The sequence below is a fragment of the Schistosoma haematobium genome, chromosome ZW, assembly GCF_000699445.3.
Source record: "Schistosoma haematobium chromosome ZW, whole genome shotgun sequence".
NCBI classification, from domain to species: Eukaryota; Metazoa; Platyhelminthes; class Trematoda; order Strigeidida; family Schistosomatidae; genus Schistosoma; species Schistosoma haematobium.
In genome coordinates, this window is record NC_067195.1 from 44,614,337 (window position 1) to 44,684,669 (window position 70,333).

Genomic DNA, 70,333 nt, shown 5'->3' on the forward strand with positions numbered 1-70,333 from the left:
TGTAATACCCAGAAGCACTTCTTCATGCTGCCGTATTCAGTTAAGGGAAGTTTGTCGTGACATCTGAGCATTAACATAGGTCAATTCAAACATGAAAACTGTCCTAGTCGAGGTTTTTTAACAGCTAGCTTTTACCAAATATCTATATGTCTTTAGTCATTTGATGAACAGTCTCTCCAAACGCAGGCGAATTTTTCATGAGATGAACAAATCTTTCACTACAATGCAAGTGAAATCCGTGGAGGCATCAAGTATACATAGCGTCATTCCCAATTGATTGATCACTGCGTGGTGATCAATGTCATGTGTGTCAAGTCCTTCTTAGTGCAGATCGAATGCTATCGACCAACTTGCAATGTGGCCACCAGTCTAGGTGACTCGACACTGCGTGCACTATGTTGAGATAAGATGGTGGTTAGAGGTAGTCAACAGGAAACTCTGAACCTAAGTTTCGTGCTACTTGGCATTCGTCAGCAAGGTGTACCTGTTTCCTTAAGAAACTGGTGTTCCCTCAAGAAAACAGGTACACCTTGCTGACGAATGCCAAGTAGCACGAAACTTAGGTTCAGGGTTTCCTGTTGACTACATCCAACCACCACCTTATAACTTTATTCATAATGACAGCATTAATTGTTTGGTGAAATATAGCGTGTACTTATTAGTCGATACTGATTAAAGAAATAATCATGGAAAAGAGTATCTAAATGTCAGGAGACAAAAGCATAGGGCAGATGTTTGGTTTGTATCTTGAATGAGACAAAATTAATATTTATTGATAAAACCAAATGCAACAGTGAACTGATTATCAGACAGACACTGGTTAGCCTTGAAAATATGTTCAGACAACCAATCAATTTCTAGTGTTTTACTGTTAGCCAATAGAATGAAGAGCTTGGCTATTAAGCACGTCATAAAGTAACCGAGATAGACTAGGAATTGCTTTATTTGCAATCTGAATATACTTGTATAAATACTTTCGTACAAAACCAATTAACTAAACTGTACATGAACACGATGTTCTGCTAGTCTCACTAATCGGGTAATCAAGCATTTTTAACCAGACATTTCCGAGTTATCGTGAATAGTAGTCATCTATTTGTTTTGATCTTGGACACTCAATTACATTCTTACTTTCAGTTTGCAAATTAGTAGTGTAAAATAACATATTACATATTGTAAAGTGAAATAAGACGCATTATAGAAATAATGAGGCTTTTAGAACACTAAATCATATGTAAAACTTAGAAATAAATGAGTTCATAATTGTTTCTTTGATAGGGAACTCATAAGACTAGTATAAAGACAGCACAACTGATCGATAAAAATGCTGGAGTTACACTTGTGTCTAAACTTATAACTTGTTTTGAGAACCGATCCCTATCCTTCAACCAAATAAATCTCAGCTAACAAATTCACTGTCCAGTTGACTGAATATAAAAAAAGAATTAAATCTGTCGTGTATATCCAAAATATTAAACCAAGGTAGTGTGACTATGAGCTACTTATCAGATAATTAGTAAGTAATAAATAATAAAAATGAAGAATATAAAGAAATCAATTAGGCGTCTCGTTTATCCGTCATATCAGTTAATTATTATTTATACAAGTAATGGACATCATCGGTGATTATTTACTTCGTAATTATGACTAGATCGCTTTTTTACTGCAGGAGCAATGCATGCTGAAAAATAATCATAGGGTTGCTCTCATTACACAATAATATGAATATAGTTTGCCAATGAATCAGAATTACAATAATTTCAAAAAATCTCCCACCGTTTATAATTTAATGCAATTATTAAAATTATTTGAATTTTTCAATAAGAAGCGATTCATATTAGCGGGATAAGAAAAATGGAATTGAAAAAATTTAGGTTATTTGAAAGTGTACATAAAAACTCAGAAATTAGTTCCGAAAGATAAAGGTAATTTGAGCAGCAAATAAAAGCAAAAACTGACATCACTATCTTCTTGAGAATATAAAACTGTAAGCCTCGTGATACCAAAAACTTGCTAAAACTAAGGAAAATTTAAGTTCATTTGAATCCCGACCATTTTAACTGCTTTTGGTATGTTAATGTCAATTAAGTGATAACACTGTTTAATAAATTCATGGAAAGTAGAATAGTTTTGGTTTAGTGCTGAGCTTTTTTCTGCAATTAAAATGTGTTGACAGAATATTTCTTATTAGAAAGTCTAGTTTTTTAATGCTCCACTGTGATTGACAGTTCCACTTCAAGTTATTGTCTTGGATAAAGCCATGATAGGATTTACGGAATGAAATAAATTCATATTTTACTTCAAATCTTCTCATCAGGTCCAAACAACCTAGTGATATTAATTTAAACAAATAAAAACTTCTCTCTCGGTCTAACTATTTTCAAATGATGATTTACGCATGTAGCTGATAACCTGCTATTGTAAGTCGTATCATTTACTTAGGGTTTAATATTAAAACAATGAGAAACAATTCTACCACCAAAGCTGATCTGAAGCGGTTAGGTAAATAGAACGTCTAATAGGCAACAACACTTCAACGATATTCAAATAAAAAGAGAGATGGGAATTTGTAAGACAGACTATGTTTTATGTAAATACTATGATCCCAGTGGGCACAGTACTATGTATAGTATTTACAAAATAGCGTAATCAATGTTAATAGGTGTCCCATGTCTAAACAATAACTATTGTTGTAATAACCCCAACAAGTCATACTACTGATTTGTGTCAACCTCAAAATCTATAAGCAACTTATTTCTAGACTTTTGGAAGATGTAATATTCTAGAGTTATGAGCCTGAGGCAGGATGCAACCTAACCAATAACATGCTTACTAATCTACGAATTAAAATATCTTGTTAACCAATAATCAATCTTCAAGTTATAATGATGTTATTCAAAACAGCAACAACAATAGTTGTTATGGTGATGTTAATGAATACTTTTATTCAAAAATCCGATTTGATGATGAACATAAATACATTGAATATAGTCATAATAGGAATACATATTATTTCGACCACATTGACAGTAACTCCGCCTGTAGCTCTTCTAGAGTTACTGCCGGTCCCAAACCCGGGTAATGAAGGAGGGTTAGGCATGGGGTTAGCGACCCCATCCCGTAGAAAACCAACTCGCTAAAAAAACGCTGACCAGAAAAATAATTCAAACCATTTTAACTCTGCCCTGGGAGTTAGAAGGTCTTCATTTAGAAGAATTATGACGCCTCATGGTGAAAGCCGAGTTCCTTCGGAAGCCATGAGGCCGACGCCCCTTCTAACATCCAGAGCAAAACGTTTTATAGGTACATGGAACGTTCGAACAATTTGGGAGACCAGGAACAGTATCAGTTAACCACCTGTAGCTCTTCTAGAGTTACTACCGCTCCCAAGCCCGGGTAAAGAAGCAGGGTGCAATCAATCATAGAGACGTGCCCAAGAAAGGACCTCACCATTCTGATGGGAGATCTAAACGCCAAAAACGGAATAGACAACACCGGATATAAAGATATTATGGGACGACATGGACTGGGACAGAGAAACGAAAATGGATAAAGATTTGCAAATCTATGTGCATTCAACAAACTGGTCATAGGGAGCACAATATTCCGAAGGACAATGGAAGATGTGAGAACCAGGAGAGGTGCTGACATAGCTTCAGATCAACACCTAGTTGTGGCCAATTTAAAACTGAAGCTAAAGAAGAACTGGACAAACAGCACTACAAAGGTTCCATACAGCTTTCCTTCGAGATACTGACAAACTTAATGAATTCAAGATAGCTCTCAACAACAGGTTCCAAGCCTTACAGGATATACTGAAGGAAGAAGAAACTACTATAGAGGAAAACTGGAAAGGTATCAAAGAAGCATTAACTTCAACGCGTCAGGAGGTTCTGGGCCTAAAGAAGCACCATCATAAGGAATGGTTCTCTATAGAAACACTGGACAAGATCAAAGAAAGGAAGAACAAGAAGACAGCAATTAACATTAGCCGAACACGAACAGAGAAAGTCCAAGCACAAGCTGAATACATAGAAGCAAACAAGCAAGTGAAGAAGAGCATTAGAGCCGACAAGAAGAAATACGTGGAAGAACTAGCAATGACGGCGGAAAAAGCTGCAAGGGAAGGAAATATGAAACAGCTTTATGATACAACAAGGAAACTATCAGGGAAATACAGTAAACCAGAGAGGCCGGTCAAAGACAAAGAAGGCAAGCCAATCACCGAAATTCAACAACAGCGTAACAGATAGGTAGAATACTTCGAGGAACTCCTGAATAGGCCGGCTCCAATGAATCCATCGTACATCGAAGTACCACAAACAGGTCTTCCTATAGATGTAAATCCACCAACGACGAAAGAAATCAGAATGGCCATCAGACAAATCAAGAACGGGAAAGCAACAAGACCTGACAATATACCAGCTGAAGCACTGAAGTCAGAAATCGAAGTAACTACAAACATGCTTCACCTTCTACTCAAAAAGATTTGGGAGGAGGAACAAGTGCCGATGGACTGGAAAAAAGGACACCTCATCAAGATTCCAAAGAAAAGAGATCTGAGCAAATGTGAAAACTACAGAGGCATTACACTACTGTCAATACCAGGGAAGGTCTTCAACAGAGTTTTGCTGAACCGGATGAAAGATGCAGTAGACGCCCAAATCCGAGATCAACAAGCTGGATTCCGTAGGGATCGATCGTGCACAGACCAAATTGCAACACTACGGATCATCGTCTAATAATCAGTTGAGTGGAACTCGTCACTATACATCAACTTCATCGATTATGAGAAGGCATTTGACAGTGTGGATAGGAGGACGTTATGGAAACTTCTTCGACACTACGGAGTTCCTGAGAAGATTGTCAATATTATCCGGAACTCATACGATGGACTACAATGCAAAGTCGTGCATGGAGGACAGCTGATAGACGCATTCCGAGTAAGGACCGGAGTCAGACAAGGCTGTTTACTCTCTCCCTTCCTCTTTCTTCTGGTGGTCGACTGGATTATGAGGACCTCGACATCTGAAGGAAAACACGGCATACAATGGACAGCTCAGAATCAATTAGACGATTTGGACTTCGCAGATGACCTAACACTCCTATCGCATACACACGAACAAATGCAGATATAGACAGCCAGTGTAGCTGCAGTCTCTGCATCAGTAGGCCCCAACATACACAAAAGGAAAACCAAGGTCCTCAAATTCAAAACGGAGAACAGCAATCCAATCACTCTTGATGGCAAAACTCTGGAAGATGTAGAATCCTTCACATACCTGCGAAGCATCATCGATGAACAAGGAGGTTCAGATGCAGACGTAAAGGCGAGGATTGGCAAAGCAAAGACAGCATTCCTACAGTTGAAGAACATATGGAACTCAAAACAACTTTCAACCAATATCAAAGTGAGAATCCTCAATACGAACGTCAAGACAGTTCTACTGTATGGAGCTGAAACTTGGAGAACTAATACAACCATTATCAAGAAGGTGCAAGTATTTAAAAACAATTATCTACGCAAGATACTCAACATCCATTTGCCGGATACCATCAGCGTCAGCATACTGTGGCAGAGAACAAACCAGCTTCCAGCTGAAGAGGAAATTAGGAAAAGACGATGGAAATGGATAGGACGTACATTACGCAAATCATCAAGCTGCATCATTAGACAAGCTCTAACTTGTAATCCTGAAGGGAAGCGGAAAAGAGGAAGGTCAAAGAACACATTACGTCGGATAATAGAAGCAGATATGAAAAGGATGAATAGCAACTGGAAGGAGCTGGAAAGGATTGCCCAGGACAGGTTGAGTGGAGAGTGCTAGTGGGCGGCCAGTGCTCCTCAACGAGGGGTGACAGGTGTAAGAATAAGAGAAAATGACGTTGGTCAGAGGTTACAAGACAAGAACATTGATCTGTTCTTAGACAAAACTGAGACTGCGAAAATACGAAATTTTGTTGAGTATAACATATATCCTGGGTTCGATCCCTAACAAGTTAGGGAGTGGGCGTTGTCAAGGAGTCCCATAATATGTCTCCTGACTTTTAATGATATCCCATCCAAGTCAGATGAATCTTCTTAAGCTCTCTTAGCCAGTCGTTCAGAATCACTGAATATTAAGAAGATACCCTGTTTTCTTTTCAAATCATCCTTATTATTCTAACATCAAGTGAGAATAAGCTTTAACTTAAAGCGTTGAAATTTGCCATAGGTTATGTGATAACTGAAGATGAACAAGAACATGAGGAATATGGTTAAGTAATATTACTTCGGGATTTTGTACAGATCTACTTCTTTAAATTGTTTATCTACTTAAATAGTTTGCTTCGTTTATAAATGTCAATATGGATAAAGGTTTAAGTAAATCTAGTCATTGGATACTCAATCTAACTATAGAACTGTGTACTTGGAAGCCACTTTTTCAACCGAGTTAGTTTGTTTTATTCATTAGTCCTTGTATGCAAGAATCAGTCTATTAATAATCACTATTTGATGTATTAATAATTACCGCTAAATAACTTGATTTCACTTAGTTTACCACACATTCACATACATACGGACTTTTCGATAGTTATGTAAATAAACTTGTTTAGTATTTATAAACTGAACTGTATCAGCTTGCATTTTTATGATTTTTAATTTGTTTGTACAGCGTATTATTTCTGACCTATTTTCAATGAATACATTTATTTTTTGAATGTATTTAATCCGACTGTGTATTATCTCTTGTAAAGGGTATAAATAGGACTTTATGAAGTACTGACAACGATCTGCGTTTGTGTATATGTCTTTCTTTTAGTTCAACTAAGTTTGGTATTTCTTATCAATGTACTTAATCCACGTATTTGAAAAACGAAAACATCAAGATTTAAAATGGATTTCAGTATTCATTTTGATTAACTATGATGGTGATTTGATTTATAAACCCAATCATATTCTGCCATATAATACACCTTAAAGATTATTATAACTGGCTCGACACAAGGAAGACGGCAAAGTTGATAAGTGAGGATTCAATATACAGCAAAAGTAGATCTAAAACTATATCTGAATGTGCTGATTTTATGCTTTATTTACATTAGTTAATAGTCAAACTTAAATTAATTTAATTGAGTACCAATTGATAATCAATAAATTAATGTATAAGTTCACTCTACAATAGCATAAGATCAAACTGTTATAACTGGCAAATGTTACTACTTTGGTGAGTTATATTGTAATGTGTGCTACTGACGTCAACAGATATAAGTAGCATGCAGGACCAATTAGAAGTGAAATGGATGGCGGCAGAAGGTTAAGAAGATCGAAGAGAAAAGAACGAGAACAGAGAGCGATTAGTGTGGAAACGAAGGAACAATCAAGTCTGAGACAATTGATTGACATTTTGCAAACGAAGTATTTACTGTATGGTTACCAGATTTTGCCAAGATATTGAGATGGTAAAGAGGTTTTTAGTATTGGAATGCATTTGGTTGTCCACGCCTGCGTTCTTTTTATGGCGTTTGCTTCGTGCAACCACGAGATATTTGAAAGGGAACGAATTGTGGTTAAATCCTTCTTGAAGTCATGTGGTCGCGGGATAACACGGAAGCACGTCCCTAAAAAATACTGTTAGATCCCTATAAAAAAACTGATCACGTGTTAAAGATTTAAAAATCTTCAATATATTTCGTGTTTCACCAGTTCAATGGGTTTCTTAATTTGCAGACAATAGAGACTGCGATATTGTTAAATTGGAAATTATTTCCACTCATTATGTTTATTTTCTGTGACTGATTTGTCTTCATTAGATGCATGGTCAATGAGGTTGTAGAGGTTTCTTTAATGTGGTGTTAACTGAAGAATTGTTGAAGTTTAGGGATATCGAATAGCTGTCCCGTGTTAGGTTAGAATTTACCAATCATTTATTAGTAAAACAAAGTGGTTTTCGTCACTGTTTATCCCTTAGTTTATTTCTTAAAATTTTATCTCATTGTTTCATAAGTAACTACTTAATCGGATTACTTGTAACTATGAAATACAAATTATAATAAACTGTAATAGCAAGTCACTATTATAATCGATCACATTTCAAAATTTGGTGGATGAGATTTCCTTATTACTGAAGGTTAAACGATAACTTCACCGTACGGTGACAGAATTTAAGTTAATTACTTCGCTCTAAATGAGGTTCAAACATATCGCTATATATCGTGGAAGCTATAGATATTTGAAAATAACAACCCAGGGTTGTACCAGAATGAATATTTATTGGTACATTTTTCACTTCTTTGGGTAGGAAAATTCTAGTGAAAGATTATATCTATTTTGACCTTTTTGGTTTCTCTTTATCTATTTAATATTTTTTCTTTGATATATATGCGTTTAAACTTTAATTATTTTCACAACTTGTCTTTTAGTAATATTTAGTGATTACTAAATATGTTTTCTCAATCTTTGATCTAATTTAAATGTTGAAATATTGACTGTTTTCAGTAGTTTTCATTAATTCTGCTATTACTACTGCTACCTGTGTCATCATATTTTATTGCTTAGTTCTTGTGATTAGTTGTATAATCTACACCGCAGTTTTTGTAAACTGCTTTGACTGGTTAGATGCTTTTTTTTCAAATGTATATAGGTGTGGATTTACATGAGCAACGTCTGTGGAGGATCTTGTTGAAAATAATATTTTTTTCGATTTACACAATGGGAATCGAAATGGTATTAGTTATTAGTGAGTATTGGACTAGTACATTTGATTTACTTCAGTATTTGTATGAAGAATATTCTCATCAGCTCAATAGTCACGTCTTTATCTACAATAATGAATGGAAAGGGTTTTCTAATCTACAAGACTATATTAGTCCGTAAACGATTCAAGAACATGCATTGGCGATTAATGTCAATTGACACATTGGTTAATAATGCTTCAATACAGATTACTCCGAACGAGTCAACACCATTATGTGAGTCCTAAACTGTGACAAACTGGTTGTATAGCAGTGTTTCTTTGCCTTTTTCCATTTTCTAACTAATATCATTAAGTAACAGAAAACTACAAATTAATGTTCTACAAAATATGTCCTAATTTAACATTTTTGTTGCATCAATTAAGATCAATGTTTTATTGTCCACAAACTACCTTAAAGATTTCACGATTTGTCGATAGGTGTAAATACATAAACAAGAATATACATTTGTTTATTTTCTGCTATTACTGAAGCCTATTTTGTTCATAATGTGTGTTCTATGTAGTGTGTGTTTATGTGTTTGCATGAACACGAGCGTATTTTTTTGTCAAGTGCATAAATACGTACATGAGTTCATACAGGCACATATATGTACAATTGTTAAATTGTGCACAAATTTCTTTGTCTTTCCATGCAAATCATAAAAATAAATTGTTCTCTTGGTTATCATTATTGGTAGCTACGCTGGTTCACAACTGATCATAAGGATTTCAACAAGAAATATCATATCGATATTTAATTGATGAAAAGAAAATCTGTCCAACTGAATTCGTTCTTCTATTAGTCTGATGATGTTTCATTACCATCAGCTGATAAGTAGTTGACGAAGGAGAGGAGAAAACAGTAAGTGAGATAGTTCAAATATTTAAATACCTTTTCCTGCATGGGTCAGTATTACCAAGTTCTATGTTGGAATAAGTAAGGGTACAGAAGACGAAGAAATTATTTACATGGATACAGTGAAGTATTCAGTCGATTTTCCTGTTTAATACCATATGGATTAATTTTTAGTTTTAAAGACATAAACAGTAGGTATACTATTTAGAAATGATTAATTTCAAAGTTCTGAGTGTTATTACACACATGTTATTCAAATGAAAGCTACGTGTTTGTTCAATGACAATCAAGAGTTTAACCATATTTGTTGTTTGATAACTTCTAGTTTTTGTTCGTTGAATAATGGATGGTCGTTTCATAAGTCACTCATTGTCATGTCTTTCATCCTACATAAATGTCAGTCTGATTAAATCGATTAAAACAAAATGCAACTCAGTGATTTAGTCCAATATTTTTGTTTGTCTGTTAGTATGTTTGTTCTTCAGAAGAATTATTTGTAAAGTGATACCAATGAAAAGTATTCAATGGTGTTTTCAAGACAACTTGATAATAACTTTCGTCAGAAACTTGATCAGTTAGTAAGATATTTACTATTTGAGTTTGGGATATCGAGTTGGAGATATTCCGGACTACGTCTGGTTATTCTCTATTGCCATATTTACATTTGTCGGGGATGCCTAATCACCAAATACTACGTTTAGCAAGAAATCGATTTTAAAATTAACACGAAAATGAACACCGTTTATTGACTTTCGATGTGTTTTCACTTTCGTCGATTGATTCGGTATGAATTATGATTTTAAGATCTTTTGATTAGGATAATAAACTCAATTTTCTTTTTGATTGAGGTAATGTCTGCTTAGTTGATAATCATTGAAATTAATCGATTAATATTTTAATTAATTTGAATGTGATTTAGTTCTTCTGGGGTCTTTTGCAAGGGATTTTCCTTACAATAATTACCTTTACTCTCTTCCGATTGTGCAATGGATTAGCAATAAAGTATTGTGTGTTAGTTATCTGGTCTATTCAGTCAGCAAACATGCCGTTACGTATTTAAAATAAACGTTCGTAACTTAGCAATACTGAACACAATTACGATTCATAACAGCATTGTGAGAAGACTCGCGGCCATTGTCAAGATAACAGATTGTTAGTGTATTTCTGTATTGTGATTAGTGATGAAAACCATAGGATGAAATCTCGTACTGTTAGGACCAAGTTATCTTCATCAGACATAGTGGGTATATTGTGAATGGCAAAACAATAAACTACCCATATGGCAAGAAATAATCAAGAACACGTAGTATTAGATGATAAACTTTAAATAAGAGCAAAATTAAGATAGATCCTCGACGCTCTAGGTCAGTAATAACTAAGCCAAATCATAAGTGAGAGAAGCTGATGACCTTATGCTACTGATAGAGAGTTGGAATAACTTTCTGAGGAAGCATATAAACTCTGTAGATGGAAAGATTAGCTTACTTTTCTGATTGAAACAGTTGATATACTTGTGAATGAATTAAGCGTATATTTCTGATTCGTTTGGCCAATAAAATTTTCTTACTTACTCTTCGTTTTTCCGTCCAAGTAGCAAGATAGGCTCGTGTACAGGGAACAGATATATAAGTGATGAAACCTGACGACCGTATAAGGTAGGAATTTTACTCACTTATTAAAGGTATTAAACTGCTAAACAGATAGACTGCGCTTAGCACTGAAATATGGGACGTTCTGTTTTAGACTCGTCAGATAGGTGTGCCTGTATACCAGTGTTGATATCCACATATGGACTTGGACTCTGCACGTTCTATACTAAATATTCAATGCTTCATCGACTGAGCTTCTGAGTTCAGGCAATCACTAACTTGCCCAACAGTTATGATTATATATTACCATTAGAAAGGGCTTGAATATTTCCGTTCTTGGTACGCTTGGCTGAATTTTGGTCAATATTACTATTGACAAAAAATTTGATAGAAAACGTGTTGGAGTGATCCGGCAAATTTCTCGCAAAAGACAAGCAAGGATCAGGAAACACTAAGAAGCGTTTCCTCTAATCAGCGTTCACTTGAAGTTTTGGCCAAAAACATCAAGGGGGCGAAACGTCACATGCAGAGGTTCTGATTGGCTGATTGCTACACTGCTAATATGTTTAGTAGCATTCCAGAATCTTCTAGCAACCCAAGGACATTTAAAATATTATAAAAACCCTGTATTTTCTGTATTGAAATGAACCTTGGAGTAAAGTAATTCTCGCGTCTTTTCTCTCGTTGTTCACGTCGCTGTATAGTTCTAGCTTGGGGGTTACAGAATAGCTTAGGAAACGAATATAGCGTTCAATCGCAAGACTTATCAAACGACAACAGTACATTCAGTAGTTTCTTTCCTGAGCTATATCTCACACGATCTCAAGCTGATGTGTCGCACAGCAACTTTAGGTCTATGCAAAGAATTGTGAGCAACCAATGGATAATAGTACAACTCAACTATCCCTTGTTCTATTCGGAAACTACATGAACTAAAAAAACTGCCTGCTTTCTCTATACGGGTCTAACGTTGATGGGTAATGTGCGAATAGATGACTAGATGGGATGATATACGTAGAGCATAAATAATTCATCAATGAAGTAAAGATATAGGAGTTAATGATATTGTCATCCTCGAGACAAATGATGAAATATATACAAATATAGTAAACTGTCAGATAATTTTATAAATTTTCAGAAAATTTAGGTAGTAACGTACATAAATATCATTCACTACGCGTATAGAAAAATCTTTATTTTTCAACTGAGACCATGAACTGGTCAATGTTAGACCACTATTGAAAATCTGAATGCAAAGGACGGCCGTTTCATCCTAAAATGAAATTGCTCAACAGTAAGTATCCACGGTCCTGTGCGTGGGATTCGAACCCAGCACCATTCACTTCACACGCCATCACATTATCCACTTAGCCACTGAGTCCAGGAAGCCACTATCTTGCACAATGAGGTGGAGTTTAAATTTATTTTTGTATTAGTCGTGACTTTGGGCAATATCGAGGTAGTCTGCACAGGATGCACATATACCAATAAGAGACTGATCAATTGCAGTCCTAAACATCAATCGGAACGTTCAAACAGCCGAAACAAAAATGAATTAAGTTACAGTTTATTTTAATAATGCGTCGATACAGTATCGATGGACAAATATCGAGCATGATTTATAAAATGATAATTTTTAATCGTGTTGCATTCTATTGAGAAATTCCTAGAATATAAAGTCAGATTTCACCCGGATTTGGAAAAACATTTAATATGGCCCGAATACAACAAACTAGTTAAACTACCGAATACCTGTCACCTTCGTTATTTAATTCAATAAAAAAATTCGAAATACACTCATTCATAAAAGAATACATTCGGAAGATGAAACATTCGGGTGAATAAAACTAAATGAGCTGAGGTTCACAAGTGAAGTGGCTTAAAGTAAGTGAGGGAGAAAAAGACAAACGGGAGATTCATTCACAATTGATTGATCATTGCGTGGTGACCAATGTCATGTATGTCAAGTCCTTCTTAATGCAGATCGAATGCTATCGACCAACTTGCAATGTGGCCACCAATCTACGTGACTCGACACTGCGTGCACTATGTTGAGATAAGATGGTCAGTCAGAGACGTTACTTCTGTGAAGCTGAGTGACACGGGATCGAATCCATCACAGAACACCAGTCCCCTCAAAAAAACAGGTACACCTTGCTGACGAATGCCAAGTAGCACGAAACTTAGGTTCAGGGTTTCCTGTTGACTACATCCAACCACCATCTACGGAGATTCATTAAACACCAAATATCAATCTATTATTGCTGTAAGAACAAAAATGTCTTTCACTAAAAGAAATAGCTGGTTTACTGAATCATACTTTTAATTCCATCCCTAAAAAGTGCACATCGATTCATGCGATTCTACTATTAATATCAGAAGAAACATTCTGTATTGTTTAAAACTGCGCAAATAAGTTTGTAAGAGTAAACAATAATAATAATAATAATAATAATAATAATAATAATAATTATTATTATTATTATTATTATTATTATATATGAGTAACTAAAACGATACAACTATGGAGGTAAAAAAGTCAATCGATGTAAATCAACATGATATAAATATATGCGCACAGATAAACGCACAAAAGCACACTTGCATTATTAAACATCAGTTCATAATTAAATTCCGAAAATCCAATACTTTATTTCATCACTTTATAAATAATATTGAAAATATTTGTAGCAACTCGAAATAACACACAAAAACGTTGGTTTAACAATTAGTGTATCGATTATTGTTGTATTATTCTAGCTAAATTAAGACTCATATTTTCATTCATTTTTTTCCGAACTGTTCTCGCTTTTTAACATACGGGTTATTCATCTAGTGATAAATTATCGAAATTTTTCGCGATAATTAATCATAAGTCTGACTTTCGTTGTAAGTGTTATCGCTATCATTTCAGTTCAAAATCAAATATTGGAAGTAACACCACCTTTTTATGAATATTTTAATTAACATTAAAGTGAAATCATTTCGTTAAAATATATTTTCCATATCTCCCTTCAAATTGTACGTAAAATCACTACAACATAAACCATAGTGTGCTTAGTTGTGGTTAAATTCCAGATTCAGTCAAGTTTTGCTAAAAGGCGCGAGTCGATATTTGGAGTTAAGTATGTTGGATCTAAAATAGATAACATGATGACGACATTGAAGAAATACAAGGGGAATGAAATTAAAAGTTTGAACCATCAAATTCTAATTCAGTCTCTGAATGGCATCATGTTCACTAGGTTAAGAAATTTCAAACTAAAACGTGTAAAATGTTCACTGCTTACTGTATTACATCAGATCTCTAGATGATATCAGATATATTTTGATAAATAAAACCTTCCAAATCGCACTTATATAATGCTAAATTCAGCAATATAACAAATGAGTAGGACTTATGAGTAATTATTGAATAACTTTAAAATTTCAATGTTTGAAACGAAAATCTATTTGGAACCTAACTTACCTCCTATCCTCCCTGAAAACAATATACAAGAAATAGATTGAGCAAAGTAGATATTCCTTCTGATCAGTTAATCACTTGATTTATATTGTTATTTGAGGTTTTAACAAAAACTGTGTTCCACAATTCGTGATGTCATTAGTCAGATTTTAATGTTTGTGATATGCTGACGTTTTACATACAGTATATATATTTCATTTTAAGTGATTAAAAAAGAAGTAAATAAACAGTCAATCAGTTTGAGTCTTCAAAATTATTCACTAAACAACTAACAAAAAGATTAAGATGAAATGATTGTGATTACAATTAAATGAGCTTTTAAAAGTGGCATTACAAATTCATTATGATAAAGTTACCAATATTTTGTTATTTAGATATGGGTTTAGAGTTACTTAATGAATTAATTATTTAGATAACCATGAAAAACCAGGGAGTAATAAGAAACATTCTACATTTCGAGATTCGTTTTTTATCTGATACAGAATAATGATCTACTGATCTCATTAATGGTACCAGTTTGACGTCCGATATGGTACGACTTCGTTACATTCATACATTCTCAGTTGAAATTTTGGACTTAAATTATACTAAATTATACCTATTATTAATCATAGAGCATACGCAGTCGACGATGGCTATCCTAGTAACTCTGTCCTGGGTTTTCGTTTCCAGTCGTTCCTAATGTTATTCATACTCTCAATGCATGCTTACGATTTTCGACGCCATCTGTTCTTTGGTCTACCTCTTCATTTTGCTCTGAGCATTTCAAGTTGGGGTGTGTGTTGTGATGCTGTTTGATGATTTAAGTAAAGTGTATCCGGGGGTTTCGCTATGCAGAGGCACAACATCCATTCCAAGACGTTTCTTCTCCAAGTGTGAAGTGTAATTAATTTTCTCTCGTTGACGATTTTGTGGTGATGTTTTTTACGATGTGAGCTAAATAATCACACACTCAACCTTTCCTTTTTACATGGGTCTGGTGTCGATTGTAGCATAAGAATGGCTACAGGTAGAGTGTGACAATGTATCTTTAAAATTTAACAATCTAAACAAGCTTTGATACTAGTAATAGTCACTAATGCGTAATTGTGAGAGGTAGTTTCTATAGTTTCAGTGCATTATTGGAAATTGTTTCCTGAAATCCCATATTATATAGTATATTAGTGTTCATCAATTTCAAAAGTTATTATAACTCTTCCATATTGATTGCTGTTTTATCAATTTTTGTCTATAAGAATATCTTTGATATTATGGTACAAAGTCTGTACACTAATTCCTAACAATTTATGCTACTATGTTGAGATATAAAGCGGTTGATGAGAGACGTTCAAACAAAATGGATTCATGCAATTCTTCTACGTTTTCTCTTCTTGGTCTATCACTAACTGAAGTTAGATGTGTGAACCTTTACATAGAGACCGATTAGTCTAAAGATTTAGCGTTCGCCGCAAGGCGTTAGCGTATCAGGTTCGTGGATGAGTACATCCGAGGAGCCTCACACCAGGATGAACCAGCTGTGCAGTTTTAGGTATTTTTTAATGCCAGTGATGTCAACCATAAAATTTATCTGAAAATCAGTCTCCAGTAAATACATGTTTGTTTTTAGTGTGCTGATTATAAGAAGTTTTATAACTTTTAAGCAGTTTTCCATGAATTAACTTCAACTGTAGTATTTCCTCATAGCAGGAAGCACGTTGGATAGCGATTTGTTATTGATTACTGCATTGTATATTCAGTAATCTAAAAGAGTATCGGCCGTTAGTTATTATACTATGTATTTTGTAAAGGTTGTTATTCATTCTTTTGTTTTTATGATTATTACCTGATCAACTAGTAAAAGTTAATAAACTCGGTTTATTCGGTTTTATTTATAACCATTTATTCAATTTAGGTACATTTTTTATTTGATTTCTTTGTAAGTGCCTAAACATTCACTAACTGTAATTCAGTTCATCATCTACAATGCTAAGTTGAGATAATGGTGGTGAGTTTGGCAGTTTCGTGGAGGATTTAAAACCAACAATCTACTCAAAATTATTTGCGGAATTCTCCATAAAATCATTGATCATAATATCATTCTTACTATCGTAAGTGAATGACTTTGAAATGGGGATCTAGAAGTCTCATTGGTAAACCAGAATCTGTGTACTGAAACAACTTGAGAATGAGGTAATAGCTCATTCATCAGCCTGGTTATAAATTTAGCTTTATGGAAAATAAACTGACCCCCAAAACTAGCACTTTTGATTTTTTTACTCAGCAGTCACGAAACCTGGAGGTTACGGGCTTGAACTTTAAATCACTTCTATAATGCCGTACTAGAAAGTTTAAAGTAGGGCAAACATCTATTCAGGATTTAAATTATATTACTTAAGGTAGATCAGAGTGGTCTATTGTTACCCGAGACATTATGGATGTTATTTAATAATAAAGGTGGTTACAATTGTTTATCAAACTTCCAATTGAAGAAACGAGCTTGAATTTTTTAAAGAGATGTTGGTATTGAGGAACTGATACATTCGCGCAACACATTTTTAATGATTTTATCATAAATCTAATTCTTAAAGTTATTTATAAAAGAAATAGTACTGATTGAGTAAAACAAGGCTTGCCGATAATCAGAAACACAATCAACTGATTTCTTTTAAGTCACTTCTTTTTCTGCTATACTTGGTTATCAAGAGTCGTGACTGTTTAACAAATCCGTACGTCTGAGATTGAGATTTATAATACGTTTGGAGTCAGTTAGGAAAGTAGAAAAAAAGTTTAGTACTAGTTACTTTCGACAGATCAATAAATGGCAAGAAATAAGTGGTAAGGAAATGTAAATGAATACTGAGGTATTAAATATTGATCAGCACATAAACATGAAATGGTCCCTTTAACAAACATTTAATTTCTTCGATATTTAAAAACTTTACTTGGAGAATAGTCAACAGAAACTTTTCATTTACTTGCAAGTAAAATGATTTAATGTAATACAGAGTATGCATAGATGAGTTTCAATGATTTATTGATCAGGTTTCATTGACTAAAAGATAGATATATAATCCTCTTTAAAGCATTAAAAACATGATTTTCAGCAAAAGGATCTCTTTTTAACGAATTTACTAGTAGGCTATACAATCGTATATATGTACATGAAATTTTTTTATATAATAATTCCGTGAAGACATATGAACATTGAATAAACATGATGATGTATATAAAGGTTATGATACTAGATTATGTAATGCAAATGACAACAACAACAAAAGATTGTATATTTGCAAATAGAAAGCTTTGTAAAATTAAAGTTAGTAAAAGATTCGAATGTGAATAGAGTAAGATTGTTAGGATGCTTCTTCACAATCATTAAAGTTAACAGAAAGGTTAAATGAAATGAAGTGGTGTCAGAAATAATTACGAGTAAAATCATGGGGATATGAGGAATAATTAAAGAGAGAGAATGATAATTTCAAATACTAAGTAAAATAATAATAGTAGTTTTAGTCCATGGTAAAGATAAGGACAGGACCTACTTCTTTCGTACGCACAGTTCTGGCTTCATCTCAAAGATGCCAGCAGCTTATGCCGTTTTAAGGAGTTGGATACGAAGAAATCCAGGTAAATTTGGACAAATCAACCTGTGGATCAGTGGAGTGATTGTAATCGATTCAATGTTCAAGAATGGAATTTCTAACTGTTTTCCTCTCACTCTTGTAGAACCATGCTGGGATGTTTTATTGTATCTGAGTTGAAAACGGTTTATGGACCTTGCTCCACAAGAGCAGGTGCCCATAGATGCGATCGGGTGATGAAGCTTATTATTTACGGATACATAAAACAAGTTTCTACGAGAGAACATTAGTCACAGCTTTACAGCAAAGAACGTCCTTCATATTACTGCCATTAACCGATTTTTATATACATCAAAAATTTTGTCATCATTAGATTCCAGATTCATATAAAGATATTTTTTGAAACTAAATTACCGGATTCCGTATTTCGACTTCTTTTCATGTTCTTCTCTATCAAGCGGATTGGACAATCGTTTTCAGCCTAAGTTTTTCTGAGGAATGCAAGTTCTTTGTCAATACATTCGGTACTACATATATGAAGTATTCGGTAACACAAGGAGTAAATAAGATTTCTCTTTCCATTTGATGGGACCTAACTACATAAGTTGGTCAGATGGCCATCCCATGTTTTTTTTTCTATGAGTGAACCTTCTTAAAAACCAGCCACTCCTCCTTATCAGAGGTACATCGAGGAAATCAATAGAATGAACTACCTTATTTTCTAACGTGAAATCCATGAAAGAATGGCATGTATTGAAAGAATGCCTAGTATCAACTAATACAACGGTTTCGTTGCAAATGGAAAACTTTTTGTCCACATATCTTTTGTACAGATTAAATCGATCGATAACCAAACTAAGTTGGTTGTTTTCCAGCTGGGACATGAAACATTTTGTTAAGATTGGATTCAATGGAGACCCCATTAAGATCCCATCTCTTTGTCTATATGTTTCATAGTTGAAACTGAATTGAACAATAGAGGTACAACGTAACAATATTTCTTTCAAGTGATCAGTCGGCACTTCTACATCTATGTTTTTATATTATCGCATGTATAGCAAATAGTTTCAGTTCATGGTATACTGGTGCATAGAGAACTAACGTCAAGAGAGTACATGAATTTTCTGGAAATATTAACGTGCTCAGTACCAATAATAAGTTGAAAGGTATCATGAGCGAAATATTTAAATATTTGTCTCTCAAATGGTTCACATTTTTCGGCTAACTATTGAACTATTTGGTGTCAGGGCGAATTAGACATATCCAAAATAATAGAATGGAAGATAGTATTAATAAATTTATTGCATGAAAATCATCAGACTGATATTTTTTTAGAATGTTGAACAAATAATAGGTAGTTAAGCTGAATAATATAAATTATATTCCCGAATTAAAAAAACTGTAGTGAAGGTACAATTGAGGTTTCGTTCATTTCGAGACTCACCAGTTGGATGTTCCGGGATCCCAGTAAATTTTTATATTTCCAACGCGATTTAAATGTGAACACTATCTTTGATTTAAATATTTTTAAATGATAAATAGGTCTCATAGTTACTTAAACCCAGATTTATTTAGTAGATATCGATTTTTAGAGGCGGAGATTTGTAAGGTCAAAGTGAGAAGTCTTTTCTGTTACACCAACCTTACGGATGTACACTTGGATGTTACACCTAATTGTTAACAGGTTAATCGCTTGTCTTGCATTTTGCTCTCAGTTTTTTTCATAAGATAGTGTATTAAGTTAAAGCTTAATTTGATTTTGAAAGGTTTCCCTACGACAAAGCGATACAGTAGTTAATACATATTGGCCATTATGATTTTTTGAATGAAAAAATAACAGTATCCTAGGAAACAGAACATTCCTATAATATCTCATTGATGAAACCCCGGAACAATAACAAAAGTAAAACCTCACCACTTTGACAGTTCAGAGGGTAGAGTCGGCCAGTCTGTCATAAGTGCCGTAGAACTTGAAACATTTGGATTAGTGCAAGTTGATAAAACCCACATCACCACAGCGACATGAAATTAGCATGACGAATATTAATGTGATATACATAGTAATTCTACCAATTACAGCAAAAAAGGCTGCACATAGACAACAGACTTCGAGAAGAATGGTTGTTTGTGGAATAAAAGATATCAAATCGTTTTAGAAATCACAATCTAAAAATGACTAGGAGTGAATGTATCTTTTTTGACTGTACCAACCAACGTCTGTAACCACCGGCCACGACAATGGTGCGGACGTCATCAGGTAACTTAGATTTGCCAACATGGTCCAGACAAACAGCCAGTAATCTCATGAAATGGCACCATGTTTTGGTTTGACTTCTGATATTAAGACAATCGTAATTTTTCTTCACCTCTAACGATAAATTTTAAGGATAACATTGGGAATATAAAAAAATAATGACTGATTTCAGTGTTATCCATTTAAGTGTTCAATATGTCAAGGTGCACACATTTTTCTCTTATACGTTTAAAGATATAGCATTCTGAGAAAAAAATTATCTCTGCCTGTCACACTTGAGTCTAAACCAGTGATGGTGATACTACCTGAGCTCATTGTTGTTAAAAAAAGATGACCACTGCACGAATAATTGATTTTTATATCTAACTTAAAAAACTAATAACCGAATTCATTACATCTAAAATTATTAATATTATTGGGCGATATGTTATAAAAGTACAAAGGGGGAATATGTGAAATGTTGCTCAGTAATGCGAAGGTGGGTATGAATAATTAATTTAAATCACAGTTGTTTTAACGTTATTGTGGTTTACCTCCCCCTAGCCTTCTTCCAATTTATTATTACAACAGCAAGCATCATATATCATGGTATTTACTTGTTGGGCATATAATGAAGATTTAAAATCTTACTGAATTTTCATCTTCTCCTTGTACCCTGAATTTAACTTCAGTATTGTCAACTCGCTGGTCTCAATGTTCATGAGCATACAATAGAGACTGCATAACCTGTCCCATCATTAAGGAACCATTGTTTAAAATAAATGAGCAATCTTCGAGCTCCATCATCAAATATAAGCAATATATTATAGATTATATCTAGGTATTTTTAAGAATAGTCTTACACTAATCGATTGATTTCGTTGTAAGTGAAAATGAATACATAATATCTGATTTATTGACTCAATGTCTGATTGGTGAAAAGTTTAGACCTAATCCTCTTGAGGTGACAAGAACATCCATTACTAGGACGTAGTAGATAATAAGAAAATGATTGTGGTAGTACTCTGTTTTTTTAAATTATTTTTACTCTTTTATTATTATCAATTTTCGTGATAATAAAATAGCACTATTTAAGTTATTCAAATGTTTGCCGAGAACCAAACACTTGAACCCTACAACTGAATTTTTGATAAATAATTTACAATAGAGAATAATTACAATAAGTGTATGTTTGTGGCAGGTGAACTGAAGGGGTTGAGCTTGAGAACTCACATTTATAACTGGTTGAGTGAGTTATTAATTAAATAAATATTGAGTTAGTAGAATTTTTTGAAGTAACATGTGATTTTCACATGGTGTTATTATAACTGTTCTCATCAGATAACATTCCCACAAATTCACTGAGTAATGATTTAATCATTTTTTGTAAAACATGAAAATATAATTTATGTTTATAAATATCAACAATGTATACATCTGATGAGTATTGCCACTATTTTGCTGTGCGTTGAGTCATGATATCAGGTAGATCATTGCAGGGATTAATTCTTTGGTGATATCTCACTGTTTAAGGATATTCTTGGGATTATCAGTGAATTTTTTATTGACCAGCAATAGGTCAGTATTTATCATACAATTCATAATAAATTTAATGATTCAGTCACGTTTAGTCAATCTTAAAACTAGTTTTTAACATAAGAATAATGAAATTCAAAAAAGAGGTTGATTTAAACACAAAATTTCATATTAATGGCACACTCTAAGATTTATTTTTCGATTAGGCTTTTATTGAAAATAAGTTTAGGGTATTCACTGTCATCGTTTTATTGTAAATATTCCCATATTAAGGTTATAAATGGAAACTTTATTTTATTGAAATTAGTGCTCAAACATTCGAAACTGGCTAACCATATTTTATGTAGACCATCAGTTCGTATCTCTATGAATCATATGATCTGTTCCATCTAAAGCTTGAAACTAATCCTATTGGCTGCAACACACGTACTTCAGTAATGGTTTTTTATTAGTTCAAATCGTATTATTAAAATTGACTGGTAGTGTGTACCATTATACTTTTTGCAATTGATGAAACTCACAGGCTAGTGTATTTTTTAATTCCATTAAACTACTACGTCACATTCTACATTTAATCTAGATGATTAATCAGCTGTTTCTCTCGCAGATTTCTTAAGTAATTTTCAACATTACTTATGGTAATCTGTTATTCATATTTGATTAAGGCTAAAACAAATATTAGCTGATGAAGCGGTCTTTTAACTGCGTTCATATCAACTTGATGTATATTTGAATAAGAATACCTGCCCCTTAAGTTAGTTTTATAAAGTTCAAACAGTTAATTATCGCTTATTCAAAAGATAGATAGGTGTAAAACACATTAATTGATGTGAAATCCAATTAACGATTGGTCCTCATAAATTTAAAGTATCACGCCATTATCGTAATTATGTGGAGAATACTGGTTCAAATCATATTACGACTTTTCTTAATTTGAATCATTACATGGAATTTTATTTTATTGGGAAGATGGGTGGGCACATTCTAAAGAATTTGTAACTGAGGTGCAACAGCTCTAAATGTTTCAATAGCTCGAGATTAATTTGGTACAGGAAATATCATTGATACTCCCCAATCTTTCAAAATTATCAGGTGGGAAAAAAACGCAGTCTCATAGATTTACCGGAGCAGTATATATATATATAATCTTTGTTATTCCACCCATCATCAATATCTATTGCTTCACATTATATCACACCTTGATGTTGCATTTTAACTCGTAAACGACTGTAAGCATCTGATGAGAGATAAGGAAATATAATGAATTCATATTGTTCTACCTCAATTGTTGTTTTGGCTTTATTCAAATTCGTAAAGGGAACCAATTGCATGAAATAGGTTTCATACATTGTATGACTTTCAGTCACATCCTTGACTAATCCATTTATTTTTTAATGCCTGATAAGTGAATATTTCATCTGTAAAATTCAGTTTTAATATTTTAATAAACCATGAAATCTTTTGGTCAGTAATCTTTATTTTTTTGAAATCTGCTGGATAAGGATTTATAGGTGGTTTCGTCATCGAATTATATATATATATATACTTATCTGCATTCCTTGATGAAGTAATCCTTACCCATTGAATTCACACTCATACATCTGTGTCACAGCCAAAAATGTCACAACGAAAATATTTAGATAGTAACCCGTATCATGTTATTTATTTGTGTTTATAAAGTTCCTTCAATATAGTTTTTAAGCGACTCTTTGTCGTATTTTTATCGATATTCCAGATGATAGTAGTAAAACTTGTAGCTGGTGTAGGGTAATTCTGTTCGTTGCATATCTAAGATACCAATCCACTTAGTTTTCTTAAAACTTAATCTGTTTTTTTATTCATAGTTGTAAAGTGAATGAATGTTATGGATAAATATACTATGCTGATAATTTCCAATTATATCTCACTGCTTATAGTTGTATAGAGCGTGTTTTTGTATGTGAGATGACTGACTTTACCACAATGTATATTACTTACCATAAATCCCAGGCATATAGTTGATTTTAAAAAATTAAAATGGCAGTTAATCATTAATTTAGATTTTTGTCTTACAGGTATTTGTTTAAAAAGTACAGTAAAACACCAAATACTTATTCACATGACTAGTTGTCTGTGCATCAACCAATTGGTTAAGCAACTAACTCTATATCTGTCTATCTATCTACACCACGACAGAGATCAATTAGTGTTAGAAAATCACAATAAAGGATTGTGAAAAACTAGCTGTGGTTATTCAAATTGACATTATAGTTACTCATACTATTGAATAATATTGATTACATTACATTAAAAGTATATTGAACAATAATTTTACCAATGTGTGTATTCGGGTATACTTATATATTAGGCAAACATGTTGCATCCAAAAAATATTGTTTGATTAATCAATCACAGGAATATTGATTATTTTCATACGATTAGATTTTGTATATGTACTCAAGCACACAATAAATTTAAACAACAACAACTGTTACTACAAAACATTTTTCTTGTGTCCAAAAGTGAAGTTAGAACAAATGAAAAAATGGTGTAGACAATTAAACAGTGGTATAATTTATTTATAAGAATGTTAAACGACCAATTTAGAATTATCTAACTATTTTACTGGTTTGTTTGTTTGCTGAAAACGTTCACTATTATGCTGTTTACATGAAAAAAAGGTGATTTCGAAATTATTATTTGAATTTAGCTTCAGTTTAAAAAGCAATCTTAACTCCGCCTGGAGTCCCTCCGGGGGCTACTGCCGGTCCCAAGCCCGGATAAAGGAGGAGGGTTGGGCATGGGGTTAGCGTCCCCATCCCGTAGAAAACTAACTCGCTAAAAAAACGCTAACCAGAAAAAATTATTCAAACCTTTTAAACTGTGCCCTGGGAGTCAGAAGATCTTCATTTAGAAGAATTATGACGCCTCATGATGAAAGCCGAATCCCTTCGGAAGTTACGAGGCCGATGCCCCTTCTGACAACCAGAGCGACCATTTATTTAGGTACATGGAATGTTCGTACAATGTGGGACACCGGAAGAGCCTTCCAGATTGCTGCAGAAATGAGAAGATACAACCTAGAGGTACTTGGGACCAGTGAAACACATTGGACACAAGTTGGACAACAACGACTAACTACAGGAGAGCTCCTGTTATACTCCGGCCATGAAGAAGAAAATGCACCACATACACAAGGAGTTGCATTGATGCTGTCCAAACAAGCGCAAAATGCACTTATAGGATGGGAATCTCATGGACCAAGGATCATCAAAGCCTCGTTTAAAACAAAGAAAGAGGGCATTTCAGTGAACATCATCCAATGCTATGCGCCTACCAACGACTACAATGAAGACGCTAAAGATCAATTCTACAATAGGCTGCAGTCAATAGTCGAGAAGTGCCCAACAAAGGACCTGACCATTCTGATGGGAGATTTCAACGCCAAGGTTGGAACGGACAACACTGGATATGAAGACATCATGGGACGACACGGACTGGGAGAAAGAAACGAAAATGGTGAGAGATTTGCAAATCTATGTGCCTTCAATAAGCTGGTCATAGGCGGCACCATATTCCCACATAAACGCATACACAAAACCACATGGACTTCACCGGATCACTCTACACAAAACCAAACCGACCATATTTGCATCAACAAAACGTTCAGGAGGACTATAGAGGACGTGAGAACCAAGAGAGGAGCTGATATAGCATCAGATCATCACTTACTGGTCGCCAAGATGAAATTGAAACTCAAGAAGCACTGAACAACGGGGCAGACAGTATCACAAAAGTTCAATACGGCCTTTCTTCAGGATACTAACAAACTCAACGAATTCAAGATAGACCTCAGCAACAAGTTCCAGGCCTTTCATGATCTACTCAATGGAGAAGGAACTACTGTGGAGAGCAACTGGAAGGGGATCAAAGAGGCAATCCCTTCAACATGTCATGAGGTCCTGGGTCACAAGAAGCACCACCACAAGGAATGGATCACTGTTGGTACACTGGATAAGATTCAAGAAAGGAGGAACAAGAAGGCAGCGATCAATACCAGCCGAACAAGAGCAGAAAAAGCCAAGGCACAAGCTGAATACACGGAAATAAACAAACAAGTGAAGAGGAGCATCAGAACCGACAAACGTAAATATGTGGAAGATTTAGCAACGACGGCGGAAAAGGCTGCAAGAGAAGGAAACATGAGACAATTGTATGACACGACAAAGAAACTCTCTGGAAATCGCCGCAAACCAGAACGACCAGTGAAAAGCAAGGAAGGCGAGGTAATCACCAACATTGAAGAGCAACAAAACAGGTGGGTAGAACACTTCAAAGAACTCTTGAATCGACCAGCTCCACTGAACCCACCCAACATCGAAGCTGCACCCACGGACCTCCCAATCAATGTTGGCCCACCAACAATTGAAGAAATCAGCATGGCCATCAGACAAATCAAGAGTGGCAAAGCAGCAGGACCGGACAACATCCCAGCAGAGGCACTAAAAGCAGACGTAGCGGCAACTGCAAGGATACTCCACATTCTCTTCAATAAGATTTGGGATGAGGAACAGGTACCAAAAGACTGGACAGAAGGACTCCTGATCAAAATACCGAAGAAAGGCGATCTCAGAAAGTGTGATAACTACAGGGGCATCACTCTTCTCTCAATACCGGGAAAAGTCTTCAACAGGGTATTGTTAAACAGGATGAAGGACTGCGTAGACGCCCAACTTCGTGACCAACAGGCAGGATTCCGTAAGGATAGATCGTGTACAGACCAAATCGCAACTCTACGGATCATTGTGGAACAATCAATTGAATGGAATTCATCACTCTACATCAACTTCATTGACTACGAAAAGGCATTTGATAGCGTGGACAGAACAACACTATGGAAACTTCTTCGACACTACGGCGTGCCTCAGAAGATAGTCAATATCATACAGAACTCATATGATGGATTACACTGCAAAATCGTGCATGGAGGACAGTTGACAAAGTCGTTCAAAGTGAAGACCGGTGTTAGGCAAGGTTACTTACTCTCACCCTTTCTCTTTCTCCTGGTGATCGACTGGATCATGAAGACGTCAACGTCTGAAGGAAAGCGCGGGATACAATGGACATCTAAGATGCAGTTGGATGATCTAGACTTCGCAGACGATCTGGCCCTTCTATCCCAAACGCAACAACAGATGCAGGAGAAGACAAACAGTGTGGTAGCAGCCTCAGCAGCAATAGGTCTCAATATACACAAAGGGAAAAGCATGATTCTCCGATACAACACAGAATGCACCAATCCAATCACAATTGACGGAGAAGATTTGAAAGATGTAAAAACCTTTACGTATTTGGGCAGCATCATTGATGAACAGGGTGGATCTGATGCAGATGTGAAAGCGCAGATCGGCAAAGCAAGAGCAGCATATTTACAACTGAGGAACATCTGGAACTCAAAGCAACTGTCAACCAACACCAAGGTCAGGATTTTCAATACAAATGTCAAGACAGTTCTACTGTATGGGGCAGAAACCTGGAGAACTACAAAAGCCATCATCCAGAAAATACAGGTGTTTATTAACAATTGTCTACGCAAAATACTTCAGATCCATTGGCCGGACACTATTAGCAACAACGTACTGTGGGAGAGAACAAACCAGATCCCAGTGGAGGAAGAAATCAGGAAGAAGCGCTGAAAGTGGATAGGACACACATTGAGGAGAGCACCCAACTGCGTCACAAGACAAGCCCTCACATGGAATCCTGAAGGTCAAGGGAAAAGAGGAAGACCAAAGAACACATTACGCCGAGAAATGGAGATAGACATGAGAAAAATGAACAAGAATTGGATGGAACTAGAAAAGAAGGCCCAGGACAGAGTGGGTTGGAGAATGCTGGTCAGCGGCCTATGCTCCATTGGGGGTAACAGGCGTAAGTAAGTAAGTTAAAAAGCAATCTTGGAAAAATGCGACAGTCTTAAGTTATAGATTGCTGTGTTTACAGTGAAATATTGAGGTCGTAGATCTGACATTATGTGACATCACAACTGTATGCATTTAAAGATTTTGAAACCATGATGAAACAACTACTTTTCAATGATTAATCAACGATGTTATGAGCGATGAAAATATGGAATGGTAACAATAGATAACGCACTAAATATTAGTTTATTGAAATTGAAGATAATGACTAGTGAATTTCATTTTAGTGGTTAAAATGTAGTGCGGTAACCGGAATACATATAGGTGTGTGAACTGTTGAGGAGTAACAAATAGAGATGTAACAACTATCCGATGTTTTCCAACTGGTACCAGCACGATCGTTGTTGCTACCTTAGCATGGCGGTTAGGCTTGCCTGTGATGATCAACCAAAACGGATATACTGGCTGGAACAATCGTTCCTCCAGGGCCTACCATGCCAGACAGGTCGGTTGAAGAGCGGTAAGACTAAAAGCAACAAACCCTAGGTCTGAAGGCGAAGTCACGCTGCTGACTGTACAGATGTGGGACTGCAGTAAGGTGTTTCCTTCAAACAACCAGCATAACAGTGATGCTGCCTTCCCATAAGGAAAGGTGGGGTTAAAAAAGGTCGACCCTAAAATTGCAGACCTCACCTTATCCCACGGATATCCATCTCCGGCGGTAAGGTCCCAACAAGTACAGAGCTAACACGAAAATTACTCATGAAAAGGTCGTGTGTGACCGACATCAAGCAGTTGTCCCTTGAATACTGCGGTCATGCTCTCAGGTCACTAAGACCACGTCTAATCCAATTTACTTTTCAGGTACCTCCAAAAGAACCCTTCCACGATGTGAACAACCAGGAAGTGATAACCGCCCTCATACCTCTAACAGCACTCGAGACCATTGTATTCATAATCAATCTTCCCCTTCAATTCCTACTATTCCTCCTACATCGACTTTCAACGCTAAACTTCCTCTTTTGACTTCCTTCTCAAGTGTCACCATAGCCAACGATTCTAGTGAGCAAAACACTGTCTCAGGTCTACTGAAACCTCGCTCCAAACTACACGTTGGAGCCTTCAACGTACGCATCCTATGTCAAATCGGTCAGCGGGCCTCCTTGGCTAAAACTCTAGAATCTCGTACAATTGAGGTATGCCGTGTCTCTGAACCGACGAGATACACCTCCATGTATCTGGAGACCCGATGGCTAGCCCTTGTGGACTGGCAGGTGCACTAAGCATGGGGTCGGAACAAGCACTGTTAGAGTGGATCCCCGGTAACAGTAGTTTATGTGCTCTTCGGTTAAAAGGCTCCGTAAGAGCTCTGAAGGATAGGGTTACACATCGTTGCCTTTTTGTCCTTTCTGCCTACGTTCCCACTGACTGCAGCTCGTAAGAAAGAAAGATGAATTTTACAGAAAGCTATCTGAACTTCTTCAGAAACCTAAACGTTCAGACATAGTACTCGTAGCAGGTGAATTTAATGCCCAGCTAGAATACCTACTTGGACTCCGACAATGCTCTAATACGGGCATGCATCAGCTTGCGCCTCACTGGACGCAGAGAAGCCACACTAAAACGACCCATTAGAATTGAATTGAGTGACGAGAAAACCAAAAGTAGGTCCCAGGAACAACTGAGGTCACACTTAGGTAGTTCTGAAAACGAGGCTGACTCAGATGTTGCTTGGAAAGTCTATTGCACTGATGGATTCTGATAAACTCATCCCATCAGACTCTGAACACGATGAAGAGCGAAAACAAATCAGATCTAGGTTAACCAAAAGTCTAAGGAACGACTGTGAGCAGTGGTGGGCAACGAAAGCAAAAGAGATGGAAAAAGCGGCGGTTATAGGGAACACAAGACAGCTCTACAGACTAATAAAAGAAACTGGAACTAATAAGTCAAGTGTAAGTGAGATTATTTCGGAAAAAGACGATACACTCATCTGCTCCCAGTCCAGACGTTTAGAACGATGGGCGGAACATTTTAGAGAACAGTTCAACTGGCCTTCAGCTACTCTACAACTACCCTCCATTCCCAGACAGTGTGAATGGGACATTGAAGTAGGTCCCCCAACTCTAGCTGAAGTTCAGAAGGCTAATAGTTAATCTGAAACGAGGAAGGGCAGATGGTCCAGATGGATTGGCTCCAGAAGTCTTTATGGATGGTGGTCCAATTTTGGCGATTAGGTTGACTAATTTTTTAGCCAAGATCTGGGAGTTGGACGTTATCCCATTTGACTGGTCACAATCACTTATCGTCCCAATATATAAGAGACCCCCACATCTCAAGGCAACTACGGAACAAAGTAGACACTTTAAACATAACTTGATTGTTTGGTCTTCACAGATAACTTTGCATTTCTGTCCCATGAGTAACAATAATGCACATAAAGACAGTCAGTGTAGCAGCTGCAGTCTCTGCAACAGTAGGTTCAGCCATTCACAATGGAAAAACGACATCTTGAAATACAATACAGCGATCATCAACAAAATCACACTTGATGGTTAGGTTTCTTTACATATCTCGACAATGACATTGATAAACAAAGGTGATCTGATGCGGATGTGACGGTAAGGATTGGCGAAACAATGGTAGCATTCTTATAATTCAGAATACTCAATATAAACATCGAGACAGTTCTATTGTACGGAGCCGAATCAACGAGACTATTATAGCGATCATCGAAGATGTACAGGTGTTTCCAATTAGCTGTCTATTCAAGATACTCCAGACCGACTGACCAGAGATAATCAGAAACAACCGACTGTGACAAAGAACAGACCAGCTTCCTGATGACGAGGATATTGGGAAAAGACGTTGAAGTTGGATAGGACACACTTTACTTAAATCATCAAACAGCATCACAACACACACCCCAACTTGAAATGCTCAGAGCAAAATGAAGAGGTAGACCAAAGAACAGATGGCGTCGAAAATCGTAAGCATGCATTGAGAGTATGAATAACATTAGGAACGACTGGAAACGAAAACCCAGGACAGAGTTACTAGGATAGCCATCGTCGACTGCGTATGCTCTATGATTAATAATAGGTATAATTTAGTATAATTTAAGTCCAAAATTTCAACTGAGAATGTATGAATGTAACGAAGTCGTACCATATCGGACGTCAAACTGGTACCATTAATGAGATCAGTAGATCATTATTCTGTATCAGATAAAAAACGAATCTCGAAATGTAGAATGTTTCTTATTACTCCCTGGTTTTTCATGGTTATCTAAATAATTAATTCATTAAGTAACTCTAAACCCATATCTAAATAACAAAATATTGGTAACTTTATCATAATGAATTTGTAATGCCACTTTTAAAAGCTCATTTAATTGTAATCACAATCATTTCATCTTAATCTTTTTGTTAGTTGTTTAGTGAATAATTTTGAAGACTCAAACTGATTGACTGTTTATTTACTCAATTGTATGAACGACGAATATTGTTTTCAATAATTTCTCATCAGGTTCTACAATTATAAATCCAGATTAATAATCCATAAAATTGGCCAGATTTAAGGCAAAATACATCATTTGGAAATTGTAATATGTGAATCAGGAATTGTTTGTTATATAAATAAAATCGTTAATGTTGGGATGACTATTATGAAGTGTTAACTTGAATCAGTTTATAAGCGAAATGAAATTGTGAGATAAATTATCAGAATAAATATAGTCAACATGGGGTAAGAGAGAGAGAGAATATTGTGATTACAAATTGGAAATTACGTAATATGTAAAATAATTAGGTCAAATATAGTAGATTCAGGGGTGGATATTGAATAAATTCCTCAAAAAGTGGTTATCAAGTGTAAAGACAATAATATTAATGATAATAATAATAATAATAATAATAATAATAACATTAATAATAATAAGTTTGGGACATAAAATGAACATTAATCAGATTACGTCACCACATTATAAGATTGATTATTAGTTAGATGACCAGGGTAAAAGGAGTGGCTGAACATACTTCTTTTGGATACAAAACTCTGGCTTTTTGATCCGAATAGCAATTGCTTTAGCCGTCTGTAGGATTCGCAGTCCGACGGAAATAGGTAGACCGCTGTTGACACGATAGATTATTGCAAAAGATTGCTCCATTTTTGCTGTATGTCCTGTTTGGACTAAATGGTCTAAGATGGAGCTGTTAACAGTTTTGATAACACCTTTGCTTAACCACACGGGTAGGTGCTCACGAGCCCGAATGTACAAATTCCTAGAACATCTGTCAATATAACTTGCTCCACAGGAGCAGTTGAATTAATAGATACTTCTTTTTTAATCACTTAAAATGAAATATATATACTGTGTGTAAAACGTCAGCATATCACAAACATTAAAATCTGACTAATGACATCACGAATTGTGGAACACAGTTTTTGTTAAAACCTCAAATAACAATATAAATCAAGTGATTAACTGGTCAGAAGGAATATCTACTTTGCTCGATCTATTTCTTGTATATTGTTTTCAGGGAGGATAGGAGGTAAGTTAGGTTCCAAATAGATTTTCGTTTCAAACATTGAAATTCTAAAGTTATTCAATAATCACTCATAAGTCCTACTCAATTGCTACATTACAGAACATTTGGGGCCGAGAATATTAAACAGGCATTGAGATTATGAATAGCATTAGCGAACAACTGGAAAAGAGCACGGGACAGATTAACGGGAAAAGAAAGGCCAGGGCAAAATTCAATGGATGTTGCTGGTTGGCGGCCTAATCTATCAGAGGTCAACCATACTATTTTGATTGAACGCTTCATATGTTAATGAGTGATTGATGATAGAGATCACTTTACTATTTGCTAACCTTCATGGATAGACTTCTAGTAGGATAGTATATAAAACCCGACACCTTGTCTAGCGCTACTTAGTGAATGTTCACTTAATTTCAGTAAGTTTACAGAACTTTTTAGTAATCATTTCTCACTTATTGAATCTCGAGTTAAGGATTGGTAAAATCAGTCAAATACTATATAGTTCCACTTGGTCGTCTTAATGATTATATCAATCATAAGTTTGAAACATCTCTCTCAGAATTTTACAGAAATCATTGTGAACTAGCATATTTTTAACGATCGAGTTTGTTGTCTGCCGATATTTAAGAACATTATTTTTCATAACCCTATTTACTGAAGTGGCATCACTGATGAGCACGGAGGGTCTGATCCAGATGTGAAGACGCGAACGGCAAAACAAGAGCAGCATATCTACAACTGAAGAACACTTGGAACTCAAAACAACTGTCAACCAACACCGAAGTCAGAATTTTAAATACAAATGTCAAGACAGTTCTATTGTATGGGGCGGAAACATGGCGAACTACGAAATCCATCATCCAGAAGATACAAATGTTGATTAACACTTGTCTACACAAAATACTTCGCATCCGCTGGCCAGAGACTGTCAGCAACAACGCGCCATGGGATAGAACAAACTAGGTCCCAGTGGAGGAAGAAGCGCTGGAGGTGGATAGGACACACATTGAGGAAAGTAACCAACTGTGTCACAAGACAAGCTCTCACTTGGAATTCTCAAGGTCAAAGAGGGAGAAGAAAACAAAAGAACACATTACGCCGAGAAATGGAGAAGAATGGACAACAATTGCATAGGACTAGAAAGGAAGGCCCAGGACAGAGGGGGTTGGAGAATGCTGATCAGTGACCTATGTTCTATTGGGGGTAACAGGCGTAATTATTTACTGAAGCAACACCCTTCACTACATACTATTAAGCGTAAAACTAACTACGAATACGATTGCACAACTTTATGTTAATTATGTCGTGAAAAGTTTCTTCGCTGGAGAGCTTTTTATCAGGAGCGTCAAACCGAATGAGGCCGCTAGCCAATGCGACCATCATGGCCGACTACCGAAGAAGTGTCTAATTTTTTGAAACTGACACACGCTATTCAGGAGAACTGTTAGTGGATAGTGATATTAACTACTGTTGCTTTTGCTGGCTGAATACAACACGAGCATGGCCGTTTTGGAGCAGGCATAGAGGTACTTGAGATTTGAGACAAAAACGCCCAGCGTTGGATTAAGATCTCTGGAAATATGTGCCAAAAATGTTCAGTCGTTTATTATAGCATGGAATATTGACTCAAACAAATACCTGCCTTCGATCCTTAAAAGCCGTAGTTAGTTAGTTACAAGAACTACTGGCTAAATGTCTTATTTTTACAGTTATGTTGGAATCATGTAACTAGCTCAAAGTAGATTAGTGTAACATGTACATTCCCCCATTAATTAAAAAAACTACTTGTTTTTTTACAAAAACTTAGTTTGCAACGTCTCCAAGCAGTTAACAATGATTGTCTCTTACTCGACTTCTAAAATCAATGTTTGTTAGCTTGGTTTCATGGTGATATCCGTAACTTGATAATGTATTTTGCTGATTTATTTAGACGTAGGTAGCTACACACTAAAGCTGTTAAGATACATACAGTGTAATGCGCCTACTGCTGGATAACAAATCTGATCTCATATTAGAATCTAAAAACCGAACTTTTACTTTGAAGTCATGATTGAGATCCCCAAGTGGTCCAAAAATACAGTCAACTGTACCTTATTGGATGAAAACTTGGAGTGTATTATTGTTATAGACTCCTACACAATTGTCATCAAACCAAAGGAGTTGGTAATCTAAAAAGAAATTCTTTAGAACCGATCAAAGTAATCCTAAACAGCTCAACATGAATTAGCAGAAATTAGAATACATGGTCTTTCTACAATGTGAACAATTATATCCCCTGTATGGAATGCGACGACAGCATAATGATTTTGGTATAATTTTAAAAAGGACTGATCGACACTTACGAAAGTGTTGAGATTTACTTTAAGTATAATTTGGCTGACGACAACTATAAAGAAAAGTGGGAGGGCCAGTGCATAAACTTTCTAGAGGAAATCACTTTGACGAACCCATATATTTTTCACTAAGAATGAGAGAACATTGGACAAATAATAGTAGGATGCTTGATCTATGATACAGTACATTACACTGACGAGGAAACGTCAACCAACTGACCGTGTAGTAGGACAGAAAAACAAACAAGGAAGCTAAAGTTCACTAAGAAAATTTTGGCAATTGCTAAAAACGCAACAGCCTGAAAAGATTGTTAACTTTTTCCCTCAAAAAACGATATATATATCAAATCTATCCACTGGTAGTATGAGAGAACATAGATGTTATAGTAATCAAAATTACAGATTATAACAAAAGATTTCAGAGGTTTTGTTGTAAAGGGAAACGAGCAGAAAGGTAATATGGATATGATTTGATTACAGTTAAATGAATGAATGTTAATTAGTAACAGTCTGGAAAAAAACAACAAAACTTCACTACAATTTGAGAGTGGCTAAGACAGAGGTATACCATTCATGTATAATAGTTTGTTCAAGTTATAATAACAATAATACGCAAACCACAGCAGAATCAGGTGAGTACGAAAGACAAGCATTTAATAGAGGCAATATAAAAGTGAGGTTTATTTTTGAATATAATGGCCTCCAATTAAAACTAGTACAACACAAGAAAATTGTAATCGAAAATTTATTTATATAGAATGGCAGCATCAAAAAGTTGACTTGCAGAAAATTAAACACACTAGAATTAACAACATAATGAATAGATGGGACAAATGATTGCAACTCTACCAGGAATTAGACTGACAAACCAACTGCATTCAAGATTACTTTAGGATTATCAGAAGAATCATGTGCAACGAGAGATCAGGTATAAATAAATCTGATCAATTTCGAACAAAAAGCTGTTTTTAGGCTTCAATATATATATATATATATATATATATATATATATATATATATATATATAAACATGCTAACAATATGAACGACTACTTTGCAACCGGGAGACAACCCTGAAATCTAAACACATTAAATAAACAGGACGCAAAGAGAGAACAAGTAGAAAATCGATACTGATAGCGAGCATAACTACAAAGAATCCTGATCATTTTCGTCATAATAGTATGAACGACCTTGCGATTTGCTAAATTTATTAACTACATTTCGTAGAAATGAATAAACAAGGAAAGAAGCATATTTTATTCAGTCGAAAAAGAAAACGAACAGACAGTAAGGAGTTATCAATCCAAAAGTCAAGAGCAGTTTACGTTTTAAATTACCTCTTCACGTTAAGTATGTGGTGTGAAAACTCCCGATGGCAACAGAACCAACAACAACAACTAATTACCACCACTAGGCTTTAATGTAGGATATTGTTCTTGGTAGTACGGTTGTGCAGTCGATGGGTTGACACCAGGGAATGCAGTGCTAACTTGAGGACATACCCAACGATTTGAGCCAGCTGTTGATACACCAGGGATTCCACTTAAGATACCGGAATTTCCGCTACCATTACCACCGCCACTATTCCAAGGATATATATTTGCCATTGCCGCCATAGCTGCGGCCATTATTGATTGTTGATGCTGGTGTCCTGCCACTCCATTAACAGCAGGTAAAGTGTTTGGAAGCATAGCTGAATTGTTATAGATGTTCATGTCATTTGGATTACAAGGAGGAACTTTCATGGGTGGACAGGTGACAGGATAGTTATTATTTATGTTGTTAGTAGGCCACATGGGAGGAGGCCAGTTAGCTGGTGAATTTACTGTCCCAGAAACACCACTAACTAAGTTTGAGTGTTGTTGTTGTTGTTGCTGCTGCATCCAATTCATCGTAAACGCCATTAACAAATTATTAGCATTGGAATTAACGGAACACTGTTGAGGAGAAGGAGCTTGTGGATGCATCGTCGCTAGGGGACTGGCTACAACCGGAGCTGCTGAGTTGACAGGTCCAGCTAGATTATTATTGCTCGACATATTGGGATAAACTATACTCGAAGAAGTGACAGACGTGAGAGTGTTGGCTTGTCGGCGACGTTCAGCACCGATTGGTTGTATAGGAACGGGTTGGTTTTGAACAGGACCTTGTGCCGCATTTGATGGAATACCTAACGGGACTCCAGCACCTACTGTCGGAGTACACACTGTTCCAGTATGGGATGAAGAACTGAAACCTAGGTTGAAAGTATGGCAAGAAAAGAAAAGCCATTATATTAACGAAAATGTTGACCGAAAGTAATATTCTATAAATCTAGTGTAGTGACGAAAAGAACCAAGCAAAATGAAATGTAAAACTAGTCCTTATCTCAACTGACCGACTAGATAACACAAGCGTAGGATTAATGCATAACTAAAATCTCCAGAAAAAGATATGGTTGGTGAATAAAAGTGGGAAAACAGGCCAAGAAATTTATGACACAACGGCTAATAATAATGATATTAAGTGATGTCTATAATTCATATGAATAGCTATCGAGCGATTCATTTTAATATGACAAATCACTCAAGAAATTGAATATTTTTTAGTTTGGGTTTCTATAGAATAACACAAGGACTGAAAAGCTACACAACATATATTATTTTAACGCGGACAAGAGTCAACGTAATGTTATTTATTAGCTACAATCTTAGCACAGTAACGAATCTTCTTGCAACTACAGTAATGTAGTATAAAACAACCAGAAGAGTATATTGTGCTTAGAACTGATAAAACACTAACTTACTAAACAAATTCACGCCCAAGTAAAAGAACATAAAAGTTTAAATTAAGTGGAAATGTATAAAGAAAGTCAGATATGTTGATTTTAATGACGGGATAAGTAAATGAAGTGTAATCCAGTAAGTAAGCACACGTCTTACACTGCAAATCATATATGTTGCCAGGCTGGTTAACAGTACTAATCAACTGAACAAAAAAACTTGAAGAAGCAAGTATAATTGATACGCACTAGTTAATTGTCCGTACGGATGAATAACAATGTTTTCATCGAAAAATGTTCACATACAACCACTTATAACTTTGAAGAAGGTAGATTTTGAAGCCTACTGAACGAACAATTGTAATGCACTGTTCTATGTAATGTTAAAATCAGGATATACACCAGAAGTGTTGTTCAGCAAACGTCACATAAAAATTTTGCTGTAAACACTCTACTACTACAAAAACTTTTAGTCAAGTATTAATCGTGCAAAAGGCTCAAAATATATCAATTAAAAAAGTCTTTACCGTTAAGCAAATGAGATGTATAGTTTGTATTTGGATGGACGACTGATGTAGCACTACACACAGGTTGGATGCTAGGTTGAACATAACCGGTCATAAAAGGAGGAGGAGTGTAAGATCCACCTGGACCAGATGAACACATAGACAATTGTGTTTGATTAATCATAGGATGTGATGAATTACCCAAACGAGTTGATAATCCACTTGTGGTCTGTTGATTTAAGGCTGAAATAGTACCTGGGCCTAAAGAAAGTTGCTGTTGTAACGGGAATGACTGTTGTTGAGTCATAGGGAAAACGGAAGAAAATTGATTATTCAAAGGCATTGAAGAAGTCGATGGAGAACAAAAACCACTTGGAAAACCATTTAATGCTGTAGATCGTGATTCTAAATATGCAGAGGTACCAGACATTGGAGGCTTGAACCGGAAAGATGCATTTAGGGGAGTATTTGTTGAGGATGTTGGCAACATACTTTGCGTGTTTGAAATGTTTAAACCTGAAGAGCAATTACTAATCTGAGTTTGTTGATGAGCGGACTGTAAATATGATAATCCAACGGGATTCGATTTCTGGAGAGACGCTTGTGTGACCATTTGACGCAAGACACCAGATTGAGCTCCTTGGGTAGAGTATTGATCTTGAAATTGATCAGGTACAGAGTGATTAGAGAAGTCATTTCGGAGTAAGGAAGCCTGAATTAATGAGTCAGCTGATTCAGCACTAGCCTTCAAGTTTGGTACGACTTGGTTAAGTGTTTGGAACGACGGTTGGAAACCTATTGAGTTGGGATTCAAATCGGGTCTCGAAGCAGACCATAATATTGGCATAGAGTGGAGAGAACCGATAGGATCGCGCGTTTGTGATACGTTTGTAACAACTGGGACAGAGTCCATAGCTGAGTGACTGTCGATGATCGAACTACTGACACTAGTGGATGTAATTGTTAATGTGTTGGAGGCTACTGAGAACGTAGTGTTCTTCACAAATGCAGAAGACGATGGTGCAGGAGCTGCAGATGAGTCAGAAGTTTGCCATTCACATGACCTATCAGGTCGAAAATGATTTGAGATTGAATCATGACGAAAATCAGGATTGTGAATGTCTGAAGCGATAGCACGCTTTGTTGGTGTAAAAAGTGTAGTGTCATTAGCACCGCCGTTTACGGAAACATTTGTGTTACCATTAACATCCAAGGATAAAAGCGATGGTGGGAAGGAATCGTTTAGACTAAGGGAGACGGAAGTAGCTGTTACATTTGCATTTCTTTGATGCGCGCTGCGTTCAGAACCCGGAGCCCTAGCAAATGACTTTGTTTGAGTTGTAGTTGTAGGCGGTGTAGAAACATAAGCTGAAGTGTGTGTGTTACCGGAACCCATTGGAGTATTCGACTGAGAAGTCTGCATAACTCCACAAGTAGGAGAAACTGTCAAAGGTCCATAATTAGACGGTGATGTGGTAGAAAGCGTTGTTAGGGGGAATGAATTTGAGACAGATGCTGTATGAACTGTAGAAACGGGACTGTCAAATACACTAATGGAAAGCATGTATGTTAAGTCACCAGATGAGGTATTTATCTTAAGTTTATCCATTCCAAACGAAATGCCTTCGACGGGGCAATTTACAGACGAAGAGGAAACATGTGTGTTAGATAAACATGACGGATTCCTCATATTTGACACAGTTACTGCCGGTATTGTTGTTGTCGTGGCTGTTCTTGATTGAGTAACTTTGGTGGATTTAGAAGGATTCAAGGGTGGAAAGCTAACTTCATCTAAAGAATCAGTACAGAAATCGCCGACATTAGAAAGCGATGGAATAAAATCTGGAAACATTTGACTACTCGATGGAAACGGAGATAAATTGAGAGATAGTAACGAAACAGGAGTTGTTGTTGGTAATGACAAAGCTGGAGCCGGTGCAGTCATTAAGTTTTGAACGGTAGTTTTTGACTGACTGCGAACACTTTTTACTATCTGGTTGTCTACTGGCTTAACGAGGCGCGATGAATGAGTACTTATTCCTGCCGCAGCAACGGAAGCGAAATTACCCTTTGAAGAGCTGGTATTTGAGACTTTAGAACTCCAACTCGTTGATCCAGAAGTTGTCTTCAGACCGGAAGATATCAAAGGAATCAAAGTAGCTGTTGTACTTGAAAACGTGCTATTGCTACTGTTATTAGGGATGGATATTGTGGGTGTTTTTGTGGGTTTTGGGACTACGGGAAGCGGAGTTGGTTGAGTTGAGGTAGATCGAGTGGTATTTGCAGCTACGGGATTAGTTACAGATTTCCCAGTTCTACGAGTTCTGTTACTTGGGTTGATAACCTTAACATTAGACAACCCGCTTTTAATTGTATTCTGGACTGTCACACTAGTTGCACCATTCAACCTAGAAGTAAGAGAGCCTAAAGCAGTACCAGAAAGCGACATGCTTGATGGTAGAGTAGAAGACTTTTTTAAAGCGTGATACATTAGTAGGACATCATTGCCAGCAATTGAACCGTCGAGAAGTCCCTGAATCGTTTCATAAGTTCGCTGGACAGCTTCGCTGGGACCTTTCAAATAGACCATACGCTCTGTTACTTCATCACTTCGCGCACTTTCGATATCTATTTGAATCCCACTCATATTTCTTAGGGCACTAACAACTGCCCCACCCTGACCTATGACTTTCCCAATATCATGCCTTGAAACAGGAATTGAAAGTCGACGTTTATAAGAACTGTTGCTAGAGTTGGTAGTCTTCCAATCAGCCATCTCATTACTTACACGCGAAGAAACGTGTGTACTCACTGTAGTGCGTTGAGATCGCGTACTGTTAGATGGTACGACTACAGTCCATGTATTTGAATCACTGACAACATTCGAACTTTTGCCCATATTAAAATACTGACCAAAATGAGCACTTTGGGACTCGATGAGCAAGTTCCAGTTTTCACTATCCCCACTTGGAGAAAGAGCGTAACAAGGAGAGATTGAGGAATTAATAGGGTCCTGAATTTCTGGGCTGGGTGATTTACTGACTTTATCCAAATCGAAAGCAGTGTTGTTTTCGGCAGCTGCACGTTTTGCTGCTCGTTGGCTTTGTTTCTTGTTTCGATGTTTTTCACGTTTGGCTTCTGTTACAGCCGCAGCATTCGATTCAGCTTCTTGTGAACAAAAACTGTTATCAACAGAATCAGAATCGTGTTGAACATTGGATTTTTCAACATTAGTTATGGAAGCATCAGAATTAAGATGTACATCTTTTACAATCTGTTGATTAAGTTTAGTAGACTCTGGTGACATTGGTACAACAGTAACAAGTGAATCAGAGGGATTACGAAAGGCAGAACATTGCTTGTCATCTACATCATAAATTATAGCATCTGACAGTTGGTTACATAGTGAGGATTCTTGGGCATGTTGTAGGACACGTGACAGTGTTGGACTATGTTCAACTCTGAAAAACAAATAATAATAAACAAATAAATAGCATTGCAGTGCTAAAGCAGAAAAAATGCCAATTTATAAATAAAGTTGATACAAAACTTAGAATTCCGCCAAGTTGAAACCAAAACATACAACTTGATACACCAAGTTGTAGTTGAAAGGTTTTACGGGTTTCATGGTTAAGCAATAATTTGCCGACATGGCGATGTATTTAACCATCTGAAGCTAAAGGACCATAACATAACGTCCTCGAATAGTTACGGATAGTTGCTCAACATTTGGATTCGCATAAAATGTTATCTAAATGAAACAAAGATCAACTGTTCATGTATTTTTACAATCATACAAAGACTTCACCCTATCTATCCAATAATGGTGGTTTAAGCTTAAAAAGAATCTCTGGAATGTCACACTCAAATTCATTTGTTTGGGATTGAAAGTGTAACAAATCTCGCTGATTAAAAACTTGAATGTTCATGCATGAAAAGACATTAACTTTACAAAGGCTCAAAGAGTACTCTAGTTATCATTGATGGATTTTAAATTTTCAAGGTTAGCTATACCAGTAGTTGCATATAAGATGACATACACAGAAGCTTCGTAAACAGGATTAAGAATAAAAATATACGATGGAACCAAAGGATAGCAGCGAACCAATCAAACACAAGGTACCGCTTCATGAATTTTGTGTGGAATTTCTCCATCAATAAGCTACAGAACATTTTTACATGATAGTTGATATCAGTTCGTGACGAAAACTAACTCTAATTTCTAATCCTGACCCCTAACCCTAATTGCTAATCTTGATTTCTAACTCCATTCAGAACTGGATAAGCAATTGATATTTATCGAGATCTTTTTTGAATCGCTCAAAGTTGTTTCTCTACTTTAGCCCCACCGACTATGAAAGATAACGTAAAAATAATGGTACCATCAGCACATTAACTTTATATCTGGTGAAGACAGTATATTAGCGACAACGGGGTATAAAACACGTTTTAACGAAAAACGACCATAGAATTTAAACAGGACTGCTAGACCAAGAGCTACTGAAGAGGAGAATAAACAGAAACAATGCTAACAATTGTGGTAATACCATACAATAAAAACAGTCCAAATACAGATAAATATTAATCCCTAGAGAAGGAAAACAAATGTAAAACATCGAATTTTACCAAACGAATTGTCTAGGATGAAGGATGCTACTCCGAAGATGCTGCCATACATATTTTTATATAAAACACGGAAATGGAATTAACTGATAAACGGAAGTTGAAGTCGATGAAATAATCGTGCGCATAAAAGCATTGCACATAATATTCACCACAAATGAAGATGAACAAAGTTTTTTGGAGAGGACCATTAAACATAGTCTTGTACACATTTGAAAATGGATGTGCTACTTAGACAATCTTAATGTGCTAAATAGCGTTTTCATTCACACTAGTCTTAGACACCATACATGATTTCGAACCATTTAATAAAATCAGCAAAAAGGGAGGAACTGGTTGTTTATCAATAATCCGTAAAAATTTTGATTAGACAGAAACATTCAATTGCTACTAGCTTAGATATGGTAAGAAGTGAACCATACTGTTATTCATGCATTCGTGCACATATTGGTAAATAAACAGAATCTCTGCACATAAGGAAACAGCGTATAGCTGTATCTGTTCTTAAATCATAAACACAAATGAATAATAAACCATAATAACTAGCATATACGGATCACTGGTGAAACGTTGTACACGATGAGCAGCGGTGAGTGGCCAAAGCAAAAGAGATGGAAAAAGTAGAGGTGACAGGTAACAGTCAACAACTGTTCTAACTTATCAAGGAAACAGGTCTTAAGAATCCGGCTACTTGTCATACGATCACGGAAAAAGATGCGGATTTTATTTACTCTCAACCAAGGGGATTGAATCAGTGGGCAGAACACTAGGGGACAATTTAACTAACCTTTAGCCATACTTTAGTTACCCATTATTTCCAAGCAATCTAAATGGGAAATTGCTGTAATTTATCCAAATATTAGTGAAGTTGGACGTGGATCAATATACCAAATATTCAGCCTTCGGCAGATTCTGGAACATGGACATACTTTTCGATGTCCGACTACAGTTGCATTCCTTGACATTAAGGCAGTGTTCCACTCTGCTGATTGTGAAGTTCTCTGATAATGTCTGCCGTTGAAAGGCGTACCAGAGAAGTACATTAACCTTGTACAAACTCTCTACTCAAACACTACTGGTCAAATTAGAGCTTATGGAGGACTGTCATTGGAATTGGCTACTTCAACAGGTGTTCGTCAAGGTTGTCTGCTTTCTCTTTATTTAACTTTGTCATAGACACGCTTTTAGAGATAGCACTTTGCTCGTTTGTCTTTTCAGGGATTGATTTTCTACCACGAGATTCACTTATTAACTTAGAATACATAGGCGAAATAGTTTGTTTCATAAAGACGCCGAAAAATAGTCTTCTGATCACCTCAAGCAACAATGCAAGCACGTTTGAGATGCGGTTCTCTCCCTCTAAATGTAAAACTTAACTTATCTTAGAAGTCTCATCAGTCCTGATAGTTTGGGGTGTGAAGGAATCTCGGCATGGATTTAGAAGACTCACCTAGCATTTACCAACTCGTATTACTTGTAGCGAAGGCGAGATATCCGTCTGTCAACCAAGGGACGAATTTACTGGGCAGCTGTTTGTCCCATTCTACATTATGGGTGTCAGACATAGCTATTAAGGATACTCGTAGCCTACTAGTATTCTATCATAGGGGTCTACGAAGCATTGTCATGTGCTCTGGGACCACTGGATAAGTAATGCCTGAGTTAGGAATAGGGCAATAAGTAAAAATTGCAAACCAATTGATGAGATAGTGATTGTTCATCAACTGAGGTGATTGGAACACATGTTACATATGCCTGATCACTGCCTACCTCAACGGGAGATGTTTTCTGGTGTAGGAAAGGCTGGAAGAAAACTAGGTGCGGTCAAACCGAAACATGGCATCAGTTCATGAAGTCGCTAACAATTGGACTTAACCATGATTTATATACTCTTCGATGTCCAAATTTTCATCCCCACTAATATTGTTACTACCCCTACTTTCTGAGATTCGGTCTGACAACATCTCCCTATGCTCATTAGGTATGGGAACTTGAAGTGACGAATGTACGTACTTACCAGGTTTTACGCACAATCATAGTAGTTTAATGATGCATAATTAAGGGGAACTTGAATATTGCTGCTTGAAAATGCAGTTTACATAATGAAATAGCACAGAGAAAGGCTATGAACAAAATTAATTTGATTGAGTAAATTTTTAATTAACTACATCACTGTTTCGGTGAATGTTGAGAAAACTTTGGTTCTAAACCGATAGAAAAACGAAGTAATGTAACTTTAAACGTTTAAAACCCTATATATGTAGTATATGTTTAGAAGAAAACGTAACTACGAACAGAATTGATGGTAAATACATGGTCCTAGCGTAAATGCTTACAAAAGCTGTGAACATAAAAGACGTAAAAAATATTTATTAAGACTCACCTAAACTGTTCATCACGATCCTGATTAGTACGTTTATTTTCATTGGTTTCAGCAGTTGTATTACTTCGAGATGACGCATCGACATTACAATCTGTATGTGTTTGATTTATGCCTTTAACTTGGCGTTCTTTTTCTTGCTTTGCTTTACGCTTCATGCGTTTCCTTTCTCGTTTTCGAGCTTGCATAGCTTCTCGATTAGCTCGTTCCTCTTCTTCCTGTTCAATTTGTTCCAAAAGGCAATCAGCATTCTTCTTCGCCTCACCTTCTTGTTTTTCTTTAGCAGCTATAATAATTTCCCTGCACTGTTGACAGCGTTTAGCCAGCTCCTGAGTTTTTTTTAAAGAAAGCAGAATCGAGATTATTGGTTATGCTAATCGATGTTTTAATAAAAATTCATAAAACATACAAGACATACTTCGCGGTATGAAAAAATCTGGAAGTGAGTAACGAACTGCCATGTTGCTTACTTGTATAAAGATACATCTATCAAAAAAATGCATCATCGAAAGATTAGCGAAATCACCAGACTGGCGAATAACATACTTTCGCAACATAAGACGTACTAAAAAACATCATTAGAAAATGAGGAAATACAGTATGAAGGTAATATGCTTATTTGAGTGCCATTACAGGAAATATGATATACCGTTACTTCATATACATATTAAAATATATAGGGAATCTTCATACAGGCAATCCGAACAAGCATAAGTAGAATACAAGATGAGTAGTGAATAAAGAACTCGATCTTAAAAAACAGAAATGTTTTAGTTCCTTCATATCAAAATGTAGGCTCTTGAGATCACAATAACCTAAAAGGTAGTGAAAACAACATTATTATTTACCCTGCCATTATTAGTGTATGAAAATAATGAACAAAGTTCAATACCACTAAACTTTGGTCAATACACACAATAACGCATGTTCATATACATGATAAATAAAAAAAACTATAAAGCAAGTCTTTTGAATGTTTGATTTTACTGAAACAATTTACAATGTTACTTACATCAGCAGTATTGGGAATAAAAACAATTTCACGTACTTTCAATTGCGAAATGTTCCAAGATGGATTTTGTGGTTACCCATATCTAAGAATTGTAGGATACCATCTATGTTGTAAGAAGCGAAAGTTTATAGTTCAATACTGCCTAGGATAGCAGGATAGTGAAAATTCCTTAACTATGACGAAATATCTACTTAATTTTTTCTAGCTGATGTTATACCGTCATTGAAAATTTTAAGTTGGACATTTACTCAAAAATCATCTATATAAATATAATAATAAAAGCATTTAAAATTTGGTGATGATTATACTAAAAGCAAACAGCTACAAGCAGTATTTATACGTAAACCCCAATTAAAATTATGATAGCCAAAATTATGAAATTTCTTACCGGATTACAAAATGAACAGTTCCCAGATGAAAATGAATCAAAGCTAACAGAACATCCACTAGACGAAGAAATCCTATCCGTACTATGAACAGATGCGACATCATCCTCCAAAACGAAACTCTCATCATCATGTGTACTACTACAATAATCCTCATTCGATATGGACAGGTTTTGTTTTGAGAATGTACAGGACAAATTAGTAAGTAATAAATCCAAGTCGGGTGAGTTTTGAGGGGATTGGAAGCTAGCTGATATAGGATTTTCATCACACAAAGTCAGAGGAGCAACATGATTAGGCGGAGGATGGGAAGTGTTGGTTAACGCATGAGGTTGCCAGCGCCTTAGTGAATATGATGATGGATTTTGCGCTGCAATTTCGAAACGCGTACTTGCTATCACATTGGTGGAATTATACTTGGTTAGGTAAAGATAATGTGTCATGCTGCTAGGGTATGAGAAAACAATGCAGTGACGTTGTTAAACGCATGCCAACGTAATGACCTGCAAATACTAAGAAAGTGTTTGAAAAGTTGAGCTAAGGTCTCACTAAAAGACGATATATCATAATCCAATAGCATTCAGGCAGGCAAATCTGCACAGGTTGCGCGAGTAAACAATGGCTTAAATCTGATTCGCCTAGAAAGCAGATGTATGTTATTGGCAGACATGTTAGCCAATAGTAACATGGGGCTAGAGCACGTGATGATGAGACCAAAACAGACAGATCTCTAGGTCTTTAATTAACATTGACAAGGATAAAACTTTGGCTAATAAAAATGAGTGAGAAAAATACATCATCACATGTCTGATTAAAATATAGACACACAAGGTCGACCAATCTTGATAGGATAATACAAGATAGAATAATGTAGGCGGCGAGGATCAGTGATATATGACAAAATGTTTGCCTACAAGTACTATTTATTAACACAACTGTTGAGTCCACTATACATTTTCAACAAAGCGGAGCATTAGAGATGTACTGTACATGTAGTTAATTAGTCGGGTTGTTAACTGCCGAAAATCAATACAATGAATTTGTTTTTTTTTTAATTACATGAGAGGTAGTCAGCTATATAGTATATGCAACAAATAATAGTTAGATGATCAATAACTAGCAAAAGCCTATCGAAGTAATATACCTAAGAATTACTCAGATTGTAACAAAAAAACTGATAAATACAAATCAATGCGTGTTAAATTGAAACAGAATATAATTTGTATAAAATGGTTGATTTAGATATCCAATAAGGTTACATGTGAAAGTGAATGAACTTCAAAAGTAACAACTTTAAAACTCACCTTGTCCGTTACTGCAGTTTTAATATGTCTAATACAATCCTTATCAGATGGGAACTGAGTTACATATTGAACTAACAAGCGCACCACATTAATGTGACCTTTGCGAAAAGCTGCCATTAAACAACTGACTTTTCTATTGTCTTGGCTATTCACATCTGCATTGTACTGGATAAGACTTTGAACGACCTCAAGGTGACCACCTAACAAACAAATAGCGATAATATATGGAAAACAAATATGAACATAAAAACGCACACACGAAATAAATCTGCGGGTGGTTGAAGAAAGATTTTTAAAATAAATTTATGATAGGGGTAACTTACCGTTTGAAGCTAACCATAGTGGGGTGGCACCTTTTTTATTTCGTGCTTCAACAACTCCACCTCTGCAAATAAAGAGAACAATATACTACTTAAATTTGTCAGTAGTTGGCTGGTGGTAGTAGGAAAATTTAGGACGATTCACAACATTTCTGAGTTTTATTACCGTAATCAATTTATTTAAAAATACACGTTCACTTGGTAGAATCGGACTGAAATGTCTAGTCAACTAGCTTCCTTAACAAGTAGCTATTTTGATAAATTGTTGACAGTGGCTGTAATATAGCACTAAGCTACATAGTTTTTAAGTAAGGAATTAACTAAGAAAAATGTGTTAAACCCACTTTTCCAAGAGCAAGTTGACGAATTTCGCATTGCCTTTATCGGCTGCAATGGTCAGAGCTGTGTCTCTGGAACTTGGTACGGGTGACGCATTGACATCAGCCCCATGATCTAACAGGATTCTCCCAACTTCTACATAATCACCAGAGGCAGCTTCCATTAGAGGAGTAAGACCAGTTTTCGCACGATGTTCAATATTGGCCTTGCGTTCGACCAAAAGTTGTACAACTTCGTAACGACCTTGAAAGCATGCTAAGGTCAAAGCAGTATTGCGGTTAGTTTCAATGTGTGCGTTTATATCCGAGCCATGTTCAAGTAACAAACGAACAGCTGCAGTATGTCCATTCATAGAAGCTAACATAAGGGGAGAGATTCCAAGCTTTGAACCGGTTCTCGAATTTATTTCTGCACCATGACGTAGAAGCAATTGTATAACCTCAACATATCCTCCCGACGCAGCCAAACTCAGCGGAGTGTAATCAGATATATTCCGATGTTCTTTGTTGGCACCACGGTTCAGTAGTTCTTCGACGATCTACAAAGTAACACAGGATCAAAATACAATGTAAAGCAAACATTTTGTTTGTTTTAGTCATTATCCAAATACTTCTCAGTACACTGAGCTTTACAGAAGCAAGATTTCAAAAAGATTTAAACAGAAAAACCTCAGATAAGCAATGAGCAGTAGTGTAAGCGACTATCCAGGTGTTGTGTACGTAACAAAACGCCTGGCATTACTGAATATTCTCGTAATCTATGGTGACCAGCTTATGGTTACTAGCAAGTATAATTTCTTACTGTAATTAACATTAAAATGATAAGGTATATCAGATCGAAGGCTAAATAATTAAGCACGAAGAGGGGTTTAGATTAATAGATAGGAATGAATGTCATAAGTTTATGATCGAAAACTGACCTCTAATTTTCCATGAGAACACGCTATTGACAGAGCCGTATCTTTTGTGCGATCCACTTGTGCCTCAATGTCTGCGCCATAATCAAGCAGCAATGAGACGACAGAGCGCTGATTGGCACACACAGCAGTATGGAGTGGTGTGTGTGATTTTTTGTCACGATGTTCTTTGTCAGCTCCACGTTCCAACAACAGACGAACAAGATCAACAAATCCCCCACTACACGCCAAAGTTAGAGCTGTCTCCATACTGGATTCAATACAAGCATTAACATCAATTAAAGATGGTACATTTAAGGGAGATATTGTATCTCCCATCATAGACAAGTTGTTAGAAGCAACTGCAGCCATGTCATTGGGTGACAAACCATGGTTCGGTATAGAAGCACTTCCAGATGATAGGATAGACTGGGGTCCTACTGGCAGAACTCTACTTCCACTTACTGGTAACAATGTTGGGTGTGCGACATGTTGGTATCCTGCCATTGCTGAGGGATTGTAAGCGATCGTTCCCGCTTGATTTACCATTAAACTATCGATGGAAATAGCGGACGACTGTTGTGGGACATGAAGTAAATTGTTAGAACCGATTAGATTATCTCCGCAAGTTGATACATTCAGAGAATGATGATGATGATGGTGGTGATGATGCATATTGTTATGAACACCCATATGACTCAAATTCGCTACTGAAGCTGTCGTGGCTGTAGCATCAAACGCACAAGCAAAATGTGATCCAGGATGCTGAAAATAAAAATTGAACGGTTAATATTCCACATATACGACGATAAATTCAGTGATAAATCACACACTACGAACGAATGTTTGCCCTAAAAGTAATGAAGTTACTAGAAAGTAATCGGGAGTTCACTTGAGATGCGTTTTACCTGTATAACGTACTGTAGTTATGAATTAGTCGAACTCATTATTTATGATATAGTCGCAGATAGGACTTATTAAATTGCTTCTAAATGAGTGGAAATCTGAACACAACTTAGACATTAACTGAAAATCGAAAACAGTTTAAAAAGGAAGTATGGATTGTACATGAAAATTTAAGTTCACGCAACAATACATTGGTGGGAACAATAATACAACAAAGTCGATAGAGCATCTTGAAGTCACTGGCAATTCGAATTCAGCTGTATTATTGCGGTCAGAATTTTCAAAAAATTCCTCGACTTCAAGCTCAGAGGCTCAAATTTTGGTTACATGATATTCAGCTGAGTCTATGAAGTCTACGAAAAACCAACCCCCACAAAGCACCAAACAATCTCACAAAAACCATTGTGGTTTTCAACTATAGCACAATAGCACATCAGATGCTCTCATAGTTATGAATCAAATTGTACGATAAATGTACATTGTAAAAGAAGGGGGGAAGTAACTATTTTACACTTAATGACAATGAGACGGTTGTAGTCCGTAGAAGGAAAAAGGATATAACTTCCACGAAAACTGAAGAATTCGTTAAACAAGTCAAAGGTATCATTGTCTTATTAGTGTTGCCAAAGAAGGGTCTCAAATCATTTTATGGGGGAGTTGATAGGACGACCGAAAATTAGGCCTAACAGCGATTTTTTGATTGATTGGGGAATCAGTGACTTACAAGTTTATTTGCTCCAATCGCCTATAACATTTCATAACGTTTATTTTGTGTTGTCCTCTATGTAAGCGCGTTATTTTATTACACAAAAAACTAATGCATCTGGTTAGTATTCTTGTTTTGATTTTAAATCACTGGCAAGCTTAAGTCAATAATACAATCTGGTAAGCCCCCACCACTTAACAACATCGTATCATTGAGCTCATCTATTGATTAGTATTCTATTTATAACAAAGAATCAGGAAGCGATAATGAGAAATGGTGATGCAGAATCAAATTAATTTTGTCGGTCTGGAGAATGAATTTTGAAGAAATTCTATCCCATACACACGAACAAATGTTTGCCCCCAAATGCCCTGGTACGGCCGAGAGTGGGGAGAGTCCGCTCTCCCTCTCAAAATGCTCTCACATGGCCGTGAGTATATAGCTTTTGCCAGGGAAGTGCTACTCACTGCCTTCTCGTGGCAGGGGTGTTGTCTACGAAAATGAGAGGATGAAAAGCGAATGTCCAGCGCTTTAACCGGATTCCAAACAAATAGTGCACATGGGCTCCAGTATCCTGAGGGAAAAAATGGCGTATGAACCAATTTCCGGTCACCGGCTACCATGGGACTGCATCTCCTTACGATGCTCCACTGTCTTGTGGATCAGACCTTCAGGTCGAAGGCTCGAGGAGTGACCCCTTAAGGAAACCACCTGCTTCGGTTTGGGCACCCTGGCAGTATCACAGCCCTCACGCATATCGAATGAGATTTGTGTGGCGCATATGTATTTGGTGCCTCCTTGTACCAATATCTATGTGTTAAAATAAATAAATAAAGATGAGGACAACTAGTGTAGCAACAGCCACCGTATCAGTAGCCTCAACATACACAAAGGAAACAGCAAGATACTCAAATACAACCCAGAGAACACCAACCAAATCACACTTGATGGAGAAGCTCTGGAAGATGTGGAGTCTTTCACGTATCTGGAAAGAATCATCGATGAACAAGGAGGATCCGATGCAGACGTAAAGGTAAGGATATGTAAAGCAAGGGCTCTATTACTACAACTGAAGGACATATGGAATTCAAAGCAACTGTCAACTAATATCAAAGTAAGAATCTTCAATACGAGCATCAAGAAAGTTCTGCTGTGCGGAGCTGGAACTTGGAGAATTATCACAACCATCATCAAAAGATACAAGTATTTATAAACATTTATCTACGCAAGACATTCAATATCCGCCAGCCGGATACCATTAGCAACAGCCTGCTGTGGAAGAGAACAAACCAGCTTCTAGCTGAGGAGGAAACTAGGAAAAGACTCTGGAGATGGACAAGACATAAATTGTGGAAATCAACAAACTGCATCACGAGGCAAGCACTAACTCTAAATACTGAATGGAAACAGAAAAGAGGAAGACTAAAGAACACATTGAGTCGGGAACTGGGAGCAGACATGAAAAGAATGAATAGCAAATGGAAAGAACTGGAAAGGAATGCCCAAGATAAGGTTGAATGGAGAGTGCTGGTGGATGGCCTATGCTCCCCCAGAAGGGACAACAGGCGTAAGTAATTAAGGGTAAATATGGCTATAAATTAACCCTGTGAACACTAATGTGTGAACTGAAAACCAAGAATACCTGTAAAATGAACAAAACCAAATAGTTATATGATGACTGCTCTAATATTCTAACTGTACTAAGGAGTTTGCCTAATGTATAGTAGATAAAAACCGTACTCACGTGAAAATGACGATAACATGTAAGTATATCATGGTTTAAACCAGCTTCATGAATGACAGCTTGAGTTGTTGCAAGACCGACAGAATCCACGAGATTGCTTAAATACGAGGAATCAATGCAAGGTCCTAATACGTCAGAGGTTTTATCCAATCCATAGTCGTAAGAATTTAGTGCAGGTAAAATAGACTCGACGGATGTTGAAGTTGTTTTATTGGCACGGCATAAGAAGTTGGCACTATGGACAGAAGACATTGAACATTCTGATGTTGATAACGCGGAGCATGATGAATGGCAAGAAGACATAACCGGTGTTACATTTGCAGCGGCACTAAAGTTATGATCGTTGGAGTCAGTGAGGTCTGGTTGATCATCAGGTACTTTGCTAAGTGTTGGGCCACACTCAGTGGAAAAAGAAATTGGTTCCGGAAACTGTGTATCACAGGAAGTCGAAAGCAGACCTGTCCACTGGGTGGTTTTAGACAAGACGGCATCAGCTGAAGATGTATGAATACATCTAGGTGAAAGGTGTTGTTCCAGTACTTCACAACCATTTCCAGGATACGAAGAATGAGCACGACACTGTGATTGTTGATCAATTAACTTGCTAAGAGCCAAAACGGCAGCATTAGTACTCATAGCGATTGCGGTTGGAGAATCCAGATTGGTTCCATTTCGTTGACTAATAGCAGTACGAGCAGCACGAAGTGTGCTGAAGGGACACATGACAGCTTCAAATCGTTTGATCAATTCATCTTTATCCGCTTTCAAATCAGGCATCAGCTCTTGAAAAAGTGCCTTGAATAAAAGAAAGTAAATGAATGTTGACAAATCCAAAACTAGTATAAACATTAAAAAATTGCCTGAGTTTAACTACAGAACTGTCACCATAGTAAAAGTGGTTTTAATTCAGATAAGAAAAATATGTTGAATATTAAATTGGAAAGCTCACCAGTAGACCAGCACTAAAGTCATCTGTAAGGTCAATTGAAGATCCAGCAACCATGGATGAAGCACTGCTTCCACTGCTGGTTGAACTACCTCCACTGATGCTACCAATACTATTAGTTGTACTAGATGATGGTCCCGTTCCACTAGCACCTAGTGTTGCCTGAGTTAACACAGTTTGAACACTAGTTATCCCGGTAACTGAATCGACAGCAGCAGTGACAGAAGTAGTTTGAAAATTTAAATGCGCATTGTGAGCCATAATCGAACAGTTTGAAGGTAAAGTAGTACATGATCCATTTGTTGATAAAGAAGTTCCAGGAAGAAGCTCGAATGTATTGTTGTTTGTCAACAAAATCTGATCATGCAATGGTCCAGAAGTATGTGTGTGTGAAAGTATAGCGCTGACTGGAGGACACATAACCAAAGGTGCATCCACTGTAAGTCAATCAACATATGAGAGTAGCAGTGATTATAAGAAGCTTATGAGTTTACGAAAAGTCAGTGAGTTAGCCAAATACATTCATCTGGATTATGATTATGCGATCAGTAACTAAATGGTAGATGGTTGAGCTAATAAAGCTCTAAGCTTAATATACAACCTTAACTGTTTAGAACATTAACAATCCTTGAGGATTATTAGATGATTATTCGATAGAGACACATCTGTTTATCTGAGAAATTCGTTAGTTAAACGTGGAAAAACTTGACTCAAGTTTAAGGGATAGCGTTTTTTTTATTGTGGGAGTTATGCTTTTTAATAGGATGCAAGCACTTATCAAGTGCAATTAATCAGATATATGCAATCTATAGTATAATGCCAACTATTAGCAAAACCGTTAACAAAGATCACTGGAGATTTATCACATTTAAACATACTACAAAAAGATCAACCTAATTAATATTAACACAAGACCGAATTAATGATGGAAAATGCCTCAAAGTATTAAACCACAACATAACTTACCCATAATCAAGAAAGAATTAAATAAGATGGAATTAAAAGTTTGGTTTTAGCGGATTATGATTGCGAGTAAATAGTTTACAAGCTTGTAGGCCATCTTTTTTACACGAAAATAAGTTTCAACTAATGGTCTGTTAAGAGGGAAATGTACTTTGTATACTCACTTGAAACTTGATTAGAATGTCACTTTATGGTGCGTGTGTAGCAATTAGTATTGTGACACACCTGCGTGATTTAATATAACTTTCGGACAGATGCATTATTCCAATCTTTCTTTTTACGGTCACCCATATATTTGTCCTTCTCAAATACTTGTAGCTTTGATCACATTTTACAAATGTCTGTACACCAGTACAAATGTATCTGTCCATCTCCTGTATTTATTAGATGATTTGTAAAGAAGAGTCGCCTTATTATCCTCAAAGTCGGTGTGCTATTGAGCTCCAATGGCTTATACAATCATTGCATCTTTAGCTGCCTGGTTACCGAAATGAATTTATGAAATACAGACATCAGCAACACTCACATATCGACTATGGATATACCGTTGTTCTAAGCACGTTAATTCAACAGAACATATACGAAGTAAGTAGGATTTTGTCTACATTATTAGTGATCCGAACAAATCGGAGTTAGACAAAGGGTAACTAAAGATATGTGAACATAACAAGCCCTATTGTGAGTGTATATTAACATAAAATGCAAGGTCCCCGACTAATGATACAATTAATTTAACTGTGAAATCCCCTTGTATTCACTAAAAAAAAATCTAGTGGGAAACAATGAAACGCAAACACATCCACGCTATAGATGTCAATATAGAAAAGGGGAATGGGTGGGTTTTTTTCTACTTTAGGTTTGCTTTACGGTTATCTTTTCAGGAAAAGTTTTGATGAGCGAATGCATATCTACAGTGACTACAAAAACCAACCTGTATATTGCTTTTTGCATTAACCAGAGCATGTTCCACGTTGCTTATTATTCTCTCAGCCCCGATTGGAATTTAGTGATACTAATATTGCTACTGATTGCACATTAGTAGTCAAATACGATTTACGCAATTTAAGCACTAGGCACAAAATGTTTTCACTAGATAGCAAACAACCAAATTAGAGTGCAGTATTATTAATTTATCTTTTTTGCCGGATTGGGATTAAGATTTCACCCAAGAGGAACTTTTATTACCCAAGATTTTACGCTACAGAAAGACAGTTTGTCTAAAAGCAAGAACATCCAGTACATAAAAATAAAACTGATCATTAGTTAGTCATTATACTGATAGCTTAAGCATGTAAAAAATACCTGAACTGGTAATAGCTGAGTTTATTGTATGCTGCTGCTGTTGTTGGTGAACTAAAGCAGCTGCCCCGGCTGCCCATCCAACAGCATATGCGTTGGCCAGTGCCGCATTTATATGAGTTGTGGGCTGAACAGAGTTAGTTGACGTAGAAAGACTGGAAGGAGCCTGAAACGAAAGTTGTTGGTGTGAATGACAGGAATGCGAATGACCTTGTGAGTGCATATGTGAATGAGATGGGTCAAGGCACATATCCATGTTGGTTATTCCGGAGACAGAAATAGGTAAAGGCGGTGGGGGTGGTGGCATGATAACATTGCCGATTGTAGGTACGCCATTCACGAGTGATTGGTAAGCAGAACGCTGGTCATGAGAAAATTGGTGTTGAGTTTGATGTTGGTTCAATGTATTCGCAACAAGCTGAACAGAAGCATTTGGAAGCATGGACGACGGCTGACTGAGACATTTAGGATAGTCTAAAATGAGTCTCAGAACTGCTGGATTTCCAGAACGAGCAGCTTCGATTAGCATTGTAGAACCATCTCTTAACTGATATTGAGGATCAGCACCATGTTGAAGAAGGAACTCTACCATCTATAGGAGGAAATGTCAGTAAATAACAAGTTAAGCGAGTTTAAAAATGATTAAGTTTCCTGAATGCATTAGACGTTCTTAAGATAAGGCAGTGGTTAAAATCCCAACAAACAATTTTGCCTGATTAATGTATAAAAGTGATTGTCATACTCAGAAAACCAGTGAAACGTTTATCTTAGCAAATGTACTGAACACTACTCTAAAGATAACCTACCTTTGCATGTCCGCCACTACAAGCTAACGACAAGGCATTGGCATCATTCTGTGAGGTAGGCTGGTCAATCGCTACTCCACGCTCTAAAAATAACTGGACAACTTCCAAATGACCTGTTCTTGCAGCCTTCATCAATGGAGTTCGTCCTCCTTCTGTCATAGCTCCAAAAACGGCTCCCCAGTCAAGCAACTTCTCGCAAACTTTGACATGCCCATTTTCAGCTGCATAATGAAGCGCCGTGTCTCCAGTGGCGGTCACTGCATTCACTAATGCTCCACGCTCCAACAAACGCCGGACAAGTTCTAGATGTCCCTCTTGAGCAGCTTCCATCAAAGGAGTAGAACAACCAACTCCGCCAACTTCAATATCAGCACCAGCATTTAAAAGCATTTCACAGACTTCTATGAATCCGCCACAGGCTGCAAGCGTGAGAGCAGTTTCTTGGGTTTCCTCCGTTCTTGCGTTAACTTCAGCACCTAAACAGATCGCAAGATATTCATATGAAGGCAAAGTAACCAGAAACAATATAACCTGAGTCCTAATTAGCACTTTCGTATAGTCGCTTGTTGAACCAAATAACATTTCAAATGTTAATATGCATCTTAAGATCTAAATTTGGTATTATCGTATTATACGATTCAAAATATTCGTGGTTTTTATTTAAGAATTAAAATGCGATATGAAGAACTACTATGAAACTCAGGTTGATAGGGGAATAAAGAGGAATAAACACAGAGAATAGGGTTCTAAGAAAAAAAGAGATGAATTTGAGGAATAAGTATGGGATAACAAAATCTACGGGAACGGATAACACAACCCTATTAAATACATAATACAGAAAATTCTCTTGGATTCGCTGTTTAGTTAGGTGTAAAGACTTGAAAGGAATACAACACACGACACATGCTAACAGCAAGTCGGTCAGTTAAGAAAAGAATTGACATATAATTAGCATCATTAGTGATAATGACGCAAATATTCAAGACAAAGTACATTAATGCAGGTTGTACTGAATTTTTTTATTAAAAATTTACAGAATAAATACTCATCAACTCACCTACTGCAAGCAATAAAGCGACAGTTTCTTCATGACCTTCTCTTGCAGCTTCCATTAAGGGTGTATAGCCCTCGTCATTCACCTCTTCAATATCTGCTCCATATCCAATTAACAGATGTGCAAGCTCAGTATGGCCTCCACAAGCGGCCAAAGTTAGAGGGGACTCGAAACTATCTTGTGGTATGTTCACGTTCGCGCCATGAGCAAGGAGTAATCGAGCAACTTCGACATGACCTTCCATTGCAGCTTCCATTAGAGCAGTGTGCATTTCATCAGTACGATGTTCGTGATCGGCTCCTGCAGTCAACAGGAAGCGGACCATTTCCGCATGACCCTTTGAAAAAAAGCACTACCAGGATAAGGAAACATCTACTTATTCAGTTCTCGAGTGTTTGATGTGAACAGCATTAGTAGCAAAACTTGTAACACTACATCTTTTTAATAGTTCTTGTTCTTTACATATGCCTTAACGACATCCAGTAAACCATCTGTGCGAACTGTAAATGGATGCAATGTAGATTCACGCGATAAACTGAGCTCCACGTTATAAAGTTCGATCGTACTATTTTTGCCCCAAAACTCAAGTACATAAAGTCATATTTGAGGGCATGGCTAACTGGCTAAGACAGGTGTTTAAAAGTATGGACTGAACCTTTATACAAAGAATATACCAGACAAGGAAACGGGGAACAAATGGGGTTACTATGCTAAAAACAACACTCCAACCAGCTTAAATATGGAGTTCACACTGTTTAAATAGGAAACACTTGGCGTAACAGTCTTGCTAATGCATCCATGAGTTACGACTCTTTAAATCTAGGTAGTGGTTTTGGAACACGCGTCACTTATACTTGATGGAATTGATTATGGAACGTAATGATGAGCTAAATTTGCCAGACCGCAATCCCCTGATATAAGTAGACGGTAACACCAGGAAAAATTGATGGCCAGGAACATATTGATTACAAATACAAATATTTCATTTATAGGAAAATGACTGTTGAGAGGGACACCCAGACGGTAGCTATCCAACTGTAAATCCTATCCAAAATTGAGACGAAACATAGTTGACTCAACGCACGAAACAAGTCTATAAATTAGATGAGGCGTTATGATTGTGTTATTTGATACAAACGGAATAGGACTACGGATAAAAAATGGTACTCGGGACTACACTGTCCTTTTTACAAACTAAAAAACTGTAGAGTAATATGCTCGCAGTCCGTTACATGAACCGTAAGACAGCATTTAAACCCTTAACAGTTGTTTTAGATCTTAACTTCCTAACACCTAATAAACGTGCACTGATGCTACTATAAGCCAGTGTCCATAGGATCGAATTATACGGAAAGTTTTGCTGATAGATTTCAATAGGAATATCGTACACATACTTTGTAGCTTGCCAGAGTTAGTGCGGATTCTTTGAATTCCGCTGAATGTGTGTTAATATCGCATCCATGCTTTATAAGGCAACGAGCGACGTCTACGTGCCCGTTACTTGTAGCTTCCATCAAAGGTGTATGACCAGTATCATTTTGAACTTCCATTGGGCTATTGTACTGTAGTAAAAGACAAACACACTCCAAGTGACCGGAAGTAGCAGCATAATGTAGTGCAGTATTTCCTGTGTTCGACTTTTGGACAACACATGCTCCATGTTCCAACAGCAACTTCACAATATCAGTATAACCAACACTAGCAGCTTCCATCAATGGAGTGCACTCAACTTTCTTACCACGAAAGTTTGGATCAGACTACAAATTGAGTATTAAAATACCAAATATGTGAATGTACCCCATGTTTTAACAACATCTCCACAATCCGTACAGCATTCGAGGATATGGCACACGTCAGTGCAGTTTCTCCATCAGGTGCAACCTCGTTTACATCGCACTCGCCCGAAAGAATGAGAAGTTTAACAGCTTCATCGTCACCGTTGATACACGCAAGAATCAGCGACGAGGTCCGTCTGACAAATAAACCCTGGAAAATGTTAATTTACCCATCATCGTCGTTCATAGACAAAACAGCGACCTCTTTCCTGATTTCATTTAGTACTTCGGTATCTGATATTCTCCGGCCATCTTTAATCAACATGTTTTCAATCCCAGCAGCTTGAAGAAACTTTCTAAAGTTCAGCTGTGTTTCAGGACATAAATCCGGCATGGAATTCTCGAACTAAAAATAAGAATGTCGGAAAGGCGTGTTTAGATAGTATATGTAAGTGAATATTAACATTTCAAAGCTGGACGTTAAGGTGAATACTCAGGTTAACATGAGCATAATAAATTACTGGTGAGAATAGTGAAGATATGACATGATCAGTAGCCTAAAACCAGTACAAACAAGTCCCTAACCTTAAAGCTCTGAAAATCCCCCATTTTCAAGCATCCAACCTAACGAAGTAAGGTAACTACACACCGAATCACTTCCAGTCGAATGTACCACGGTGTAGTTAAAATGAACCTGTGTGCTCACCATTACCATGTGCTTTGGTAGTCATTGAGAATATACTCTTTGTAGGCTTGACTATATAATTATTTATAAAAATGATTTATATTGGTATTGCATATTTTCATAATCCCAGTAACTCAAGAGATGTATGTTGCGATCAACTGTTCAATAAGGCATAATTGTCAGAAATGATAGGTGAACTACGAACCGTTTGAAGGATAAGTATGAACGGAAGTCCACTGCAGTGGTAGGAAACAGCTTCAGTGTCAAAATCACCCAGGATTTGTTGTTTTGAAAACTGGCATTTGTAGTCTCAAAGATTTAGGAGTTAGACTAGATGTTCGACGAAAAGGACTAGAGGTATCTTTAATAAATCCATCAATATGTAGCTGAAAATGAAATCCAAAGGAAAGATTACAAGATCACAAACAAATGAAGTATGAGTATTTCATGACCTATTAAAGGTATTTACAATAAATCAGGAGGGTTATTACACCATAACTCAAAAACACGCAAGAAATAAAAACGACATGCACGAATCGCACTACTGTACCTAGAATACGTCTTCTCGTGATAACGCAATGGGAGTATTACTCATGGCAATCATCACGACGGAGACTTGAAATTAAGTTCATTGAAATTTCACAGGTTGAAATCATGAGTCAGTTGGAGCTAGACCACCATTGAAAACCTGGAAGCACTGGACGGCCGTTTCGTCCTGGTATGGGACTCCTCAGCAGTGCGCATCCACGATCCCGCACCACGCGGGGCTCGAACCCAGGACCTACTGGTTTCGCGCGCGAGCACTTAACCACTAGACCACTGAGCCGGCATCCAACGGTGTTAATGTCTAACTTCAACCAATCCACGAAGTTGCGCCACCGTACACCATTGTCTTGAGTGAGTTGTTATCTCACAACAGACCGGTTGAACTCCACTGGTAACGGCTTCTCACTAGAACTCCAGGAGTTTTTCTTGAAGTCAGTCACTGCTGAGGAGTCCCATACCAGGACGAAACGGCCGTCCAGTGCTTCCAGGTTTTCCATGGTGGTCTAGCTTCAACTGACTCATGATTTCAATCTGTGAAAATTTCTAAAACTCTCCACAAAACCCATTCTGATAAGTTTATTGAGTTATTTAAGAAAATGGGAACGATAATAGTCTTTCGGATTTGAACAGAGTACAAGGACCAAAGATGTTAAAGAATTTATGAGAATTCTGGTCTGCAGCCTATGCTCCATGGGGAGTAACAGGCGTAAGTAAGTAAGTAAACAGTTCTGTATGTCCTCGGCATTGATGCCGATCTAATCAGTTTTACTAGACATGCCCTAGCTGAAGGCATCCGGTCATGCATCTGCACCAGATCACGAGTGAGTGTGTGGTGTTACGCATCTCTTACAACTGCTAGCCAGCTTAGATCAAACGCTTCTCGACATATCGGTAGCTTTCTAAATATATCATCAATCTCTTTCACTTATGATTTCTGAGCCCGAGTTGATCCGGTACACAAACAATAGACTGTTAGTCTATTCCATGTTGTGACATTATATAACATCTTTCAGTCATTTCTTTTGCATGTAACGACATTATTTTAATGTTTTCGGAAATTTTTCTCGCCGGTTTATATATATTGTCTTCATTATGACGGAGCAGGTACCTAAGTTGTTTAGGATTAAGACTATTCCACCTCACGTTTTTTAACTCATGCCATTCTGGCCCAATAGTATCAAAGCCTGGCTCAGCTACGCAAAAGTTTATTTCGACGAACACAGCGTGGCCAACACATATGCACAATTCCTTGTAGCAGTCAAGGCACTGCCGTGTGATTTTAACGGGTACGTCACACCCAGTGTGTTTAATAGTGACGTTTCTGAACCTAAAGACATTTTGAAGAAGGTTATTCTCAAACATGGAGGACTGACCGATCGACAAAGTTTGGACCAACTTTCTCACAACATTCAGCTTCAGCATGGCTCAGCAACAGAAGCGTTACCACGTATGCGTGAGTTCACTGATCAACCGACCCTTAATGAGGTCTGTTTAGGCAGCTCTTCTTGTCTAGGCTTCCCCAAACGGTGCAGAAAGTCCTTGTCTCATTCCAAAACAACGTCGTAGATTAACTGGCTGCATCTACCGACCGGATTATGGAGACCATCAGACCATCACCAGACATTTATGCCTAGTCTTTTTAAACTAATGTTGAGAATTTCTTATTCTCTGAAAACAACCAACGTTATTTAGCTCAAGAGTAAAAAATAAAAAGGACCAAAAGTACTTAAATAATTGCAAATATTGATGATGAATCTTGCCCGTTTTTATCGGTTTGGGATGTATTTGTAGTTCTAAAAATCTGAACTTGGTGTGTTAGTAACTTTGATCTTAAACCCTCTAGTTTCTATCACACTACAGTTTACCACTTGTGAAATTTCTCCCTGAAAACAAGAAATTGGAGGTCCGTTGTGTAAACTGCCACAGTGACATTTGAACCAACATTTTTGGGTAGATATCTCACATATAACGAACAGAATCACGGTTCATAGATTGGAATTCGGCTTACTTGTTGATTGAGCCACATTTCGTGAGTTTATCAATTGACTGTACTTCAATAACGGATGTGAAGGTTATGAAGACTGTATATGACCTAATGGCAGCCTAATACAAAAAGTTAAACGAAAACTTAATGCCTAACTTCAAATAAAACAATGTACAGCGAAGAGGGAAACTGAATGATACAGTTAAGTAAACGCAGAAAACTAACGCTTAAAAATGGTATAATATGGAAAAGTTTAGCACATATCATTGTTTGCCTCTACACACTGCCATCCAGTAATTTCAGATATGTCCACAACTAACCAATCAAATCGTTGTTTAAGCGCTCACCACGCCAATCTGGTCGTGTGTCTCTAGACTATCCCTGTTGTATGGATATTATTATCCCATTGTATTGATGTGACTCAGTTTTTGTTCATTTCGGTAAAACATGCAACACTAGTTGGTATGTTTGTACGTTCCACTTAATGACAATCTAATTGTTTTTACGTTTAGAAACAGATAAAGTTCAAAGCCAAGTTGTCCTTGTTCTGACTATAGCTTTCACATGGACTCTGGGGTCACCAATATCGCGTTTTTAGTTCTAGTAGTATATATATGTAGGGCAAATTAAATCCCACATTTTACTCGGTTAACCGCAGAAAAATAATGGCCATTCCGTTGACCAATATCTGTTTCTTAACAGATGGAATAGAACGCGATCAAGCGAAAATGGTCATCAATATTATCGGTGAGAAAGGAACACTGACGGTATCTGGTTTATTGCTACTTTGTTTTGATTTCCGAGAAAATAAACCAAATCAGGTTGAGCTGTATGTGTCCAGTGTTAATATTGTCTACACTTATTTTGTGACGTTGCTATGTGTGTAATATTATACATTGAGAGAGTTTAGAAAAATGAGCTGACGCATTCACACACTTGTGTTTGTGAACCTTGCAACACTATGAGAACAAAAGGAGTGTCAGTAAAACCCGACATCATACACAACAAACACTACATCAAAATATTCCTTCTAAAGATCAAACATGACTTTGATCACAGTGATGTAGTCAAATATCTATTAAAATATTCGGAAAACCGTTATCTTAGCAACAGTCGACGATCAAACCATGCTCTGTCATTTTTAAAACTACATATAATCATATTTGACGAAGAATTGAATTTCACACTTGCATTCTATTCCTTATATCGTATTTGGGTGCTATAACCTACGTAATTTATGAATTTACAGGATATATTCAGACCTCTACCGAATATTAAGAGAAATATATAATGGTGCATGGTAAAGCACTATACTCACTATTTTATATAATATCTTTTAAATTGTGTTTCGATGCTATAACTCATTTTATTTGCAAACTTACCTGTACAATTCGGTGAGTCTCTCATGGTTGTTGGTCAGTATTTTTATCCAAAAAGCTGTTTCATATGTTTGGTCATAAAGCATCATGATAATCTTAGATGGTAATGATCTTTTAAACTACTTTTCTCTGCACCCCGTACTCACTTTGGTTGTTTGATAGTGATTATCGACAGTTCGAAATTACTTTATTATAGAAGGCTATTTTTCCGTGTAATATATATGTTAAAATGTGCACAATGTACACCTTTATGTTCCGTTTTGCCTCTACGCATATACTGACACACATACTACATCTCTACTACTATCTTACTGTCATTTTCTCCTCTTGTTTTTGAAACCTTCACTAATTCTCACGATCCATTCACTCTTGGTTGAAACATAGGTTTTGATTTCTTGATTAACTTGAGCCCTCTGCATTTTACCCATTTCTATTTCCTACATTTTGTTCAATCCATCTTCAGTTTTTCACTTTCGTATCGTCCCACAAATATAAAGGAAGTCCCCTGCTTCTAGGCGTACAGCCAAACGTAAGAAAACGAAGTAATCTGACACCAAAAGCGACACGATTTCCGTAGTTTCAACGAGACGACCTACTCCATTCATCCGGAATCAGACAAGCCTATATTAGTCTCCATCCCAGACATGTTGAAGACTTTATTGGTAAACAGTGATGACAATCACAACTACAACCATATGGATGGTATAAGAAAGTGTCAGGTTGACATGAAAATTCTCAATCTGCTTAAGTATATCATCAACGCCTATGTCACAGTGACTCCAGATCGAATGAAGGATATAAATAATTTCCTAGATCATTTTGCTTCAGAGATATTTGAAAGAATAAGATCTATCAGCACAATTGTGTTTAATATACCGGACACATACCCTTAAAAATATTAAACCTAGTCTGCTTAGAGCCAGCAATATGACACATGTACCATGTGTGTGCACAAGATTAAAATGAAGTCACCTTAGTATGTACTAACCCAGTTCGCTCAAATTTGACTTCTCTGTAGACGCCAGCGAGTTTCCAACTTTCTCCAATTCGATGAGAAAAAAACAGATATTCAAGGATATTAAAATTCTTGCAGATGGAATTCCATGCCAACGGAAAGCAGGGAGAGCTGGTTATAGACCACCAGCGTCAAACTTACAAACGCATCATAATCCTAATGGTCATAAAACTGAGTCCGATTGTAAGACGACATCTAACTTTATAAATAGGCCACCACTATTAAACTCTCCTGAATCTCTCAAAGTTCAAAATGAAGAAGGTAATCCCGACGTTGATGGTACCCTTCCTCCTCAGATTGTTGATTTAGATCTAACTCTCAGTAGTTGTGCTAGTGACGAATGGGATAACACAGTTCAAATTCCTGTCAGTGCAACACCCAGTTACAGTAAATGTGCAGCGGATAACAGGAAAACTGGTCATAACATTTATATAACCGACCACCCACAAGTATGTTTAACAACACTCGATTGTCCCCAAATTACGAAGGAGCCAAAAAAACACAAACCTCGTAAATAAACGTCTGGAAAGTTTTACCATACGTCAGGTATAAAGACTAATCTGAATTGTAAATTGCCACTTGGTCACACACACAGATCTGATAACCTTCTTGGTCTGGCTCCCGATACGTACACTATGCATTCCTCTTTTTTTATACTTAATAACAATGAGAAGACGTTTTTGTAATTCTGCATGCTTTTCTGCCGACAACGGTAAATATATTGCAAATGATGACAAATTTGTCGAATCTACTTCCCCTCGCAACACAACGCTTACCTTAGACAATCCTATGAGCATCCATGGAACTACCAATTGTGATTTATACTCTAGCCTGCTTCACCATGATACCTCTCAGTTTCTTATTTATTCGTTCGGTGCCTGCTCTCTGTCCAACAAAAGTACTAGTCTTAAAACCCTTTTATTCCTTGTAAATCTAACCATTGTACTTATTACGGAAACGTGGTGCGAATCATCGACGACCGATCACTCCTTGCATGCAGATAATCATGTTCTCTTTCGAACCAATTGATATCATGGGATAGGAGGCGGTACAATTATCTACGTCCGTTCGGATAAATCTCTTGATGCTACAGACAACTGCCCTTGGGTTACCGTAAACTGTAAATTACAACATTTTCTAATTATGGGATGCATATACAGACCACCTGATGCGGATATAAACTTTGGTAGATTACTAGCAAACATATTTTTCATTGATTCGCATCAACAGCATACGTTTAAAATCATCGGAGGTGACTTTAATCTGCCAAACATTACTTGGGGTTCAACTTCGGTACCAGGTCGATAAAACTAGTTGGAAAATTTAAACTTTGCGAATGGGTCCATCAAGTTCGAAAACCAACTAGGAGGAATAATATACTTGATTTATTATTTACAATCAACATAGACTCTATCACAGTGCACATTAGTCATGAGTTTTTTATGGGTGATCATAGAGTTGTATTGAGTATAATTTGTGGTGGCACTGGGTGCTAACCACACACACATGGTCGCTCTGTACAACTCGCTGTTACTTCTATTAAATGTATTGTTATATCTCCAGCCAGAGTGTGTTCCCCATCATATATCGGTAATTGTTACGATACGATGAGTCAGTGCAGACGATGATGTGAACTCCACGTAAGATCTTATAGATTAAGCAGTTACGTCATGACAAATATAAAACTGTAGGATTAGGCCTATTATTAGAGTAGTGTTAATATCATAGTAGACCATAATTCTACATTGGTAGACCCGACTAAAGAGACGAAACCTATTATTATTCCTCAGTTTCACCTTAACTTTCTCGACCGGTTTTTACTCAAGTTAAAGCAGATTCTAATTATCCTCTAATTAATGCTCATGTGTATTATCGTATTGCAAGATCGATTACTACTCATAACATACTAACTCAATCGATATCGATAACTGGTCATCTATATTAATTAAATTTCATCTTTTATTAACAAGCTCTAATAGCATTTACATGCTTCAGCGAAATAAACTTGTTTAAACATTAAGCTCTAGCAAATATGACCAATAAATAACCTAAATATACACTGACTTACGACGTAAGCAATGAATTAACAGTTATCTGGATCTAATTGTTTCTTCACTTGCGCCTCATTCTGTTGTAAGCTATGCACTATCCTGAAATGCATTTTCTTCCGACCACTGCCTGCCTAATTTTCAATTGCTGAGTCCGAAGGCCAAACAGAGGATACGAATGCCAGAAACTTGCTGTGAGTTTGAACCCTAAATTTCCTGCAATTTTAGATCTTGCTTAGACTATTCATCAGGCAATGCTACTTATTTGGCTTCAATTAATCTTGGACTTATACAAATCCAGTCTTCAATGCAAGGTTGATCCAAGAATTTAATCAATAGTACCTAGTATATAATCCAGATTCGAACTACTGTCTACTTCAAATTTTCATTACTTCGAAGCAAAAATAACCCAGGCGAGTTTTACATTTTTCCCTTTTCTGGTTAGTTTACTATGCGTGTAGCACTTCTTAACTTACATAGATTTTTTCCCTTGGACTGGTTGTATATATTTTATACGAACCACTCTCAAGACGTTTTGGTAGAAATATTTAATACTTTTATACTACAACACACTATTAAGAGAAAGCATGTTGTTTAAAGACATTTCTTAGTTACAGTTGCTTTTGGAACATATTAGTAAATATCACTAGGCTAAATGCAGGATCTTCTTATGGAAAGTTTGTAACACGTCGTATTCCTGCCTAAAGTTCCATTAGTAGTCTCAGCTTCAAAATTACTTTTCTGCTCATTTTCACTATTGTTAAATTGTCATATACCCCAATAACCTGCGTGTTAACCTGGCCCGTACATGCGTTGCATTTTATCTCTATGTCTTTTAGATTTGAAATTCACCTTAATCGCCTTTAACATTTCTCAATAAACCCATCATAGTCTTTATCGCTTTGTTTGGGTTTATGAATTGGTCTACCATATTAGTAACCTAAAAAGACGAACGTTGTTTAAATAATGAAGTTACACTAGTATAACTAAACTATCAGGAAGTTGTTGGACAAACAAACCTTTAAAGTCAAAACTCCGGAAACTACTACTAAAATTAACACTAGACGAATATTTTTTAATTGAAATTTATAATGTAATTCTTTACCGCTACAACCTTCTGTTATTTCAAACGCACACAAAACAACAATACCTATTTTCAACTGGCTACTCCTCAACCAACACTATAACTAATTAAACACAATGGTTCCATGATATCGTCATAAAGCATTGTCGCAACTTGACAATCACGTAATATGATTAATAAAATTGACGAAACTACTAACGAAATCGGTCAACAAATTGCCTTGTAATCATCATAAAATAGTGTTGTTTTCTCGATATCTTCATCCACAACAGATTATTACAATAGGTTTATCTATCGATTGTTCATTCAGTAAATATCTTAAAAACTTGTCAGCCTAATTGGAGGTTTAGCGACACAATCATGCATGCAAATAATCAGTATAAGCAGTCGAGCAAATTTCCTGCGAACTGAAAACACTGTCAAATTCACCCTAACACTGACTAAGGTTCAAGCCATTATGATAGACGTGAGTTGGGAGTGTACTCCCTTTGGTTACAACTTATGTTCTCCCTGACAATCACATGAGCATCACTCACTGTTAAGCATTCTGTAAAGGTTTATTTAGCCGAAGACATATTGCAGCACCACATCACCTATAATTGTGGCACATAGGCTTAGTTGATTTCAGCAACTTTGTTCAATATATCTCAATTAAATCGTAGTCTGCCTTATGCTTAACTGCATCCTTGCAACTAACTTGTATGCACTATCAGCCGGTAGCTATAAATATAAATAAATAGTCTGTGGCAAATCAGAACATTGAGTCTAGAGCATGTCTCTTACGAATACACTCATGTTTAACGAATTCAGTCATTCAGTCAACTACATCGTAGGACCAGGCACATATATGTATAGATATAGTACAGGAAGAAAGAATTAGTTCGTAGAAAGAAAGATATGAGGCGATTTTAATCTACTAGTTTAAGAAAAGACAGAGAGTGTATACACCGACGCCATTGTGATCTATTCTGAGCCATGTCACCAAGAGTCTCTAACCATTGGTTACGATAGTCACGCGGACCCCAACCAATTAGTCTGCATCTACCAACATGGTTCAGACCAGAAGTTAGTGACTTCAAAGACTGCTGCCACATTTTGGTTTGGCCTCCCCTAACTTTCTTCCAACCATCCCCTACACTATTCAGCATTGCGTGTCGTGGTAATCGGTGTTCGGGCATACGTAACATGTGGCCCACCCATCTCAGTCGATGAAGATTCACAACCTCATCAACTGATTTACCATCAATACCTGATACCCTGTATCTAACCTCACTATTACCTACCCGGTGTTCCCAGCAATATTTCTAAGGCATCTGTGATCAAATACTAGTAGTTTACGAGTATCTTCTACTCTTAATGGCCACGTTTCGCAGCCGTAAAGTAAAACGGAACGAACTGCTGCGCAGTATACTAGTCCCTTGATTGGTTGACGGATATCTCGCCTTCGCCATAGGTGACGTAAGTTGGCAAAAGCCAAACGAGCTTTTCGAATCCGTGCTGAGATTTCGTCAGACACCAGCCCATTAGGGCTGATCAGACTTCCAAGATAAGTGAAGTTGTCAACGCGTTCGACTACTTCACTACCTATCTTTAGTTCAGATGTTGACGCAGGTCAGTCCTGAAGCAACAGCTTTCATTTAGAGGAGGAGAAATGCATCCCAAACATTCTGGCATTGTTGATCTGTGCTATCAAAAGACTGCATTTTATCAGCGTCTTCACCAATCAGGTCTATATGATCTGCGTATTCTAAGTCGATAAGTGGACCTCCTGGAAGGAGATCAATACCCGAGAATTCAGTAGACGAGAATGTTATTCTCAGCAGTAGGTCTATGATGAAGTTAAACAAAAACGGAGAAAGTGGACAACCTTGGAGAAAATCACTTGAGGTTACCAAAGCAGATGACAGTTCGCCATAAGCCCTGACTCAACTGCTAATGTTCGAATAAAGAGCCTTCATAAGGTTTACGTACTTCTGAAGTACACCTTTGAATGACAGACACTGTCACAGAATCTCGTGGTCAACCGAGTCAAATGCTACTTTTAAATCAACAAGGACCACGATTGTTGGACACCGATAAGCATGCCTGTGTCCTAAAACCTGATGAGTGGTGAATATTTAGTCGATA

The 70,333-nt window shown here is 36.7% G+C and overlaps 1 protein-coding gene across 2 annotated transcripts; it reads right to left on the bottom strand.

Moving 5' to 3' along the window:
• Window positions 1–29,845: 29,845 nt before the first annotated feature.
• Window positions 29,846–60,685, bottom strand: ANKRD17_1 (Ankyrin repeat domain-containing protein 17; the record flags this gene model as incomplete). 2 transcript variants are annotated; one of them, XM_035731397.2, is made up of 17 exons in its annotated part: window positions 60,051–60,685; window positions 59,696–59,871; window positions 59,488–59,662; window positions 59,085–59,447; window positions 57,694–58,027; window positions 56,637–57,112; window positions 55,834–56,422; window positions 53,572–54,005; window positions 52,623–53,417; window positions 49,291–50,031; window positions 48,377–48,909; window positions 48,036–48,097; window positions 47,713–47,912; window positions 46,411–46,824; window positions 45,014–45,339; window positions 38,029–41,468; window positions 36,138–36,976 (listed from the first exon to the last, which is right to left on the bottom strand). In XM_035731397.2, exons 1-17 carry the CDS (start codon window positions 60,072–60,074, stop codon window positions 36,138–36,140), a joined length of 9,921 nt encoding a protein of 3,306 aa, XP_035587031.1. In that variant the 5' UTR covers window positions 60,075–60,685. The 2 variants fall into 2 exon arrangements, with proteins under 2 accessions (XP_051071588.1, XP_035587031.1); XM_051211521.1 differs by having other exon boundaries at window positions 29,846–36,976; window positions 45,014–47,912; window positions 56,637–59,447.
• Between the last annotated feature and the right edge of the window lie 9,648 nt (window positions 60,686–70,333).